Here is a 72,089-nt window from a genome sequence, read left to right as displayed (position 1 = left end):
CGCCTTCGCACCTGCGGCCTCGCAGATGCGGAAAATTTCTCGCACCTGCGAGCACTGCCCAGTTCCACTCTTGGCCGATTCTGCGGCTTATTTCACGCACATGCGGCTTCGCACCTGCGATCAAAATCTTCGCGGGTGCGATCACACCATTAGGCAGAACTTCCAGCATTTCCTTAAGTCCAAATTTGATCCGTTAACCGTCCGAAACTCACCCGAGGCTCTCGGGATCTCAACCAATTATATCAACAAGTCCCATAACATATCACAGACCTACTCGAGGCCTCAAATCACACCTAAAAACATCGAAACGATGAATTACACATCAATTCGAAATCATTGAACCTTGAAACTTCAAATTCTATTTGCGCCGAAACACATCAAATCACGTCCGATTGACCTCAAATTTTGCACACAAGTCACATTTCACATTACGGACCTATTCCAAATTTCCAGAATCGGATTCCGACCCGGATATCAAAAAGTCAACTCCCCAGTCAAACTTTCCAAAAATTCAATTTTCAGCATTTCAAGCCTAATTCCACTACGGACCTCCAAATAATTTTTCGGACACGCTCCTAAGTCCAAAATCACGATACGGAGCTATTGGAATCATCAGAATTAAATTCAGAGGTCGTTTACACATAAGTCGACATCCGGTCACTATTTTAACTTAAGCTTTAAACCTTGGAACTAAGTGTTCCAATTCATTCCAAAACCTCACCGGACCCGAACCAATTACCCCGACAATTCACACAACAACAGTAAAGTACAATTTGAGCAGTAAAGGGGAAGCGGGGTTGTAATACTCAAAACGACCGGTCGGGTCGTTACATATCAAATTCCGCTTCTCTGAAGATTTTCTCACGTGCGCTTCCTATCTCGCTTCTGCATGCACGCAGGTGCGCTACAAAAATCCGCTTCTACGGTCTTCCTCACCCAACCTCTTATCGCTTTTGCGACTCCACTAACGCTTCTGTGACCATCGCACATGCGCAATACCAGTCACAGGTGCGAAACACCAGAACCAGCAGCTTAGCAAAAATTCAAAATGCAATGAAATGACCCGAACCTCGTCCGAAACTCACTCGAGCCACTCGGGACCCCGTCCGAATATATAAACAAGTCCAATAACATAACACGGGCCTACTCGAGGCCTCATATCACATATAACAACATCAAAACGACGAATCACACCTTAACTCGAAATCAATGAACTTTGAAACTTCAAACTTCCACAACCGATGCCGAAACCTATCAAATCACGTCCGATTGACCTCAAATTTTTCACACAAGTCACATTTGACATTACAGACCTACTCCCACTTCCAGAATCGAAATATGACCCCGATATCAAAAAGTATACTCCGGTCAAACTTTCTAAAATTCCAACTTTCGCTATTTCAAGCCAAATTCTGCTACGGACCTCCAAATCACAATCTAGACGCGCTCCTAAATCCAAAATCATCCAACGGACCTATCGGAACCATCAAAACTCCGATCCGGGTTCAAATTCACCAAAAGTCAAACTTGGTCAACCCTTTCAAATTTATAGCTTCTAGTTAAGAATCATTCTTTCAAATCAATTCCGAATAACCTGAAAACCAAAACCGATGATTCACATAAGTCATAATACATTATACGAATCTACTCACGCCCATAAACTACCAAGCGAAGTGCAAATGCTCAATACGATAGGTTGAGTCGTTACATCATCCCCCACTTAAACATACGTTCGTCCTCGAACGTGTCCAGAGTTGTTCTCAAAGCCACCAAACCGCCATATAACCTTACCATGCACATACCCGGGGGTGATGTCACATCACCCTATCCCATATAGGTCTGATAATACAACATAACCAAGATTTCCCTAATTCAATCTAGCCCATAAGCCTTAGAATCCAATTTCCAACATTCGATATTTCTATAAGATCAGAATCTTGCATCTACATACTGTTTAAGTCTGAACAAGTTGTACGAAGCCGCAACCATAACCCAAGATACAATCGCATGATATATCACATAACACAGATACTCGAAGCAATGATTCCTAATCACAACAGCTACTCAAAACAACCCAATGCCGGTAATAAACCTCACATCAAACAAGACTCCATTCTGAAGCCTCTGTACACTACCGATGATGAAAGGAACACGCAGAAACTCATAACCATTCATCATATCAACCAGTCATGGAACTCCCTCTCATTCGACAAGAACTATAGCAAATTCCTAAGCCGAATTTCGATATTATCCTTCCAAACATGCTATAATTAATTTCGATAGTATCCATTCTAGGTCCAATGATCTCATCTCATCCAACACGACCACTCTAGTGACATGCCACGTCAATACAATTTGACGCCATAACCCGTGCAATCCGTTCACCAATAAGTAACCTTCCAAATATACTCAAATCATGGAAAACTGATTCAGATGGGAGAACTGTCTCGCAAGCTCAACAAGTACCACCACAACGCAATGCTAAGAACCTATCACACACCATAGAACCAAAACACACGAATCTAACACGAGGGATCATATCTCAACATAGCTCCGCTGCAATGCGCGACCCTATCCAAATACTGGTCCATATGAAATACCTCAAGCCACCCTGCTAAAAATCAATAATCATGCGCAATTCGACATCAAGTACTCAAAGTGCATTACCATAACCACGGAGAAGCAAATAATACAATGTCACACAAAACCCGAAAGAACATAACCAATACTCCATCAACCAAGCAATACCCAATACTCTTCTCGCTCAAATTTCGCTATAAGGCCCCAATAGAACCGCACCATATGTGCATATAACCAACGAATCACAACTCCTCGTAGCATAGAAGAGTAACTCACAGATAGATAAATAACCTCTGAAAGTCCACAATGACTGAATCATAACACATACTATCATCTGGCTAGCTTCGGCCACAACTTCATAGTCCACAACCATGAAACAATCTGCTCCTTAGAACTCCAAATCCATAGAACACACGAATCACCATGTTTGATCCCAACTCCACTGCCTGAATGCGTAACATATCTCCCATACATGATCATTCCACGAGGAATACTTCTATAATTCTTCTGTGTCACAAAGCAAAATTTGAATATCAGCAGTCGATCAACCAGGAGAGTGTCTCAATACCAATGAAGTATCCATAAATCAAAAATCATCAAGCCATACCGATCAGTAATAACAGTTACCTTGTCGTCTGAAATTGTCCATGCTACCTACGAATCTATGTCCTTCCCTTCAAAACTGAACTACAACCTTGCACATGCAAATATCAATCCCACACAACACCACATCTACCATGCCATCCTGTGAAGAGTACAAGAATCTCGTAATCAACTCTGAGTCCCAAGCAGAATACATACCCGATCAGTCAGAAGCCTTCCATTTGATCTCATCCCGGAGAAAATCCCAATAAGCAACATATCCCTCACGCTGGTAGGAAATATACTCCTCGAACCGTGGTAAAAACCATTGAGAAATCTTTGAAACCCATTTGCACATAACCAAGCTATCAGAACTGAATCTCCCTAACTCAACCCAATCACGTAGGTCGCCAAAACTCAAGAGCATTGCCACGAAACACCTGTGGAGACTAGCCACATCATAATTACCCAAAGAACTGATTATATCCATTATTGTGTTGATCCAACCTACTACCACGCTGTCCTATTTCTCCAAGTCCCTTCCAAATTGCCTTCAAATTGATACTTCTCCTTGCTAGAACACTACTATACTTAACCAAAATTCACAACACAAGAGACCCTATTATAAAACCACAACTCCCTAAGGCCCATAAGCCGCTGACTTCCCTCTTAAGCACCCTAAGGCACCACAACCGAGACACCCACTCTAAAGAGACCTTATGTGAACCTAAAACTGTTTCCTTTACCTTCTTGATACTAAAATGCACAATCCATAATGATATAAAAGTGCCACATATCTCGACACCATCCAACGCAACTCCCAGTTTCTAGCCATAAACAAATCTTGAAAATTCCAAATCGCCACATATAAATCTTGAATCCATTAGAACCATCCTCGAGAGTCATCCACTCTACTCAAATCTAAATTAAACCGACCAAACGGACCGAACGACATATTCCCCATTAGCACACCAATACCCAAGGGAGTAAAGAGTAACCCACACTCCTAAGCAACCGAGCAAATTCCTATTCCATGTACACTACATCCTTCGTGAATAACCGCTCAATTATTTTGCGATTCCCATATACCCATAGAGTGTAATACAATCTGTATCCAGAAATTCCTTTACCCGATTCATCCTCGATCTCGACCTCTACAAGTCATAACTGATTCACCAGTATACCCCGAACCGAAACCAATACAACATATAACCATGCAATTAACTCGTCGATAGCAGACTCCCCCACTTGGCTCAAAGCCATGGAATAAAACATCTGACTACTTACAATAACCATACCCCATTACTACTATAATACCATAATAAGATTTCATTAAATCCTTCATCCGCTCATGCAACACAAACCATCAAGTACCTCAAATCATCTGCAAATCTCACATTCATCCTCGTGATGGTTAAGCCAACTTCCACAGGCGATCCAAACACAAATTAAAACATATATCATTCACTGGTAAAAGAGAACTTTCTACAAAACATCTTAGGGATCACACAACCTCAGGAAACCTCACAGGGGATAACCCACCTGCTTTGCCTCAAACTGACATCTCTCTACACCCTTCCACAGTCGACTATTATGCAATCACTTAATATTCTCGATTCTGAACTCATCAATAAGACATGAGAATCTACTTAACCCCATAACTAAACAACATGAGAGATCCCTCAATACACCCATAACTCGAGACCATACGCCAAATCAAGATATAAATCAGGCACCCCATAGTCCTTGCTACATCTCAAGGAAACACTTCTCGCCACATTCAAATCGCCTTAACACAAACACATCCCACAGTCACATCATTCTCATCACAAAGCCATTCTACTGCTCATCAAGCCACAAATTCCACTCACAGGGACATTACCAGACATATAAGTCCCAAAAGCACGTGCTCACAAAATCGAAATCTCCGTGCTTAAGTTACCGCCAAAACCCGGCCTCAAGTCCTCCAGACTGGCCCATCATCAGCACGTCAAAATCATATCTCGCACCTCAACTATGGAATCACAAGCCGTCGGTGCACCACCAATACCGAGCACTCACATGCGCATACGAATGCGTGGAAGGAATTCAAAGAGTTACGCTTCGAGCTGAATCAATGTTGCACGATAAGGAAAGAAAGATGGGAAGTATATCCTAAATGTCATGTAGCCTCTCAAAGATAGGTATGGGCGTCATCATACCGATCCGCAAGACTCTACTAGACACTTGCTCATGACTTGTAGAACCTATGAACCTAGAGCTCTGATATCACCTTATCACGACCCAAAATCCAACTAGTCGTGATGGCACCTAACCCAAACCGCTAGGTAAGCCAGTTAACCACTAACAAATTCCAATAATAATCAATACAACAATTAAGTAAACAAATTATCTGAATCTGATACATTTCCCAAGAACTGGTAGTACAAATCATGAGCTTCTAAGAAAAGAGTTTACAAAACTGAAATAAAATAAATACATTGCCTGTTTCAAAAGTACATAAACAGAGTTTTAAAAATCTAAAGCTACCACGAACAAGAGGCAGCTACAACCGGGATGCAGGTATATCTTCAATCCAGCTCCCATCAATCATACCAACATCAGCAGCCAATATCTGCACGCAAGGTGCAGAAGTGTAGTATGAGTATAACCGACCCCATGTACTCAGTAAGTAACAAACCTAACCTTAGGTTGAAAGTAGTGACGAGCTAACATGAAGGTCGGGTCCAATACCAATATTCCACAATAGTTCATAACAACATAGTACAAGTAATAAAAGAGGTATCTCAAAAATAAAATGCTCAGTTCGTTCACAGTTCCAGAAATGTAGGCATTTCTTTTCAAGTATCTCAGTGGAAACCCAAATCTTTTACCGAAAATGCCAAAATACGAGTAAGTTTGAAAACTATGATTTTTCCCAAAACCCCTTTCAATAATAAGTAAGATGTTTCAATTTCAGATAGCATGAGGAAAGTACGTCTCTATGCCTACATGTCAAGATACAGGTAAAATCATAAATGTCACCAACACCGGGTAGCAGAAGGAAATGCATCTCTATGCATGTATCTCAAGTACGCATGTCAAATACAATGCATCTCAATGATGAGCTCATGTACTCACACTCTCAGAGTACTCAATCTCACTGTCTCGCATTCTCTCTCACTATGCTCAATGCTCAGCACACTCAATCACTCAGCGTTGTACAATACCTGCTGCGGCGTGCAGCCCGATCCATATATGACCATAAGGCCCGTTGCGACGTGCAACCAGATCCACATATATATAGTCGACTGCGCTCACTGGGGGTGTGCAGACTCCGGAAGGGCTCCTTTCAGCCCAAGCACTAAAATCCACACGGACAACTCACGTGCCATAATATCAATATCTAGAATCGCACGGACAACTCACGTGTCGCACGGACAAATCACGTGCTATAATATCAACATCTGGAATCGCACGGACAACTCACGTGCTATAGTGACAACATCCTCACAAATAGGCCACTGGCCTCACTCAGTCATCAATCTCTCCAGTCTCACTCACGGGCTCACAATGTCATAAAACTAGCCCAACAACAATGATATGATGTATCAATAAATAACTGAGACTGAGATATGATATGAATGCATGAATATGACTGAGTACTAAATATCAATAAAATCAGTGAGATGATAGTAAGAAACGACCACTATGGTTCCAAACAATATCGATATAATGCATATACATGATATCTAGCATGATTGACAGCTTAACTACTTTATCACATGGTAAAAACATGGATATCAATAAAGTAGGACCACCATACAGTGCCATGGAAATAACAGAGTCCCAATTCACATGGTGAACGCCCACACGCCCGTCACCTAACATGTGCGTCACCTCAATACCAATCTCATAACACGTATTTCGGGATTTCATACCCTCAACACTAAGATTAGAAGAGTTACTTATCTTGAACAAGCCAATACCAATGCCGAGCAAGCCAAGCGGTGCTCCCAAGATGCCATCCCGCGTGTTCCGACCTCCGAAGGGCTCGAAACTAACCAAAAACAACTCAAGTACATCAAACAATGCTAAAGGGACCAATCCCGATAGAAAAAGATCAAATCTTGAATCAAAAGCCTAGAATCAGCCAAAAGCCCAACCTGGGTCCGCACCTCGGAACCCGAATAAATTTATAAAATCCGATAACCCATTCAATTACGAGTCCAACCATACCAGTTTCACTCAAATTCGACTCCAATTCGATGTTCAAAACTCAAAAATTCATATTATAAAACTTTAGGCCAAAACCCCCAATTTTCTCTTTAAAATTCACAATCCAATTACCAAAAATGAAGGTAGATTCGTGATATAAGACTAAAAATGAGTAGAGAATACTTACCCCAAGTTGTGTGGACAATTTCCTCTCCAAAGTCGCCCAATCCGAGCTCCAAAATACAAAAATGAAGAAAGAAACCAAAGACCTCGAATTATAGGTTCTGCCCCAGCGATTTCCGCATTTGCGGACAATTCGTCGCACCTGCGACCACCTCTTTTGCGGAAAAACATCGCATCTACGAAAAATGACCTTGCCCAGCAAACCCCACACTTGCGGATATCAAATTCCGCTTCTGCGAAGATTTTCGCACCTGCGCTTCCTATCTCGCATCTGCGCGCACGCAGGTGCGCTACAAAAATCTGCGTCTGCGGTCTTCCTCACCCAACCTATTTTCGCTTCTGTGACTCCATTAATGCTTCTGCGACCATCGCACCTACGCAATACCAGTCGCAGGTGCGGAACACCAGAAACACCAGCTTAGCAAAAATCCAAAATGCAATAAAATGATCCGAACCTCGTCCGAAACTCACCCGATCCATTCGGGACCCCGTACGAATATATCAACAAGTCCAATAACATAACACATACCTACTCGAGGCCTCATATCACATATAACAATATCAAAACGACGAATCACACCTCAACTCGAAATCAATGAACTTTGAAACTTCAAACTTCCACAGCTGATGTTGAAACCTATCAAATCACGTTTGATTGACCTCTAATTTTTCACACAAGTCATATTTGACATTACAGACCTAATCCCACTTCCTAAATCGAAATCCGACCCCGATATCAAAAGGTTCACTCCCGGTCAAACTTTCCAAAATTTTAACTTTTGCCATTTCAAGCCAAATTCTGCTACGGACCTCCAAATCATAATCTAGACGTGCTCCTAATTTCAAAATCACCCAACGAACCTACCAGAACCATCAAAACTCTGATCCGGATTCAAATTCACCAAAAGGCAAACTTGGTCAACCTTTTCAAATTTAAAGCTTCTAGTTGAGAATCATTCTTTCAAATCAATTACGAATAACTTGAAAATCAAAACCGATGATTCACATAAGTCATAATAGATCATACGAAGCTACTCACGCCCGTAAACTATCGAGCAAAGTGCAAATGCTCAAAACGACCGGTCGGGTCATTACAACTCCCTTGTTGTTAAACTGTACTTTGTGGGACCGTTGTTACATATTATTTTCTCCCTTGTTGAGTTGTTCTTATTATTACTAGCATTCTCTATTGTGGCTATTCCTTGTGAACTAGTTCTTCCGTTTCTTTGAGTTCTAGAATTTCTGAGTTGACTTAATTGCCATACTCATGTATTATTGTCATTGTTGTTGTTGTACTTGTTGTTGTGATGCACGAGGTTTCTTCCGTGCGGTTATTATTTTGTCGTACGAGGTTTCTGTCATGCGGTTGTTATTGTCATGCATGAGGTTTCTGTCGTGCGATATTATCGGGTTGCACGAGGTTTCTGTCGTGCTATTGTTACTATTGATATTTGCACATGCGGCGTGACAAGGCGGGATATGTGGGTTGCGCATGTGGTGAGATAAGGTGGGAATATTATTATGCACATGTGGCGAGACAAGGCGGGCATTCATTTTACTATTGCACACGTGGTGAGACAAGGTGGGCTATGTCAAGGATTGATTTGTGATGACTTGTGATGGCCTGGGGGCATTCTTGTTGTTGATGTTTGTGTAGTGGTACACTTACCTATGTGAGTTTTATCTTGTGGAAAATTGTGAGAAAATATTCTACGTGTTGTCTATTTCTTTTCCTATACTTACTAGCTGGCATGAACCATGTTAGGACACTTGCACAAGCATACACGTAGTTGAGCACTCTTATCGGTTAAGAGGTTTTCTTGATATTGATGAGTATAAATGCACAACCTTGTTTACTAGCCTTCTATATGAGAATGGCTCTATTTGGCACGTGAGTTGTCAGTGCGGTTATGAAGTGTAATGTGGGCACAGGATGCCCAGTGTTAGGGTTCAGGTATTGGGACCCGTGAGTTGTGAATAGTATGAGGTTACCTCGTGGAGTTTATTGACTAAAACCTGGTGTGAAAGTGGTTGTTTTCATCTAGTTGCTACCTGCCCTTCTTTTAATTGTGTTCATCGGATTTAGACTGTGTTTCCCTTTGTTCTTCTATGTCATTATTATGGTCTTACGTTGATAGTTGTTGTATCCCTTTCTTACTGAAATTTACCGTATTAATTACCACTTCGCGTAGTCTTTATGTAGATATCATACTATGTTGTTTCTATACTTATACTTGTTCAGGTTATTTAGTCCAGTAGGTGTCTTGACTGTTCCTCGTCACTACTCCACTGAGATTAGTCTTGATACTTGCTGGGTACCGCCGTGGTGTACTCATACTACACTTCTGCATATTTTTGTGCAGATTCAGATATTTCAAAGTCAGTTGATCATTAGCTAACTGTGCGGATTGTTGCTGTGGAGACTCAAGGTAAACCTGATGTTGTGTTCGCATGCTTCGGAGTCACCTTCCTATTTTGTATTCACGCTATTTTACCTATTTCCAAACAGTTGTATTTAGAAATTTGTAGCAAACTTTGAAGGGCTTATGACTTGTACTACCGGTTTTGGGAATTGTAAATTTTATAGGGATTTCCATTTCAAAAATTATTAGATGTTATTTAATTATTGTTGTTATTCAGTAAATGTTCGGCTTACCTAGTCCATAAAACTAGGTGCCATCACGATACCCAACGGAGGGAAAATTGGGTCGTGAAAAGTTTTTTCTAGTTTTATTTGATATGATTGAGATATTATTTAGGGTACTAGCCTCTATGTACGTGCCTCGCACGTAAATCTTTAGTATGTTTTGTGAAAGAACAACCGGAATAACCTCCAAAATTTCATTACTGTTATAGTTTTCAAGAAACTATATTTTATTTGTATTTGATTAGATTTTTGTTAATGTTAGGTGCACTTATAAATTATGTCTTTTTCCTTGATGATTTACACAAAAATAATTCTAAAACTTTTGTCGCTTTTTATAACCTTCAAAAGTTAACTAATTTCTTAAATAAGATAATTATATGTTGGATAAAATTGTACTCCAATATTTAAGATTTTACACAAATATTTACTTATCTAGTATTTTGAAAACAACTAAGTTTTTGTGTCTATGTGAAGTTTTATACGCTTCTAACAACTCATATTGATTCTCATACGGAATCGTATACCTTTTTTAGTGGCTCTATAAAAAAGAGATTGTTCTCTAACTTGTTTTCTGTATCAAGTAAGCCTAAGACTCTTTTTTTTTTTTCTATTAATATGTTTTATAAAGATCAATGTACTACTTTAATTTTTCATTCCATTTCGTGATTATTATTTTTTAATCTTTTTATTCCATTGCTCTCTTGGGTAATAGATTGATTACAATAAAATATTGTTAAATTGAATTATGAAAATCATTACTTTTATATATGAAGTCAAGATTATATATATTACTATTCACAAAAATATTTGCTTGTTTATTTATTAAAGAGAAGTATGATTTGATCTTGTCAATCTCACAAGTCACATCCGATTTTGCTCGAGGCTTTCTAGTTTGTTTCTTTGGTTTATCAATTCTTTTGCATTATTCTTTTGCATTTGATCTTGTTTTTGTTTATTTTATTTTGACACGGGGTAAGAGTAAGGCCAGCGTACACACTGGGTCATTATTGTTCTTGTTATTTTGACACACACTTATATCACTACGCATCAACAACGTTAAAAAATAACTGTCGTTTCCTAAATCCCACCTCCTTATATCCATGCAGGGCAAATTATGAGTTGTTATTCATTCACTAAGTAAATTTTTAGGTATATTAACAAACTAATTTAGGTAAATTTAAGTTTGTAAATAAATAACCAATGCAAATAGCCACTATTAAAATATAAGAACTTAGCTAAAATATGTTTTGAAGGGCTGGTCCAGAAAACCAAAAGTTTAGTTTCTAAAACTTACAACCGATCAACCTAAAATTGGGTGAGAAGAGGAAGGCACACACAAGGGTCAGACGAATACCAAATTAAAACTTAATAAGAGATGAAGAATTAAAAAATAAAATAAAAATAAAAGGCACCAAGCAGGATGACTTTGAATCAATGCAACAAAACTATATGTTCTGGGTATGTTTGGATTCTAAATGTAGAAACATACAACAACAACAACAACAACCCAGTATAATCCCACTAAATATACAATGCAAATATAAAATCATTTGCAATACTACGCACATAAGAGTTATTAATGTAAATACTAAATACAAGGTAAAAAGAACATAAAGACGTAGAAACTTACCTAACATATGCTTTGAAGAATGGATTTCAGATACCTAAAAAATATCGGCGGAGTGGCTCAATTAACTCCTAAAAGTATATGTAATTACAGTGTGTCTTTATTCAAATTAGGAACAAAAATATTGAATAACTTCATAATAGAGGATAGAGAATAAATCAAAATTCACTATAGTTGTTACAACATAAAAGAAAATACTGCACAAGACTAATCTTTGAAAGAAAATTCACGTGTTGAGGGAAATAAATTGCCTATAGTCTATAGAAAGACTAACATTCCAACATTCATAGGTACTGCTTGTTCATAGTTGGTGTAACTTTGAAATTTTAAACATGGTAGGAACTGATTTAAAGATTCTTCCATAACACTTTTGCTTGTTCATAATAAAGAAAACCTTTTATTATATACAGACAACATAAGCTTCGAATTGTTCTTCTCCTAGTAAGATTGGAATGGTTCTAGAATTTCAACATAAGTAAAAGTTCTTGTCCTTGTGAGATTGGACTCACTTAAGAATTTCAATACAAGTAGAAAAGAATATCGCAAATAGCTAAGAAGTTCGAACTTAAGGGGCATTATTATCTGAAATCTGACAATTTTATCTAATTATGTCCTAAAACTAATAGGATTATAAGACTAATATCTAGAATTCCGGTTATGTTTTTTTATTATGAGTTATTATGCTTAATATTATAAGGTTATTTTTGTAAACCGACATTGTATTCATACTTTTATAATAATATAGATAATACAATTTTCATCACAATAGTTATTTGTTGAGATTTTTTTAAAATAATTAATTGTATATTTATGTACTTTGAAATTTATATAATGTTGAATTCTTATTGAATAGAGGAAGTACCCAACTAACTTCGATCATATAGGGAGAAGTATAATCCTGTATGACGATACTTCTCATACTTCCTAATATATAATGATTTTTAAAACAAAAAAAATTCCACAAATTAATTGTCTTAATTTTTACTTCAGATATTCTCAAATCATATTTTAGAGAGGGGATACTTAATACACAATTTGAATAAATTTCAATATTCTATAATAAAAAGGGGGACTTGAAACTATATTTTATTCTTAAATATTCTTTTCCTAATTTTATAAAGTATTCCAATTGAAATTGCAATTTAATGAGAACTTTGTATAAAATTATATCAATTGATAATAATATAAGAACACATGAATGTAAATCTACATAAATTATCACTAATTTTTTTTAATAAAATCTTCTTTACCTGAAATAGTTAATAAATAAAATAAATTAAATAATATTTCTTAAGGAGATAATAGAATTGTCATATATAAATATATGTTACCATAGTATTTTTAATCAGGTGAACATTTGAATTATAAATTTACCAAAAAGATAATTTTTCTAGTTAAAAGTACTTATTAAAAAAATAATAATAACAATCAAGTAATGCATTTAATGAAGATAGTGAATGTTGAATGGAAAGTGGGGTCCACCTGAAATTTAATAGCTTATGGCCACGTTAGTTTTAATTTTTTTCGTTATTAAGAACCCACAACCAAACTTTTGAGCTTAGTATACAAGCAAACAATGCAATAATATATTTGAAATGACCACTATGCCCTAGGTCGGCCTACTCTTCTCTCTTCAAATTCATTTCACATGAGTGAAATAATGGACATCATTGACAAGAATCAAGATAGTAATACATACTATTTGATTAGATAGTTTGGTATGAGGTATAAGAAGGTATAGTATTGGTATAAAAATTTAATACCACCTTAATGCTTTGTTTGGTTAACAAACCTAGTATAAGTTATCTTGAAATTAAAATTAGTACCGAGATAACTTATACCTTGTAGAGGGTGGGGTAATTAGTACCGGGATAACTTATACCTTCTTCTTACAAATTATGCAATTGTCATTTTTAATACAACATACCAAACAGTTGATAAAAAACAATACCAGAATAACTAATTCCATCATAACCAATCCCAACACAAGCCGTATTCAAACCAAACGATTAATAGTGTAACAAGCCAACAAGAATAAGTTTGCACGTCCTAATGTTAAAATCAAAACAAAATGTGCGCATTATTTCATGCTAATTGACTCCTTTACTAACCATATACAAAGAAGCAAATATGTTTATATATGCGTATGTACATATATATTAAATAATTTAGTTTTATCAACTTTTTAGTTTTTATTTTTAAAATTCGAAACAAAATCAAAGTCTGAATCAAAGAACAAAAGAGATTCAATTTAATTTAGTTTTTCGTATTAATCTGAATAATGCACACCCCTAGTTTCAGCAATTATAGGAGTCCGGTATGGCAAAATAGTTGAGGAAGAGCATAAGGGGTGTCCTGCTGAGATTTGGTGTTCCGAGGATTCGAGGCAAATTGGTGGACTAAAGTCAAACCAGACCCCTAACTATATATAATAAAATTTTATATACGAGTATATTTTTATTTGAAGTGGGAGTCTAAGAGAAATACAAATAAAACGAAAAAGAATGAAAATTTAAATTATTCAATGACCTTGTTGTTTGATAGAATAGACAAATTGAGTGTAAGGGAGGGAAAAGATTGGAGCTGATTTTAAAAGAAAAACTGAACGTTGCAGCACTTCGCCATTGCAACACCCCAGAAAGTTACGTTTAGATATTACTTAGATATTATTTGAGCATCTTTCATATGTATCAAGTAAGTGTCAAAGTTACATTATCCTTCCTCAAATTGTATTTTCTTTGTGAAGGTCTAGTCCCCTTCCATTTTGTTTTGCTTATCTTTCGCTTTAATAAATATTACTAGCACAGTTACAAATATTTGCAGATAATTTTACATTAGTGATAAAATAATGTCGGTTTCAATAGATAATGCTACTAATAACACAAATGCTATAAATTTGCTTACTACTACGCTAAATCCTGCATTTAGTAATATTTTTCATGTTAGATGTATTTGTCATATTTATCATTTAATTGTGGGTGATGGTATGAGAATTTTAAATATTGAAATTGAAAAGGTTAAAATGGCTCTTAACTGGCTTTTTATTCAAACCGTAGAAGTAGACTTAGAGAATATTTTAAAAGATGCGATGAATTTGGCCTAAGAGAAAGAAAGGTTCCTAAACCTTGTCCAACTAGATGGAATTACATGTATGAAAGTTTGGTTGTTGCATATAAATATAGAAACCCTATAAACTCAATGTTTAATGCACATGTAAGTGATGATGAGCACCTTACGAAATTGGATTGGGCTAATGTTAACATGCTTATTGATTTTATAGAAAAGTTTTATATTGCTACAAATGAATTTTCTGGGCAATATTATCCTACTATTTCTAATTGTTTAGTTTATATTGCAGAACTTGCAAATTTGTTTACTCATTTTTCAGAGGGTGGAAAAATTTATAAACTTGCTATTGATTCTATGAGAAAAAAGTTTTAAAAATATTTTTTCCTTATTCCCCTTATTTATGGTGTTGCTGCTTTGTTAAATCCTTGTATGAAATTAGGAGGTCCTCAATTTTGGTATGAAACTGTTTATAATGGTTTAGCACTTGAAGATGCTGAGTTGGCTGGACTTCCGGAAGCAATAGCCTCAATTAGAATAAATGCTCAAACAATTTATAATGCTTATCAAGTTGCATTAAATCAGGCTAGACCAAATGTTTCAACTCATCTGATTCTCAATCATCTAAAAGAACTGCGGGAGTAAGAACACTTAGTGCTTGGGCGGGATTTAGGGGTTTTTAAGGTTCTAGTAGTAATGATTTTTCACAACTAAATGAACTTGAAGTTTATTTGTCACAGCAAATTGAGGAAGTGAATCCCGACAGCTACTTTAATCTTTTGCAATGGTGGAAGGACAAAGAAAAACACTTTCCGGTTCTTTCAAGGATGGCCCGAGGCATTTTAACTATTCAAGCTTCAACAGTGGCATCGGAGAGCGTTTTCAGTCAAGCAAGATTTCAACGTGGTGATTATAGAGCGTCTGTGAGGGAGAGCTTGGAAAAATCAGTACTTTTCAGAGATTGGATCCATTTCGAAAAAGAAGAAATTTTGGACTTGCTGAATCACAACCAGAGGAAGACGAAACTTACGAAGAACTGCTAGCTAAACTGCTTCGCCCGATAATGGAAGCGGCGATGACCAAGCTACTTTTCCGCCACCACCAACAAAAATTCCTCCGAATCTTGAAGGATTTATGAAGTTTGTAAGAGATACCATGTAACTTGTATGAACAAAAATTAGTATGTATTATGTAACTTGTATTTTGGCACATCTTGATTAGTTTCTTTTTCTTCTCAATGGTGGTATTAGCACCTTGTTGTGCTCATTCCATAGGGGAAGAAGACTAAGAAAGATATTGCCATATTTTTTTAATGCTATAATAAAATTACAAGGTATTGCTTTGAATATCTCTTTACAATATTTTTGTCTTTAAATTTTGAATTAAAAAGTTTAGGTCACAATTTTATAATACAATTTACAAGGTATTGCCTTACATATTTTTTTTTACATCTTTTTGTCTCTAATTTCAATTCTAATTTTTTTTTTTTTAAAAATATTTTAGCCGTTAGACCCACTTAGTCCGCGGGCCCGATCCGTTTAGCCCTGGGACCATGAGTTCGTGGGCCCGGTCCCGAGCCGGTTCCTAGAAAAAGACAGTTTAGCCCGGGACCGTTTGGCCCGTTTAGTTAAGGACCTGGCCGGGGCCTGGACCGTTTGGACCGGCTCACTTGACCCGTTTAGGGCCCGGCCCGGCCCACATGCCACCCCTAGTAGCACCAGTGGCGTATCTAGCACTACAACTACAGGTTCAATTGAACCCAAAACTTTCGAGGCATGACATAAATTTATGTGTAAAAATTTACTAAAATTATAAAAAATAATAATTATGTACCCATAACTTTGAAAATATGATGAGTTTAATGCTAAAAACCTTAAATATTGAACCTAGATAATTTAAATCTTGGATCCACCTCTGACTAGCATTTGTTGCCAATGTTGCGGTTTAGGTTCTCTGGCCTCCCCCTCTCCGCCACCTCCCCCAATCTAAAAAGGAAAAAAACATAAAGGAAATGACATCTTTCTTTGCCAATCAAAATATATATGAAGTAGCATGAAGAATCAGGTCATACATAAAGGAATGCTTTGTGGTTCACGCCAGTTTTGCTTCAATTTTCTGCAAAGTATGTTTCGCTTTTATTAAAACACACATACTCCTAAATAAACTCACAGAAATGGACAAAATTAAACAAGCTTTACTTGAACTCATACTTTTTCCCAATAATATCACTTGATTACTAGCTTTAGGAGGTGCCAAACATGCCTCCTCACCTGGAAATGAGCAACTTTCTATCCAACAATTATTTCATTTTATCCCTTTACTTGAATTTAAATGTCCTTACATTCTCATCACCTGCTCCCCCAGCTTCCTCTCACTCATCAATCAAACCTCTCTAATTTTCTTCCCCGCCCTCCTAACGATAAGAAAAAAGAAGAGATTCACTATAGGAGAAGAGAACAATGAGTTTCTTGAGGGGTCTATTAGGTGGTCTTCTTCTTGCTATGGTATTTTTTGTATCTGATGGAGACCCTTTGGTTCCAGCATTGTGCATCTTTGGTGATTCTGTAGTTGATGTTGGAAATAATAACAACTTAAGCACTCTCATCAAGGCAAACTTCCCACCTTATGGAAGAGATTTTGTAACCCACAGACCCACCGGAAGGTTCTGCAACGGAAAGCTGGCCACAGACTTCACAGGTAATGTCTAAGTCTCCTCAACAAAAAAAGTAAAAGTTCTCCATTGTTTCTCACACATGCATGCCTTAATCTACAGCTGAGTATCTTGGGTTCACTTCTTACCCACCAGCTTACCTGAGCCGAGAAGCTAGAGGGAAAAGAATTCTGACTGGCATCAACTTTGCCTCTGCTTCTTCCGGTTATTATGAGAGGACTGCTAATTTATATGTAAGTATTAAACTGTATGCATGAGAATAGAAAACTGTGGACTGTTGAGTATGACTAACTTGGAAATGTCATGATTTTTGCAGCGTGCTCTAACGTTGCCACACCAACTAAAATATTACAGGGTGTGGCAAAGGAAAGTAGTGAATCTGGTCGGGAGGACCAAGGCTAACAACATATTCTCAGGAAGTATACATCTTATAAGTGCAGGGAGCAGTGACTTTATTCAAAACTATTATATAAATCCACTACTCAACAGAGTCTACTCACCTGATCAGTTCTCCGATATCCTCATGCAGTCATACTCTACATTTGTTCAGGTCTGACTTCCTCTTCTGTGTACTAATTGTTAGCGTTTTCACTGTATCCGTAAACTATTGATTCAAATATCCGGGCAACCTGCGTGGAATTTCTAGGCATAACCCTTGCCCATAAGAGCATTGTCAAATGAAAATGCATTTCGAACCAACCTATTATAATGTCTTAACTCAAGCTCATTTGGCCACACCATTAAAATAGAATTTCCTAGTATTTTGGTACGGTGGTAAGAGCCCTGTAGAATAAATTTAAGTTCCAACTCCCATTGACAAATGGGAGCAAGCTTGCCCGTGCTTGAATAATAACAAGCACTTAGCAAATACCGAAACTTGGGATTGTTACGGGATGAACATGGATGACATACACTTCAGCTCCAGGTAGACTTACCCTGAAAAAATAAGCTGGACACTATCACAATCTGTACTGTCAAAATACTAAGCCACATCAAGAAATCAGATCAAGCTGTACTTAAATTACGAACTAAAAAATATTATACGTAAATTGTTATATTATATACAAGCCAGTCCTCATTATAATATCAGCAGCGATCTATGGACAGAACCTCTATGGTTTAGGAGCAAGGAAGATTGGGGTCACAACTCTGCCACCAACTGGTTGTTTGCCAGCTGCCATTACTTTGTTCGGTGCAGGAACCAACCACTGCGTTGCAAGACTGAACAAAGACGCAATCTCCTTCAACAATAAGCTCAACAGGACATCTCAAAATCTAAAGAGCAAGCTTCCTGGCATCAAGCTCGTAGTCTTCGACATCTATCAGCCTCTCTTTGATCTGATCACAAAACCTGTAGAGAATGGTATGTGCTGAAACTTTTTCTCCCTTCTCCTTTTCCTTTCTTTTCTCAAACTCATCCAACCTTCAAAAGTTTTGGAAAGCACAAACATGTAACACAGAATTTTATTGTTCAAAAACAAAAAAGGAACAAGAAGTCGTGTCTCGTTTACATAATAAAGGAGCTTGAAATTTGACAATTTCTTTCAGCATTGTAAAATCACAGAGGAAAATTATGAAAGTCCACCTTTTCCGCACAAGAAGGGAGCCGCAAGGGAGGGGGGTGATTAACTGTCTTTTGGAATCAAAGAGGACACTTGATCACATTTCCTCTAATAATCTTCCTCTTTTCCAGGATTTTTTGAATCAAGGAAGGCTTGTTGCGGGACTGGTATGATAGAAACATCGTTCCTTTGTAATGCCAGGTCAATTGGAACATGCTCCAATGCTACAAATTATGTCTTCTGGGATGGATTTCATCCCTCAGAAACAGCAAATGAGAAATTGGCTCAAAGTCTGTTGGAACAGGGCTTTGAGCTCATCTCTTAAAGCCTCAAAGCTGCAGAAACTGTCTACTTTATAGTTCACCCCTTCCATGATATTGTTTTATAGTTGCTTTCCAACTTGAAAGAGGATTTATGTTGGTCTTAGTTCATTCAAGCTATAGTATATCTCGTAAGAAAGCAGTTACAGCTAAGTACCACACATCTGACAACCTTCCCAACTTGGGAATATGTTTTCAGTATTTGATGCACCATCATTGCCACATAAAAGTCAGCAGAAACAACAGTTCTATTTAAGTCTTTTGAGTTATCCCATGAGGGCTGAGGCGAGCTCTATTCAACTCTATATATTCTACTTGATTGCCTACCCAGAATTTAAAAAAAAAAGGAAGACTCATATAAAGTAAGTTCACTAAGTATTCCATTTTAGTCACAAAAAAAAGGAGACAAAAAAAAAGGCAAAAAAATTTAAACTTCTGGTATGCAGCTTCTTTTTTTTTTTTTTTTTGATGGGGGTAATCTTCTACTAGCTTGTTTACAAACAAAGAGAACCACTTTACCTGATCAACAACTATGAAAGTTCGAATCCAGCATTGGAATTGATAGCATATAGAAGCTTTGCTCTCAATGTATTCTGGCGTTTGTATGTCGGAAGCTGTCAAAGGCAGAAGAAAAAGGACAGATTGCAGTATGTTTGACAGAAAGATGTCCTATTGTTGAAAGCTAATTTGATTTTCCATTTGACTATATGAGTTGGATTTGGTGCATTTGATACCTCAAAGTTAACGTAGAATAATTAAAGATATTGTACCTTGAGAGTGTTGTAGCAAGTAGAAGCTGAAGGAAGCCGATCAACATCCTGTCCGCCGAATGTCGCCAATAGTGGCAAATCACATGAAACCTATATTTACGAAATTTCATTAATATTAAGCGCTGCTAATCGAGGTATTCCATTAAAACTATCGGTATGTGCGTTTTCTCTAATTTCCCCTTCCCTTTCTTTTGATACATTTTTGTATTTCTTTTGTTTCAATGTTCATCTCCCCCCTCTTCCTAGAATGAAAAAGATCAAGGTCAAAACAGGCCTTTAGAACATAGAGAAGGGAAGGTGAAAGTTTAAGCAGGAGAGGGAAGAAGGAAGTGCAACAAACATTAGCTAGCCAGAAGTGTTAGATTTTTAACGATGCTGGTGTTGAGTGATTACTGGGAAGAGGTGAAGCATGAACAGCATGTTATTTATCAACGAAGAGTATGTATGAGGAGCCACAATTGCAAACTCACACACGAGAACAAGTACATGATAAAGATAAATGCCAGAAAGTTAATGAAAATGTTCCTCTCATTATAGTTAATAAAATATGTTAATTGATTAAGGTAGGGGTAAGGTCTGGGTTTGTTGTTGTTGTAAAATATGTTAATTGATTAAGTTGTTTTGCATAGAAAATTAAAGAGAAAAGAAAGGTTTTGCCGAATGTTGATTTAAACAGAAGTGCATGTCTGCATGACACACAATGTGCCCAGATCAAGTGAAGCATTGTTTCCGTTTTTTATTTGCTTACTTCATAAAATTAGGTTTCTTTTTAGGAAGGGGCTTCTCTGATTAGTTTTAGTTTGTTTTTATTAGAGGGGACAATGTACAAGAGTTTTCTCTGCGTCACATTCTTCATATCATTGAAGCAAACTGAGAAGCATAACAACGATAGATAGTATCCATCAGAAAAAGTACAGTCATTTACTGGCATTTCTCCATTCTCACGGTCTACTGTCTACAATTCAACCAAAATCAAGACTGCCTCCTTTCAGATTCCATAAAGCACAAGATACTGAATGTATCTCAAATCCACCACACATCTGACGATGCACTCTGAAGCTGTGATCCTTATCGGCCAGTGGCTTACAGGAGGAAGTTATCCCAGCACTAACACATTAGTTTAAACTCTATTAGGAGACTTAGGTCCTGCTCACTTCCACACAAATTTCCAGTCTCTCTGTATGAAGAAGAAAATATCTGCTAGTTGGCCCCAGATTCCTGTTTCTTTACCAGGATTTTGCAGGAATTTGTTACAAGAAGATACATAAAACAAATAAAAATCATCTTTCCTGCATTTTCCATCCAAATGAAGCACAGGAGCCAGTTAACCAATAATTTCACACCAGTTCACCTGCCAATACATACTTTCCTTGCCCTCCTATTTCCGAGTTCTGTCGCTAGTTTAAGCTCAACACCTTTGCCCCCTTGTTATACTTTCACCATCATCAGTTGACCATTTTGAATTAGAATTGTCTATAATACAATTCTCAGTTTTAAACTCATTATCTGTTTATCATCTTCATGGGTGCTGGGTGATTTGTTTTTTTTAATTCTTTTTTCTTTTTTTTTGGGGGGGGGGGGGGGGAGCGAGAGAGAGGGGTGAAGGCTCATACCTTGTGAATAGTGAAGGTTGGCTGCAGATGTTTGAATCCAAGCAAAGGAGCTCGCGAACAACTTGTCACAAACTTAAGCAGCAAACACCGTTCTCTTGGTTCAAAATTTGAAAATACCTAAACCACAAGAACAATTAGTTATCAAATGCCTAATTGTCTTTAAGAATTTATTCTCCCACTTTAACACTACCAAACACATACATATGGTTAGATAATACAAAATAATAAAAGATCTCTGCTTAGACCAAGTTCCTTAATGTTGAGAGATGTTCATTTGAGATGGCTCAAGTAGACTGATGGAAATCACATTTGTAGTTTCATAAGATAACAAGAAAGAAGAGGAGAGGGAAAATTCAACTGATCGAAATCACGTTTGTAGTTTCATAAAATAACAAGAAAAAAGAGGAGAGGGAAAATTCATGTCTACCTCCCAAAAGAGTTTAACAGTCCGACTCCCTTCTGAGTAACCTCCAGTATAGCGTGTGTTTTTCCTTAAATCATCAATGTCAATATCATGGTTTCCTCCTGAAAGCAACTGGATATACACTTTGGATTAGCTGATACAGAAGCATGCAGTCCAGTAAGGGAAAGCCTTTGTGGCACATGCGGCTTTCAACAAAGCATATGCATTCAACGTAGTTTGTTTATGCCTTTCATCCTATTGTCTGTATGTCATGTCACATAACTTCCTCAATTATTAGAGAAATGTAGAGAACCAGATAAGATAAAGAAAAAGAAAAAACAAAAATAGCAGAGGCGTGGCCGATGCATTTGGCATTTACAAGCATGACAAACCAATCCTCGTTAAATGGATGAGCCAAAAACTAGTATTGAAAGAAGGAGAGGTCAGTTGATAGTAGAATCTCATACAGCATGAGGAATATAATGAAATTCTTTGAATATTTTTTTTGATAATCGAGAAAAGTGGCGCAAGGTTCAAAACTCGGTGCTATAGTATATGTGGAAGGGGTGAACAAAAGGGCATGAAAATTGTACAAAAAGCTACTAAAACTGAAAATGAAGTTCTGCTAAGATATGCACAGAGGTGATTACCTGATTAAATTCACTTGCATTAAACAACTTTAACCAGGAAGGCGATATAAGGTCCGTCAATCCTCTATAAAATGCATTTGAGAAAGGAAGTATCTGCAATTGCGTGCTGGAAACAATAAGTCACTAATACCAGAAAATTGGGAATCTCAATGCTGGAGCACAAATATCCAGACCTGCCGATTAAGTTTAAAATCTGCCATTGCATGAACATATTGCAACATGTTCTCTTTTGTTACAGAAATATCCTTGCCACCAGGTTTAAGCTCAATGACAAGGTGTTTCCCTAATGATTCTTCAGTAACTGTAAAATCCAATGCGAGGTCCTTGATATCACCGTCATAGTGCTGCATAGAGAGAAACAAAGTATAAGTCTTATGCATAGTTCCATCAAAATTGGATATGGATATGAATATGGATGTTGGGTGTTGCTGATTAGTTGGTTATGTTAGATACTGTCCCTCATTACAAGACTATCATTAGTATACCTATAAGTAGGTGTGTCTATATTCCATATTAATCAAATCACGAATACATTTATTTTCTTGTTTTCACATATTATCAGAACCTTTACAATCTCATAAGAGACCTACATAACTTCTGCTATGACTGCAGCCCTCTTATTTCCCACAAAAATTCCAGCAACACCATGCATTTTTTCAGTGATCTTCCATCTTTTTGTTAAATTCCAATGCCTCATTCGAGGAGTGTTCTGGAAGCAACACGCCTCTTTCCGGTTACAATTCCTGCAGTCGCCTCTTTCCAATTATTTCCGATACTATTTTAGGCAACTGTTACAATTTCTGATAACCAGATTATATTTGCAACATTTCTAGCGTCATCTTTATGTAATCCTTAAAGACATGGAATCCACCAATTCAAACTATAGAGCCTACATGGCAGTTTACACTAAGTTCCTTCAGTTTCAAACACTAACAGTCGTCTCCACAAGTATTACATGCAACTTAAATCAGTAATCCTGTTTCTTGTGTTTTCGAGTCCTCCGCTCTTCAACCTTAGGTCATTAACTCAGGAGCTTCCTATCACATTTCTAGTAACAATTCATTTTTTTTATAACAACTTTTTTTCAATGCTATTTCTTCATCAATACAATGTCAAAGTAAAGAAGGTTTAAACAGTTACAAATGGGTACTTCTATTTAATTTATTTTAGGTCTGCAACACATTCATCACATGCGGGCTTAGTTCTTTTTCTTTTGCCAAACACATGTAAATATTTTCTACGAGTGATGGTGAAATTCGAATCCAAAATCTCTACGTGCTTTGATACATTTGAGTATTTAACAGGAAGGAAGAATGAGCCTTTAAAATGCTGAAAGGCACTTAAACGCAAAAGAAATTGGAAATGAATGTTGGTGTCTACTTACTTCTCAGCCCTAAGCTAAATCTCCTCAATGACCAATCACTTTCACTTTTCAGCATATACAGGAACTGAATACCTATGAATTCCATAGATGTTTTACATTTTTTTTTTTTCGTTTCACAAGCAATATTTCAGAAAAAATAAAGTAAGAGGGTGTTTAGGAAAGAAGTGGTCTCAATAGAAACAAAGATTAGTATAAACACCTTTTTGGACTATATCCGCTTAAATATAGTAGAGATTAAAGGGATTAAAGAGTTTTTTGAACATTCTGTTAAATGCAAATAAAAACATCTGTTTCTCTATCAGTGCTGGTTTTGGTGATGGAGTTTCTGCCCCTTCCACAGCTCTTCTAGAACACATCAAAGTGAGTATCACAAGGAGTAATTAGTTACTATCTTTTGCTTGTCTTTTACTAGATATCATCTGTAACTCTTACCAGAACTTCCTAGAAGTGAATAGAAGAATTTACCTTAACATACATCAGATTCCTGTATAGCTCAGGATCAAGTGTAGATAATTCATCAAGAAAGCTATAGCGGCCCAACAGCTTTTGCACAAAAACATGAGAAAAGGAATAATCTAGCAATATTCCTTCATAAAGTGCTTTGCCAACGATTCTCCCAAGAAACTCAATCATCTGAATTCCATTGTCCAAAAATCTTGCAGCTGTATTAGGAATTAGATGTCTATCTGAGGTTGAGGTCTGTGTGAACAGCCCGTACCTTACAAAATAGAGCCAATTACAAAGACCTCCAGTCATTTCAGAGAGAAAAGAATGAGATGGCTAACTGGATAACTACATAAGCACAGGCCACTCACTCAGGTGAGAAAGCTGCTTTGGCTATTTCTGTCAAAAATTCCTTGGACAACCCACCATAATCCAGGCCGGCCTCTGGAAGACCAGACTCATTCACGAAAGAGACGTGGATGCTGGACTTTAGCCTTGATCCTAAGTTATTTAGCTGCTGAAATCCATCTTCAACAATATGACCACGACGAATTACAATCTCTGCAGAACGTGCTCCAGGTCCAACAACTTCACCAGCCATTTTTCTTGATACTTTATCCATGTTGATGAATTCTCTGAACATCTCAACCCTGTCAAGAACCAAGAAATGATTTTGATCACTCCTAGACCAGAAGAACAGTTGCTTGTGCAATTCCAAGAAGCTACCTTTGATGCAAGAACTACACATTTGAATTCATTAAGTCGATATAGCTGATAAGAAATTAACTCAAGCTAGCTCATGAGATGAGGATTTCCCAAAACCAAATAAAGAGACAACAACCCATTTTCTCCACCAATGCAGGACACTTAACACTTCCCGCACGTCCAGGGCTGGACATATGGAGCATGGACAACATAATATGGGGGCCCAAGACTAAGTAACCCAACGATAGGAATTGGTCTGGCTCTATACCATGATAAGAACTAGACCTTGGGTCTAACTCAACCCCAAAAGGTAGCTTATGAGGTGAGGATTGTTCAAAACCATATAAGGAGACAACCAGTTTCTTCCACCAATGTGGGACAATTAACATCTCTTTATCTACAAATCAAAGAAAAATCAATCTTTTCACAATTACATTGGACCTATGAGACTAACCTCAGTGGTTTGAGCCAATATGCAACATCGTCATACACAGAGGACCAAAAATAAGTACAATTCCATGTTACTGTAGAAATACTCAAAATTTCCACACAACCATGTTACATATATATTTATGCCATTGAGATGTTGAAAAGATGGAGCATTTGAAGTTTTCAGTCCATAAAGTTCCTTATTGGCAACACAAAAAGGAGATTAATATATTTATATCTTAGACGAAGGGTTAGACCACAAAAATCCAACCAGAAAGACTGACGAGAACTACCTTGATTAATGATAGGAATTTTATACTCCAATGTGCAAAAGGCTGTAGCAGTCAGCAGTGGAAGAAACTAATGTCACAAATCAAATTTGGTGGTCTTAGTGTTATTAGCTTCTTCACCCCGGCATCAAGAAACTACCTAAGGCACATGATGATCGTTATAAAAATTCCATCATGGTCCAAAGAAATATATTTATATCCCCCAAAGGCCTTATAAAGTTCCCTTCCACATATGGGAACACAATAGGAAGAGAGACCCATATAGGTGATACCAAGAAATTGTGATTAAAGCTTATTTGCTTTTGTTGTTACACTTATATGAGGTCATTATTTTGTCAGGAGTTTTTCTTCTCAAGTTAGAGATAAGTATGTGTGTACAGGATAACTGTGAGATCTAACAGAATATTAAGATGGATGTACAACAACTACAACAACAACAAACCCAGTGTATTCCCACAAGTGGGGTCGGGGAGGGTAGTGTGCACGCAGACCTTACCCTTACCTTTAAAAAGGCAGAGAGGCTTTTTCCGGTAGACCCCCGGCTCACGAAAGATAAAGGAAAGGGGCAATGACAAGCAAACTAATTAGAAAGCCAAGCGAAAACACAAAACTAACACTAGGTAGTGCAATTAGAAAACTGAAGCGAAGGCAACAATTTAAGATGGATGTACAATCGTACAATATTAAACAAGATTAGAAATGATTACAGAGAACAGAAGGTGCAAGTAGCACTTAAGAATATTAAGATGGATGTATAACCAAACAATAATATACAAGATTAGAAATTATGACATAGAACATAAGGTACAAGTAGCACATATAGAGGAAAGAGTGAGAAAGGTCGCTTGAGATAGTTTGATCATGTTATATGTAGACCTCAATGCACCAGGTCGTAGTTGTAAACAACATATTCAAGGTGTTACAAAAAAAAAAAAAGGAGTCAGACCTAAAAATCAAATAGAAGGATGTCATCTCAAAAGACCTGCAATACTTAATGAAATCCATGTGAACTTATCCAAGAACGAAATACAATGAAAGCAAAGTATCCTTATAGGTAATACTCTAGTTGGAATTATGCTTAGTCATTATTGGCAGATTCACATTATCTGTATTTGAAGGGGGTCTTGCATGACAGTGTCAAGATATGTGCGAGATTTACAGGATCCTACTTTTAGAGAATCCCTAATTTCTCCTAAAGGACGAATTATCTAGTAAAGGAATAAAATGGCCATAAAGGATGGGAATGGATGTAGAGGATTCATAGAACCAACATCAACTGGTTTGAGAGTCAGTTGTAGTTGGTATTTGTTGTAATGAAATAAACCTGAATAAAGAGGATTCACATATTTGACCCCATCTAAGTTAAAATTGAGGCATAGTTGATGATATGTGATAAATCCACAAGTACAGCAAGCTAAGGAATGATCTTCCATGGAGTCTGTAGCAAGTATGACAATTTGGTCAATTACTATATATCTTAAGGTGGAAGAGGAAGAGTACAACAAAAATATGAACAAATAGATATGAATTTTAACTAATTCTCCAGAACTAACAAAGCTGAAAGGTACAGCTGAGTTGCAGAGAAAAACCTCTACCCTCTGCCAATGTCAAGCATGGAAAAGAAGCATTTGGGTACACTCTAGGAGTTAAAAGTGCCATAATAAACTTAAAAGGAAAATCAATGACGAATTGTTACAGCTAATGATGAGCTTTTCAGGCCAAAACTACCTTTCTTCAAATGGAAAGATGTGTGGGATAACAGTAATGATGGAGCCCATGCTAAAAGAGGTTGAGGCATCATCAACATTTGAAGTAGCTGATAAAACTTCATGAGTCCTAGCAGCTACAGCAATGGGCGGCCGATTATTTCTACCCGGAGAAAGCCACAAAGTAGGAGGGCAAAATTGGTGCCTGCAATCCCTTTCATATAATAAATGAAGGCATTTGATAGCAGAATCTGTCAGAAGTCTACTTTTTGGACCAATACCGTGGGACATTGTATTGTAAACCAATGTGTTCAGCACCGACACAATTTTCCGCTGCTGCTCCAGTGTAAAAGGAACCTACATTCATGCAACTCTCACTTTCAGGAGTTATTAATATCATGCCGAAGACATTGGAATATCAAATATTGCATGAAATATTAAAGTAATAAAGAAATCTGACCTGTTTCTCATAAAACTCTAGGTCATCAAGAACTAACAACATGTGTGAATAGCTAGCGCAAAACAGATGTAGCAGACAAGACATATCTTTTGATATGCCATCAGGACCCTGCCTTAGCAGTTCAATGTCCCATATATCAGAGAGATCGTCAATGTGCACTGTATTAGATTTCCCATCAAGCGGATCCACATTTTTGAACTCAGTTTGTGATTTCCCGGTTATCTTTTGAAATACACTAGCCCATTTGCTGCCTACATCTTTAGAAGAATGTTTTTGCTTTCCCTGGGAAACTTCAAGAATCTTGTTTTCAGAAATTGTACTTTGATCCAAATATTTTCCCTTACCAACAAGATTCTTTCCTGGAAAAAATGATTCTTCGAGAGTTCCCCACAGGTTAGAAAGAAAACCAGGAGTAAAAGATAGCATGTTGAGAACTGGCATTGCCCCTAGCACTGGATTCATTACAGAAAATATTCTGAGCATGCATGAGTAGTAGTAAGAAACATCAAGCAATTCACAGCTCCCAGAAGATTCTGCTCCACATGATGGTAGACTTTCAGCTCTCTGAACGAGACCATCTTTTTCTAACACTAAAAGTTCCATCAGATGTCTCTGCAGACAAACGGGCTTAAAAAGGTCCATGTATGATGTCTTCAAGGATTCAAAAGTTGTCTCGGCTTCAACAAAATTTCCGTCACCTTGAACTTCTTGGTCCTCCTTTCTCACCCATCCAGCCCTTTCAATCTGAGCCAATAATTTCTCCGCCAGAGTAATCACAACATGGACATAGGATTGACTGTCTAAACCAGACACTAACTTTCCAGAATCTGAGATATTGCTTTCGCTGGCTGTAGAAAGGTATATAAAATTTGCAAGAGCCCAACCAACTGGTGGCATCACCCTGTTATGAGAAGAACTCATCATCTGATCAACATCTGACATATCCTTTAGAATTTGCTCTTTTGACATCTGCCATCACCTGTCACAGTATGATCAGTCCCTTCACATTCTAATATCCTTGATCGCATTAGAAATAATGCAAAATATAGATGGTACTCCAACTCTGGAAAGGTATCAATACAGTAATCTGCACAAACTAATTGTTGATATAGAGATGATCACAAAGATGAAACCGGTAAGTGTTAATGCAAGCCGCCTCAGCAATTTAAGGGAACTTATAGTCAAATGTCCAGCTTTTTATATAAGACAATATTTTGTAAACAAACTACAGCATCAAGGATTACTAAGAGTGTTACAAAATCATCTGCGATTCACTCCTTCAAGTATGTAAGGGGTCAATAACTTTTTTTATCTGAAAAAGGTAAGATAAGTCTAAGGGGCCAATAACTTTCAGCATATTACCAAAATCATTTACAACATTTCTACTACACCACAGAAAACATGATCCGCGAGCATCTAAGTACTACAAAATACAAAGATAAGGTTTATCAAAAAATCTATGGTTCCTTTCCATCCAAATTGTCCAAATGTACAGTAAGGGATAACTCTCCATATATTGCTTCTGGCTATTATTTATCCTTTGTCTCTAGAGATGGTTTACTGCAGCTTATAGATTGTCAAACTTCGCCCATAATCCCCCAAAATAAGTTTACAAACATGCATGATGTCCATCATATATATTTACCATGCAAGAATGTGTTTACAAATTTAGTACATTTTATGCAGTAGTAACATCTGTTGAATAAGTGGAATCCTTATTGGGTGGATAAAATTGAACAAAGCACGCTTAGCACGTGATAACCTACAGAAGAGGGGTTCCATGTACGCAGCAGATGATAGCATAAATAGCATCTGCTGCATAACTGGAACCCCTGTTTAGTAGGTTATTACGTGTTAAGTGTGCCTCATGTGCTACACATCCAAAAGAATCCTAAGTGCTCTGAGCATCCAAATCATCTTCCATGTCCACTGAGATAGCTCTCCAAAAATTTTCTTTAGCAGCTAGTCATAGCATGACTTTACTGAAAAATCCTCACCACTCTTGATAAACCATTGAAGAGAGTCAGGCTAATGGTCCACTGGCACCATTCCGTCAAATTTAACGAGCAGAAACCTAATACTATCCATTTTTTTCTTCTTGAAGATTTCTTCTAATGAAATATTCAATTCCATTTCCTTTTTCAATCCTCTGTAATAGTAAAATCTTTGTCACAGACAAGATGTATAGGTTTACGAATTGGACTCTCGTTTTCTAGACATCCACCCTGCCACAGCCTTATTCTTCTGCCATTTTCCACCTATAATCTCATCATCTCATCAAATTCCTACCACACATTCCTGATTTGCTTGAAGATTGAAATTCTATAGCAAGCTATGACTACTTACTGCACCATTGTACATTCATTCCATATCTACCTTCAATCGCATGCTTCCATAGATTCCCCTTGTCAATAGAACCAAATCAGTTGAGACTTAAAATATCAATTTGACAAGCATATAGTAATGGTTTTTTCTTTTTTTGGTGGCATGGGGGGGGGGGGGGGGTGATATTGTACAAATATCATGCAACCACTATCTATATTTGTTATGCATCATACCATGAGCATGAAGTGCCAAGCTTTTAGAAATCATCCAATGGTCCAACTGATCAACTCTTCTTGTAGAACATGGTGAAAAGAAAGTACCAATGAATCACTCACCACTAGCAACAAAGAAAATAATAAAGCTAATAATGTGAATAATACATAAAACTTCTCTAAATTTGGCTCCATTTGCAACTTACACACCTAAACTATGCAGTGTTTACTTTACCCACTGAACATCCATTTTACCTATCTATTACCACCCTGAAGTGTCAAGTGGCATAGAGTAGGTCCAACTCTTGTGTGGTGCGTGAGAGCAAAGAAAAATAATATAAAGAAGCTACACTGGCTTTTTCTTCCTACAACTAATTGTCACATGGTTATATACAACTGTGTAAACTTTTCTTGCTTTTTCATCTTTATTTCTCACATTTATTTGTTCTTTTGTTTAGAGAGTTGGATCTGACCCAAATGAAATAGAATTGCAGCCACGCTTTTCACAGATCTGATGGGAAAAAATGGATTCCAAAAAATGCTTGAGTTACGCAAAATGTTTATCTAATTTAAAGTAAAATGTTTACAACTGTAGCAACACCCAAAAAATGAAATTCTGACCAAGCTTGTTGCAGATCTGCCCTGACAAAATGAATCCCAAAAAAATGCACGAGTTTAACAGAAAATAGAATTATTTAATTTGGAAGAAATGCCACGCGTTTAAAATGTAGAATTGTAGCTACGCTAAAAGAAAAGATAAGATTTCAGCCTAACTATATATAGATCTTGCCAAAAAAAAATGGTCCTAAAAATGCAAGTTTAATAAGAAAATATTATTTAATAGTATTAAAAAGATGTCATGTGTTTAAGAAATCCACGTGGTTAGTGTGTGATTATCACTTCCACTAGATCTTGTTCTAGGGTGCTACACAGATACGGAAAAAGAAGAAGTTCAAGGAAGTAATACAAACACCTCATAGTTTAGGTGTATAAGTTGCAAATGCAACCAAGTATTACCCCAAAAATTTCAAAAAGAAAAACAGTTAAAATCCAAAAGAAATTATACGGCCAAAGAAAGACAAATTAAACCTCAGCCTTAGCATAGTTTATTCAGGAGAAAAGTATTTCTATATGTTTAAAATGAAGTGGAACAAATTGACTCATTCTTGTGATTGTCTGGTAGATTTTTCTAGCCCACAGCTGACAATAATACCGTCCTATAGTCGCATGTTGCCTTAAAATTATGTAACTACAAGCATATACACTTATAATTTTTTGCAACAGTAAACAGTAAATTATTTCCTTTACTATGCCAAACTTACCAATAGAATCCTCAAGCAAGGTGTTAACACAGACTTGTGTTTCAAAGGCGGAATCAACACCATTGGTAACCGTTGAGCAATCCAAGGTATTGTAAGTAGATAAACACAGTATTGCTCAGCAGCACTCTGCATTTCTAATAAGACATTTTTATCCACAACTAAGTTCGCAACATGAAATGGCCGTAGTGCTAAAGTAATTGCACTTGCAGTTATCAATAACCGTTCATCTGTCGCCTGAAAGGAACAAGGAGCTTCAAGTTTACAAATGTACCTCCTTACAGAATTGTATAGTCCACTTCTAATACTTCCCATGAACTGAACTAAATCCCTAACTGCCACTAATGCACCCTGTATATTGTTATCGCTGATGCACCTCCAACCTTTCACATCGGTCAGAATTACTGCCAAACGCATTGCTAACGATGTAAATAAAACATCGTTATTCTTGTGACAGGACATATCATATTCTGTTAAAATAAACAAGCACATGGTAATCAACTTCTTTGCCTGATAATTCCAAACTTTTCTCTCTTCCACGGTTCCAAAAGCCATTGAGCAAAAGTTTCCATGAGGATCTATAAAAGAAAGAAATAGACAGAGAAAGTCAACACATGCTGTAACCTAATCAACTTAACTAACAAATAGCACAAGATAAACGCAGATCATGCAAGGGGCAGGATTTTTTTTTATTTATTTTTTTGATTGGGCAAGGAGCAAGGATTTATAGCTGATATTTGTGCTTATGGTTCCAAATTTGGGAACTAATACCGAAAGAAAGTAAGTTGTGCGTCATGGAGTTAGCAAATTAGAAATAACTTAGGCGAGAAGTAGAATCAGGTTAAAAAAGCTTTACTTACTTCCGAATGCTAAAGCATTCTTCTCTTTTTTCATTGCTTCCATGGGTGATAATGAAGCGAAGGATAGAAGAAATTATGACAGAACAAAACAATTATCCTATCTGACCCACAACTGTGCCAGCACATGGGTTTATTTGAATATCCCGCCACAAGCATCTCAGAAGAGTGATTTACAAGGCCCTAATTACTACTCAAGCACTCAGTCTAGAAGTATAGTCCATCATTTCACATGAAATACTGTAAAATGCATGATGAAAAAATATTAATGCAGCAAAAGAATCATAGCCTAAATGAAGCCAAAGTTAAAATATTATAAGCAATTCTCTTTACCTGGCACAACTTTCCCCAAAATTAAAAAGGACTAGATTAATGGACTTGCCTTGTGCAGCATAGAAATTCAGACAGCTTTCTGACAGTGAAGAATTATTCTATAACCATGTTTTGTATGAAATCATAATAGTAGAATGAGACAAGGAATACTTTTCATGCCAAGACTTGCAAAACACAATAGTTATAGTAAGACAATCAGGACTATAAAATTGCATAGAAACTTAAAAGCTAGAAAAAATATAAGAGTAGCATACCGGTTGAGTTTATGCTCTCCAAGATAACTCTAAAGCAACTCCTAATGCAATCTTTTTCTCTGGCTTGAATTCTTCTATACCGTGCCAACAAGAATGTAGTAAAGAAAATAAAAGGCCTCAGGACTTGGCTGGATATATATGATTTCTTTAGAGGAGCAAGATGACTATTTATCATTGATTCCCACTGCTGCTGAAGCTCTAGGGCTACAGATTTTTTAACTTTATAACGCTGCCAAGCTCTCTGCACATATTTTAAGCAGTCGCATTCATAGTTGTCAATCATACTTGAAGATGAGATCATAAAATGTCTTCTTTCAATATATAACATTGTTTTCTTATAAGGCTTTCAACACGTTACTGGTTTGTAACGGAAACTTCAAAAAAGGAATATAATGAAAGAAAGCACAACACTAGTTCTGCCGTATTACACAAAAGTGAACCCAACAAATAAAAGTTTGCAATGTGTATGCATATAAATGAATGATAAACCTTCAAACCACAGATCAACAAAAAAAAATTACTATCATGTTTGCAATTAGAAAGAGATTACGAATTCCGACTATTCTAGTTGTTATTTCTAGTCCACCTTGACAGCATATTATTCAAGCTTTAATTTTACTTTTCAAGTTCATCCAAATAGCTAAATACATGTAAACCAAAAAGATAGCCAACAAATACAATTGAATAGCCTCTCCTGATCTTTCTCCCAATTATTGACTTGGTTCACCTAATTTCAGCCCCCAACTATCTGTATTTGACTGTTACTAGTACTGAGGTACATTCTAACCATTTTGTGAAACATATGGACCTCACTGAGAGGAACCTTTTCTTTACTTTTATAGGTAACTTACAAAAAGGATTTTAAAAAAGCACAATTAAAAATCAGAGCATAATAACTTCTTTGCTAGTTATTAATTCACAGTGTGACAATCTGAATTAGTTCATACTTACTTACACATGCACGGCTTAACGTATGAGACAAGCATAAGACTATTGGCTGGATCATCCAGGTAATACAATCAATTCAAAGAGAGTAAAGCTCCAACACACTCTGAATTAAAAACAAATACAGTAATTTAACTATTGTGACAAGGAAAAACCACTAGCACACAATTATATGATTATCTCCTAGTTTTTAAATGTAGAAGTTAGCACGAACATTTATAGCAAAATGACACATTCAGTATACAGTATAGTAAACAAAAATCAAACTACACAATCAAGCACTTTATATCGATCCTAACTCATGTACGCAGACAAAAGAAAATCTTCTTATTTTCAAAATAAACCATATAATTAAACTAATAAACCCCGAATTACTGACCTGAATTAAGCGAGCGGCAGCAGTGGCTCGGCGAGTAAAATTCCTCAACGCTCTCTCTTGCGAAACTTTTTCCAAAAGCACATCCCTCGAAATCTCCTTCGCACTTGCGCCTCGCAATGATACCTGATCGAAACAGAAAAAAAAAAATCAACCAAATTCTCAAATTAGCATCCAAAATCATGCAAAGAAAATGATTAATTATATGCAAACCTGGTGTTTTCGAGGTTCGCTCATGGCGGATAATTAAGGTTAATACGAGCGATGTGATTAGAGAGGAAAATGACTGAGAGAAAGCGTGAGATAGCTGGGGATATGATTATGGGTTAACGGGTTTAATTATTGACCCGATTCCTTAACAGAAAAACACCATCATTGCAGAATGCGTATGACGATAACTAATTAACCAATTAGATTCTTACGGAAGCGAAGCTTGCGTTTCACATCTGGTCAAATCAACAGAAGGGAAAAAAGAAAAAGAGAAAAATAAGCTTTTCTTCTCTCTCTCTCTCTCTCTCTCTCTCTCTTTTTTTTTTGGGTCAATAAAAAGCTTTTCAATAATGTTACCGACAAAGTATCTTTTCTCCCTTTTTTTTAACTTTCTTGCTTAGTAACAAAAATTTTGAATTAGCAAAAAGAAAAAAAAATTGAAAATTCGAAACTAAATGAGTAGTACTTTTAGCACTAAATATTACCCAAAATACAAATAAATTTTTCTCTTATTTTAGAGAATTCTCCTAAAACAGCATATTTAATGTTAATAAATTTATGAACATTTCAGTAATTTTAATTAAAAAAATATTTATTACCATTTTTTTACCAAGTATGTCACTATTTATTTTTACCGTTAGTACTTTTACCAAAATAAAGAACTACGATTTTAAGCATTAAAAAGTACTTAATGCTTAAAATCTACTTTTATTCAATTAATCCAAATGAGCTTTAAGCCTACGTGCACATTACACACAAGACTCTTAAACTAGGGATTTTTTCATAACTACTTATGGGTTCATAAAATATTTCATAATCTACAACTAATAATAGAATAACATATTATACAACGAAATATATAAAAGTATACTCTAGAAAATACGATAGATTCCCTGTTAAAGGAATCCCATTTTGTATCCCACAATTAATCCCTAAAAGTTCACCATTTTATTAACTATTGATTACCACTATAATAACTTATAACTAGGGGTGTCAATGGATATTCGAAAGCCGACCGAACCATATTGCACCGAATCGATTTTTAGGTTTCTTTTAAATAAATTGTAGGTTTTTATATAAATTTATAACTGCATCGAGGTAGGCTTTTTATTTTATAAAAATAAACCGAAAAAATACCGAACCGTACCGAAAATTTTTTACATATGAAAAATATATTTATATAGTAAGTTTAGAATAATAATGCATTAAATTTTCTTTTTTGGGCCTTGGAATTATGAAAACTGTTACAAGCCAACAAGTAATTAAACTCAAAATATTAATTCCTAAAACCTATTATGCTACTTCTAATTAAACTAAGTTATTTCAAGTATCTTCATTAGCAAGACACAGAGTATTCTAGCGATTATGAGTAGCAAACTATAATGTATTGAATATGTTTCCTTTCATTTAATTTAGATTTATATTTTTGAATATTTAATCTTCTATAGACTTTATTCTTGAGTCCCAACTTGGTTAATATCTTTCTACTCATGTGATTTATATTTTCTTTGCCTTTGTTTGGTCTCTTTTACGTTGTTGTAGAATAATTGATGGATCTATATTCTAGCCATCTTTCATTTTTTTTAATTCATCAGCCTTTAAACAATAAAAATATCTAGAGAGTTTTGCTAAGTCCTATAAAAGAACATATGTTATTGCATTCTACTTCTACTAGTAATTTTACATAATATTTAAAAAAATACCAAAAATTAACCGAACCGTACCGATACCGAAGAGAAACCGACATGATTGGAACGGTTTCGAAAAGTCTAATTTTAGTTATACATAATAGAATAACTGAAAAATTGGTATGGTACAAATTTTATAAAACAATCAGTCGAACCGAACCATTAACACCCCTACTTATAACACAAAATTATAACACTTCACATTACAATCGATACAAAAAATATATCAAACAAGATCTCATCTCTCTCTATCTGTGCGAAAATTGGTCAATCGAATTAAGAGGACCCAAAAATTTTAGCATACTTTGAAGGAATCCTTATCCAAAGAAAAATCCGAAGAAAATATATAAGAATATATTATAGGGATTTTTTCATAATTACTTATAGATTTATAAAATATTTCATAATCTACAACTAATAACAGAATAACATATTTACAACAAAATATATAAAAGTATACTCTAAAAATACGATATATTCCGTATTAAAAGGGGAATCCCATTTTGTATCCCATAATTAATCCCTAAAAATTCTCCATTTTATTAACTATTGATTACCACTATAATAACTTACAACAGAAAATTTTAACATTTCACGTTACAATCGATACAAGAAATATATCAAACAAGATCTCATCTCTCTCTATCCGTGCGAAAATTGGTCAATCGAATTAAGAGGACCCAAAATTTTTAGCATACTTAGAAGGAATCCTTATCCAAAGAAAAATCCGAAGAAAATATATAAGAATATATTATAGGAATTTTTGCATAATTACTTATGGATTTATAAAATATTTCATAATCTACAACTAATAACAAAATAACATATTTACAACAAAATATATAAAAGTATACTCTAAAAATACAATAAACTCCCTATTAAAAGGGGAATCTATTTTGTATCCCATAATTAATCCCTAAATATTCTCCATTTTATTAACTATTGATTACCACTATAATAACTTATAACATAAAATTTTAAAATCTTATAATTTGAGAGAATTACGGTGTAACAAGTTTGAGTTGCGCAAATGAGCATGTAATCTTTGAATCTAAATTACTGAATCATCGTGATTTAAAACAATAAAACAAAAAGAGACTATTGCGAACACATCAAGAGTTGTAGTGAGATGAACAAGATTCGTCCATCCTTAATCAGATATCTCGAGTTCGAGCGCTTCAATGAATTTTTGTTTGGTAAGAAGCGTTTTACCCCTGATGGCTAGATTAGTTGGATCTGCAAAACGGATACGAGTATATTGTATAATATTGTATTTTAATTGTATTAGTATTTATCAGATAAGTATTTTTTTTTAGATATTGATGTATCATATAGAAGTAACATACAATTTTAATACAATTGTGACACAATTCTAAAACAGTTGTGATAAATTTGTCATACAATTCATGCAACTTTGTTTTCTTCGAGTTTCAATCTGAAATATAAACTTAACCAATTTTTCCTCAAAATTGAGATATAAACTACAAGGTATATTTTTCATCATTTGCAAGAACATCCAATCCAAACAAATTACAAATTCATAAATTTTGAATATTAAATTCAAAGTTTCAAAATTTTAATGGATGTTGATGAAAAACCCTTTGTTGCTGTAATTTAAGAGACAAATTTTTTGCTATTTTCATTTACATTGTGAGAGAAGTACCGATTGTGAGCATGTAATTTTTGTTCGATATGAAAATTGCTCCTAAGAAACATTCCAAATAGCCTTTAATTATTTTTATAAAATTTTAGGAATCTATATTTTGGTTAATTTGTTTGGAATTTTATTTTGTTTTTCCATGCATATTTAGAAGTACCTCAAATCACAAAATATCAAAAATAATTTTTATTTTTTTCATGTTATGGAATTCTAACATTTTAATTGCATTTTTAGGATTTAATCACCTTTTTTCCTTTTTTTTTTGGCATTGTTAAAATACATAAAAATCACAAAAATTGCATTAGTTGCTTTTGTCTTGTTTGTGCATTCTTAGGTATAATTAACTAGCTAATCGGTTAATTAATAAAGCATTAGGTAAATAGATAGTTAGTTTAGTTTTACAAATTTAATTAGGTTGATTAAATGAAGGTGTCTTAAAGTGGGAAATTAGTTTTTAAAAAATGAGGAAAATGCATGTTGTTGTTACTGTAAAAATAGCATGGGCTAGTCAGTTTTCGAACTGGTAATTGAAAAATAGCTAGCGTTTGCAAAGTCATTGAAAAATAGCCACTATTTTGCTGCAACACGAAAAATTTCAGCATAATATACTGGAGATTGGTGCACCTGTGTATGAAATTCCAGCATATTATGCTTGAACTCCAACACACGGAAAGTTCCAGCATAATATACTAGAGATTGGAGCACATTATGTGTATGAACTTTCAGCATATTATGTTGAACCAGTATATTATACTGGAACTCCAGTATATTATGCTTGAACTCCAGTATATTATGCTGGAACTTCAGTATATTATACTGGAACTCCAATATATTACACTGGAAGTCCAGTATATTATGTTGGAATATTTTCCGGATTTTGAAGTATTTTCGTTCAAATTTATCTTTACATAAAAAGTGGCTAAATTTCAATTACTTTTGAAACTGTGGCTATTTTTCAATTACCACTTGTAAATCTGACTATTTTTGAATTTTGCCCGCTGTTACTCCACCAAACGATTGGGCTAATTTGATGCAGGCCCAATCCCTATACAAAACACCAGCCCAGGATTGCATGTACCCAGTCCAATACCTGGTCCAAGTCTTTAGCCCCCAGAGACCCCAAAACGGCGTAGTTTGAAATCTAAACTACGTCGTTTCATCAAAGTTTCCTTTTTAATAAAATAGAAGATTAAAAATCTGATCTTTACACCAAAATTAATCGCCACCTTTTCAATTCCTCTCCTGGGCGGCCGGAAATCGTCTCCGCCGCCCAGCACCACTCTACCACCACTCGCCGCCACGTTAACCACTGTTGACCGCCACCGGAATTCGCCCTACGGCGGTGGGCCACCTCTATTCGACCGCAAATTTTCACCACACACTCCTTATACCATCCTCATCCCTAATCCATCGTTATTTCCCTCCCCCCCCCGAAAAACCCACCAAACCCAACGATTTGTCGATCTAAAAATTCAAGAAAATCCAAATCATCCCTTTTTCAATTCTTCCTTGAATCTGCCTCGTTTGGGGTTGAGACTTACACCAATCGAATGCTCTCAACGAAAGTTGTTGATTGGTGCCAGTCTTAGCCTATTTCATTGTTTGCCGGAGGTTGGTCAAATCCGTTGACCGACTGGTTTACCATTTGAACATGATTTTCCTCCCGTTTTCTCTTGGCGTGTGATGAGAATTGTGACATGCAACACTAGCCGTCAAAGAAATTCCGGCCAGTTCTCATGTTAGAATCCCCATTACTGGCTGGAGTCCTTTCTTGTCGGAGTTCGCGTTGCTTACCGAATTTCTTTGACGCCGTTGGGTGTATAGCAGAATTATATATTGTTCTTCCCCTTTTCTGTATTTTCTTCTGATTGTTGTGCTTCCGTGATTTCTGTCTGAACATGTTTAGTTAACCATTTGGTTTCGTTGATAATTAATTGTTCATGTTTAGTCGATTGTATATGTTAATTATTTTAATTGTTTTGAATTAGTTTAATCATTAGTTAATTTTATTTTCAACCCAACTTGAATTTTAAGTGTGTTTCCCGACTGGTCTAGCTTTAGAGATTTTGGGCTTGTTTTATCAGAAAGACAGGCCCACAAAGTTTAGATTCCAGTTGGGAAATGAAATATGGATTATGGGCCTGTTGGCTTAAGCCCAGGCCTTTGGGTATTGCCTATAGAGAAAATAGTAGGGAATTACAGTGGTAATTGAGGGATTAACTTGAGGGAATAATTGTGTAACTATTTCTGAAGCTTCCAGAAGGTAAAAAAAGGACTTAACACCAAAGAAGAGGGAAATAGGTTGGGTATTGGGGGATGTTAGAGGTAAAAACAGAAAAGGAAGGATTGAAAGGAAAAGAAAAATAAGAAAGCAGCCAGGATTTTTAGTTATAAAAGATACTCCCCCCTCACACTTTCCTCTAGTTCTTCTGTATTTCTGGTTTCTTCAAGGAATATTCTGGGTTGTTTTTCTGTTGCTTGAGAAATTTTCAGAAATCACTATTGTTTAGTGGTTATTAACTTCGTATAGCTACCATATACTTAATTACTTCCTATAGCTACCATATACTTAATATGATAATGTATTCACGCTACTGTATTCATGAATACAGTAGCAAAACTCGGCTAAAAATAGGACAGTCCAGCTATACGAAGCTGTATTCATATGTATTCGCGACATGTATTCATGAATACAGTAACGACAATCAACCTAAAAATAGGTCTTTCTGGCTGTTTAAAAACAGAAAGTGGATCAATTAACGTGATACACTCCTAATATAACTCAACAAACACCATTATAACACGCAACATTGTCAATCCAATTAATGAGGAAAATTTTCAGACGACAAACACCAAAAAACATAGCCATCTTCAGAGTTTCACTCCTTTTTTTTCCTGGTATCGTTCGAGATTTTTTTCCCACTGATATTGTTCGAGATTCTGCTAGGAAGTGATACAAGTATCTAAATAAATAGTTTAAAATTTGATTTTCTAGATGGCAAGTTTAACCGTGCTAATTTGTCATTCTGGCAAGTGGAACATTGAAAATTTTTATGTCAATTCGATTGATGGGATACTGATAAAGGAGTATGCATCGTACAATGATTTGGTTGCTTCAATTTCGAAGCAACTTGGCATAGATTTGAGCTCAAAGTCAATTAAAATTGAATACAAAGTGGAAAGAAATTGTACGCCTATAGAAATACACAACGACATGGGTTACAAAGTGTATGTAGAGTTGAAAAGGGAGAACAGAGAATTAGGGATGTATGCATTGTGTATAACTACAATGTATAAAGAAATTGTAGCTGGAAGACGTTTAATTCAAAGTTACCTAATGCAACTTGACGAAACCGATGGGGTGAGTAAATTTGATACAGTTGATATACTTGCACTTGAGTCTTTAAACTCAGGTGAACCAATTGAGATTTTCGAACCGGAAAAGGATTTGATTGTTTCAAAAACTAATCAAAAAGAGGCGATGGCTGGACAAGTATATAAGGATAAAGCCGCGTTGAAGGCGGTGATGGAGCAATATGCAATTGCTGAAAGGTTTTAATTCCAGGTTGATAGGTCAAATACTATCAGGTTCGAATGTTATTACTTACAAACTCTTCACCAATATGTTGTATTCAACTATATGTATATGTATTCGTAATAGTTTTATAGTGTATTCATGGCAGCATATTATAAATACAGCAAGTATAATGTTGTATTCATAATATATACTCTCCTTCATGCTATGTTTATCAAATTATCAGATAAACATAAAGTACCAAATTCAGAGTAGGTATATACACATGTATTCTGTAAATGTAGCCACATGTATTCTATAAATGTATTCACTAATATAACGCTGTATTCACATGTATATAAGTGTATTCTGAATTTTATATGTTGTTGTATCCATGTTCTGTATCAGTATTTTTTATTGAATGCTCTGAAACAGTTATAGAAGAATTGGACTATTTATATTAATGTGTTCATAATACATTATTTTATGCAATGTATTCAACAATCTTTTATAGTATATTCATATAACATACATTGTATTTCATTGTATGTTTCTATATTTAAAACTTTGTTGACAAATAAAAATGTTGTGTGTCTGTAGCCGAATCAGCTGTAGGATCTGTATATGTTTTATCCATACATAACCAATCGTATTTATAACACAAATGTATTTGCAGTTATACATTGTTATGTATTTCTGAGGATTGTGAATGGAAATTTAAGGCTTCTAGTATTAACAAATCACAAATGTTCAAAGTGAGGGAGTTCAATGATAAAAATACATGTCCATTGAAGGATAAGATGTATGAGCAACGTCAAGCAACCAGTAGGTTGATTGGGGGATTGATTAGGTCCAAGTTTACTAATCATAAGAGGAAATACACGCCAAAGGATATAATTGATGATGTGAAATCGGACTTTGGTGTAGATGTTAGTTACATGTTGGCGTGGCGCGCTAGAAAAAAGGCAGTGAATTTTCTAAGGGATGAACCAACCGATTCATACAATAAATTACCAGGGTACTTATATACACTGGATATGACATATCCTGGTTCACATATTAGAATGAAAAAATCACCTACAAATGAGTTCATGTATTTATATATATCGTTGTATGCTTTTATAAAGGGGTTCGGTTAATGTAGACCCATCATCGTTGTGGATGGAAGCCGCCTAAAATCAGCATACACAGGGACATTCGTCTCGGCTAGCACATTGGATGGTGTAGGTTATTCAGTTAAAAAAAATACATATAAGTTTGATTAACATAAAATATGCTATTTTGACGTTTTAATACAGCTTGAATGATATTTTTTTATCTGTATGCAATTGTATTTACAGGACATATATTGCCACTAGCATATGGTGTTGTTGATTCAGAGAATGATGCTGCTTGGTTGTCGCTCTTTGAGAAATTTAAGGTGGATTATGGCGAGCGGGAAAATATGTGAATCATTTCAGATAGGAATGAGAGCATAATCAAATCTGTATCGAGAGTGTATCCTACAGTACCCCATTTTGCTTGTATATAACATCTATGGAACAACGTATATAAGAAATTCAAAAAGAGTCATGCAAAGTTGAGCGAGGTATACTTTTCAATGGCAAAAGCATATACCTAGTATGCATTTGATAGTCTAATGAAAAAGGTGGAGAAGGTAGATATTTGGGTGAAAGATTACTTGGAATTAGGTGGATACGAAAAGTGAGCTAGGTTGTATGCACATGTTAACCGGGGATAGACCATGACGTCAAATATTGCTGAGTCAATCAATTCGACACTTGTATCAACAAGAGAATTACTAATATAAGACTTCCTAGAAGAAGTTAGGAAGATGTTTGGACGTTGGAATTTCAGCAATCGAAAAGAAGCTTCACACACATACACAATGCTTGGGAAAAAATATCAGTAGATCCTTACATTGAATGAGGCACTGTCTACACGCATATTTGTAAGTTTTATTTGCTATAAGTACTTGCATTGACAAAATTAAGATATATGAATACATCATGTATCTATGCCTGATACAACCTGTATTAGTAACCTACTGCCTTCCCTTTTTATAATAACACTAGTGCATGTATTCTATTGTATCTAACAGTTGTATTCAATATATTCAAATGTATTTTTGTATTAACTGTATATTATATATATTCATAATACATGTTACTACAGCTATATTGTGTATATTTCATTGGTTGTATTCAATGATTTTCTATTTGTATTGACAGTATTGTACTGTATTTCAATGTATTTCACAAATAAATGTATTCACTTTAATATTCTCTATGATAAATAGTATTTGAATTCAATGTATTTCAAATATTTTTTTCTTGTATTCATGTATATTGTATTTAATACGTTAAGTCATTGACATATACATGTCTTGTACAAATGTCCACAACTTATATTTCTCCGTTTAATGTAGGTTGTACCATCGACTGAGCACTAGCACATGGTGAACGATGAAGGAAGGCATTATACCGTTTGCATCCTAGAGAAAACTTGCAGTTGTGGGCGGGTTCAAATTGACGAATTACCATGCCTACATGCTTGGGCTGTCTTGAAAAGTAAGTTTCTGATGCTGGAAGATTATTGCTTGGACTATTACAAACTAAAGTCTGTTATAATGGCATACGAGGTGCCCGTGTATCCACTGCCTGACCGAAGTGAATGGAATATACCAGCACATATATCAGAGGAAGTTGTCTTACCACCCAAATGGAAAAGACCTCCCGGAAGGCCAAAAAAGAAGCGCGATAAGCCGTTAAGTGAATTGCTTCAGAAGAAAAATCAACATTTATGTAGTATATATAGGCATGGAGGACATAATATGCGTACTTGTAGAAATGCTCCACGTAGGAATTAATTCATGTTCTGATTTTAATTACTGAAATAACTATATGGTATAGATTTGTTCAAGTTTTCTATTACATATTGATTTCTTGGTGTATTGGATTCTTACTGGATGATTTTTTTAAGTTTAGATTACTAAATTGAACACTATTATGATGTATATACAGGTATGAGATATAGCAGGACATGTATACATATGTTGTATTCAACAATATGTATATGTATTCGTAATAGTTTTATAGTGTATTCATGGCTGGATAGTGTATTCATTATGTTCTTCACCAATATGTTGTATTCAACTATAGGTACAGAGGAAGTTGTCTTACCACCCAAATGGAAAAGACCTCCAGAAGGCCAAAGAAGAAGCGCGATAAGCCGTTAAGTGAATTGCTTCAGAAGAAAAATCAACATTAGTGTAGTATATGTGGGCAGGGAGGACATAATAAGCATACTTGTAGAAATGCTCCACGTAGGAATTAGTTCATGTTCTGATTTAATTACTGAAATAACTATATGACATAGATTTGTTCAAGTTTTCTATTACATATTGATTTCTTGGTGTATTAGATTCTTACTAGATGATTTTTTTAAGTTTAGAACGCCATTATGATGTATATACATGTATGAGGTATAGCAGGACATGTATACATAAAAATAAAGAAGTGTACATTCAAAAAGAATTGAATACATATGTAATTCAATTCCAAACAAACTTCTGAATACATAATACAACTATGTACATGATTATACTAATACGTAAATACAGCAGAATACAAACATAGGAAATAAAATAGAATATAATCACTGAATATAGTTAAGTTCGAAATATAATACAGTAAAATATGATGAATACAACCACAAAAAATAGTGAAAACAACCACTGAATACAACACTGCATATTATTTAAATATAGTAGAATATAGCAGGGATATAAAACCATTGAATTATGCTGAAAATAGCAGCGATATATATCAGCAGAATACAACTATATAAATACATAATAGAACTATGTGGATGATTATGCTAATACATAAATACAACAGATGTGATGACCCAAAATGTCATCTTTAAATTTAATAATTAATTATGTATTCTAAGACCTCGAAAAATACTATTTATCATTCCCCGACTTGAGTGCGCAGTCCCTAAAATTTTTCGGAAAGTTTTTATGTGAAAAATGGATTAAAATATGAATTAGAGCTTTAAAACTCAACTGAGTTAACTTTGGTCAACATTTTGAGTAAAACGGACCCGGATCAGTATTTTGACAGTTTCAGTAGGTCCGTATTGTGAATTGGGACTTGGGCGTATGCACGAAATCAAATTCCGAGGTACCTAACCCGAGATATGGAATTTTGATGAAAAATTAAAAGTTTAAGTTCAAATAGTGACCGGATGTCGAATTATGTACAAACGACTCCGGAATAGAATTTTGATGATTCCAACAGCTCCGTATGGTGATTTTGAACTTAGGAGCATGATCGGAATTTTATTTGGAAGTCCGTAGTGAAATTAGGCTTGAAACGGCTAAAATAAGAATTTAAAGTTTGGAAGTTTGACCGGGGAGTTAACTTTTTGATATCGGGGTCGAAATCCAGTTCTGAAAATTTTCACAACTCCGTTATGTCATTTATGACTTGTGTGCAAAATTTGAGGTCAATCAGACTTGATTTGATAGGTTTCGACATCGAATGTAGAAGTTGAAAATTTTAAGTTTCATTAAGCTTTAATTGGAGCATAATTCGTGGTTTTAGCGTTGTTTTATGTGATTTGAGATTTCAAATAAGTTCGTATGATATTTTAGGACTTGTTGGTATATTTGGTTGAGGTCCCGAGGGTCTCGGGTGAGTTTCGGATGGTTAACGGATCAAAAGTTGGACTTAAAACAACTGCTGCAATTTTTCTCTGCTGTTGGAAATTCTGGGCTGTGATCGAGCCCAAGATCGAGGCAGGCCCAAGGTCGAGACAGCCCAAGATCGAGGCAGGCCCAAGATCGAGGCAGCCCAAGATCGAGGCAGCCCATGATCGGACTCCCCATGTGATCGGACTCCCCATGATCGGACTCCCCATGATCGGACTCCTATATCGAGGTCTATGATCGGACTCCATGATCGAGGTCACCCTGGACAGATCTATAAGTTATAAAAATAAGGGGGTTCTCCTGTTAATTGTTTTACCTGTTTAGTTAAAACTTGGTTTCTTTTACTCTGTGCATTATTTGAAATTGATTTTTTTAAATTAAATATTATTAATATGAAGTATTTAACATTTTAAATTTGGTATTGAAGCAACGTATTAAAGATTTGAAATATTATTTTGCTAAATTATTTATTCCTGAATATGTTTGTAAGATTTTTGTACTCATTGTGATGGAGCCGTGAACTCTTTATTGTGGAAAAATATTATTGATGATTTATGTTGGCATGAGCCGTGAGCTCTTTATTGTGAAAAAATATCGTTGTTGATTTATTTTGGCAAATTAATATATTTGGGCACTTGAGGTGCAAATTGTGATATATTGTGATATTGATACGCATGCGGTGGTATAAGGTTTGGGTATTGAAACGCATGCGGTGAGATAAGGATGGCTTGATATGCGTGGCTAGTAGGGGGAACTACTAGAATTCATGCGGTGTGATAAGGATGGCTAAAACGCGGGATGCTATTTCGGGAAAAATATTTTCTTTAAAATAAATTGTGAAGGCTCCCGCGGTGAGATAAGAAAATGAGATATTCTGAATTTATTTATGATTTGGGACTACGAGGCGGTACCTTGGGAGTGCCCTTGTTGATATTGAATTATGGCCGTAGTTGCCTTGATTTTTGTTGTGATTTTTTTTTCTTAAAGTTGAAAAGAAATTCTGTTTTGTTTCCACGAGGTATTTATTTGCCATTATTTGGTAAAATTAAATGTGACATACTACTTGATTCATGTCCATTGTCATTTTATCTTATTATATTATTTAAACATTTTATATGTCATTATTTATTCTCCAGTAGGGTCTGACCTGACCTCGTTTCTACTCTACCGACGTTAAGCTTGGCACTTACTGGGTACCATTGTAGTGTACTCATACTACGCTTCTGCACATATTTTTGTGCAGATTCATGTACTTCTTACCATCTCAGACATCAGTGAGTACCTGTGCACAGAGACTCTGAGGTATATCTGCCAGCGTCCGCAGACTCCGGAGTCCCCTTCTATTATTGTTGTGTTGATTTCTCTATTTTCTTAGACTCTGTTATATAGAGATATTGAGGATAAATTCTTAGAAGCTTGTGACTTATTTCTACTGGGTTTTGGGAGTTGAAATTGTTTGAATTATAGTTTATTTATTCCAGATATTTATTATTTTTTCGTATTGATAGGCTTACCTAATTTTAGAGACTAGGTGCCATCACGACATTCTACGGAGGGAATTTGGGGGTAGTGACAAGTAAATATGAATTAACAACATAACTTAAATACTGTTATGGATTGTATCATTAACATCTTAAAGACAAGAAGACATTCATGTATTCAAAACCAAAAAAGATTGCGTACAACCATGATGTATTCAGTAATAAGCTGCAAATACGATCCGTTTTACAGAAAACTATTCTAAAACTATCTTCACAGAAGTATCCGAATTTATGATTTGCCTAACAATCTTTGCGGGTGCTTCATTGTCTCTTATCGCATCGGTTGACCTTTGAATACCACCATCATGTCTCCCAGTATATTTCTTTCTTTGATATACCCTTTCTGTATTATGATTGGCTTTAACATGTTGAGAAAGCTTTTTGAAATTTTCATTGATCAATGATCGTAGAGAAGTGAACTCGCCCATCACCTAATAATTACACAAACAATTAGAGAGGGGTTAGCACATATAGGAAAGTTAATACATAAATTGTAAAGTTGAATATGTCACGACCCAAACCGATAGACTTTGACGAGTGCCCGAGTTCTACCTACCGAACACCCATAAGAATACATCTAAGATATAAATATGAAATAAGTATAGGTCATGCATAACATCTGCCCCTAAACTGCTGAATCATGTGAGGCTTTCACGAAAGATAGAGGAGCGACTCCAGGAGAGATTCATCTAACAACTCAACTAGAGTGGATCCCGAGACTTTACCCCTTCCTTTAAACTGTTGGGCACTACATTCTATAAAAAGAAAGTGAAAATAAAAGGTAAACAAAAGAGAGAACAAATGCGACAGAAAGCGTCAGAGCTTCGAAAGCCTGAATTGATAACATACGTGAGGACACATACTCAAAAGACATATATACATATACATGAGGAATACAGTAGGGCAAGCCGACAAGGCCACATACTATCTAACTATAGATGACCGTCTACAGACCTCTAATAGAGTGTAAAACTATATAAAGACGAGATTGTGCCCCGTCATACCCTTATATGTATACAAAAGTATCGTACCAAAACCCAATAGCAGATCCAGATCAAATGGAGCACACCAACTCTCGCTGAGATAGGATCCTAAGGAGGGGGACCGTCAGCCTGTCTACCTACACCTACGGGCAAGAAACGCAGACCCCCAGGCAATAAGGATGTCAGTACGAATAATGTACCTAGTATGTAAGGCATAAAAATTAATATATAAAAGGCATGAAAGAAACATGGAGTAAAGAACTCAACCTGTAAGTCTGAATAGCTCTGTGAATCATGAAAATATTTATAATGTTATGTGTATGGGTATAAATGTCATATCATGCATAGGTATATGCATACGCAACATCATCAAGCCCGTGAGGGCATCCCATCATATTATCTCAGTCTCTGTGGGCGAAATCATAAACGTATACCAACTGATCAGGTGGTGGTGTATATATAACGCCATAACCTTTCCTCCGTACCACATATACATATACTATAAGCGTATATAACGCCATCTGGTCATAGGTCAATATACATGTATAAATGAATGTAGTGCATAATGAAATAAGTCAATAATATCTCTCGGAATGTCATGAGACCCATGAACAGACGATATGATAGTAGGACATATGGGGAATCAAGAACATAGGTAACCCTAGTACTTCTAGGAATAGAATTATTCGTGAAAGTGGTGTGCTTGCTCGTTTCGTTGTATCATATGGATCATGCCAAAAGGAAAGAAGGGATAGCCTTAACATACCTGTATGATCTCTTCCTTATTACTCAACCAATCTCAACACAACTTCTTGTGTCTATAACAAGTGAAATGATATTGCCGTTAACAAATAATGTTGTACCATTGTATTTGGCTAGTCGTATGGCTTAAGGAAAATCGGGCAGCAACTCCCCTATTTTTAATACATCACAAAGACAATTAAGGGTCAGCAACAACCTAACAACAACAACAATAACCAACAATAGCAACAACAACAATATAATCCAATATGAGTTTGTCCAATTATCTTAACAATCATATTGAGAGGCAAGCTCGCTTTTGTCACGACCCGGAATTCCCACCGTCGGGACCGTGATGGCGCCTAATATTTCACTTGCTAGGCAAGCCAACGTTAGAGAATTATTAAGCCAATCCTTATTCCATTTAGTAAATAACAACAATTAGCTAAGATGAAATATAGTGAGTGCGGAATAATATAAAAACTGCATTAATTTCTACCACCCGGATCTGGAGTCACAATTCACGAGCATTCTAGAATTCATTACAAGTAATAGTCTGAAAGAAATACAACTGTCTGAATAAAAGAAACAGTAGAACAGAAAAGATAGGTGGGGACTTCAAGGTCCGTGAACGCCGACAGATCTACCTTGAGTCTCCGGATAGCGGTCCAATAGCAAAATCTTGATCAACCCGAGCCGGTACCCAAATCTGCACAGAAAGTGCAGAGTGCAGTATCAGGACAATCGACCCCATGTACTGGTAAGTGTCGAGCCTAAAGTAGTGACGAGGCTAAGGCAAGGCACCTACAAATCGACATGTACAATTTAACAATGTATATACAAATAACAGCAATGAAGAGCTAGACAGGAAATATCGGGGGGAGGGGGGGGGGGTGCTGGGGGAAATACGAGATAAGGAACTATAGTAGAATGATAACTGGAACAACCAATATACTATGAATCAACAGAAATAACGAATACAGTAAAGGAAAGAAAAATGCGCGGCATCACCCTTCGTGCTTTTACTCTCAATCTCACCATAAAATCAATAGAAATGGCACGGCATCACCCTTCGTGTATTAACTCTCATATCATAGCACGGTATCACCCTTCGTGCATTAACACTCACAATATGGCACGACATCACCCATCGTGCTTTTATACTCACAATATAGCACAGCATCACCCTTCATGTATTAACACTCACAATATGGCACGACATCACCCTTTGTGCATTAACACTTACAATATGACACAACATCACCCTTCGTGCATTAACACTCTCCCTTACCATAATGCAATGCATAAATAACAACAGGGAGATAGAATATCAAGTACAAACCTTACTTCAACATTTGGTTCGACAATATCAATCTCAACTTTGAAATAAATACTCGATTATCACCAGAAAATCCGTAAACATGATAAGAACGATCAATTTAACAACACTAGTATAAACACATAGTAATTAGGCATATGAAAGAGACAATATAAGAAAAACGAAAGAAACAGGGAAAACAGGTAAATTGGCAGCGCATAAGTACTCGTCACCTCACATATACACCGCTCACATGAATTTCACATAAGAAATAGTGTGAGGTTCCTAATTCCCTCAAGTCAAAGTCAGACACAATACTTACCTTGCTCCGAAGGCCACTTAATTCTCAATCACAGCTTTTCCTCTAGAATTCACCTTCAAATATTGCTAAAGAAATTAATTATATTGCATAAATTAAATTTCCCAAAATTTCCTCCAAAAAGTCAAAAATCGACCACGAGCCCGCTTGGTCAAAACCCGAGGTTCGGACCAAAATCTATTTACCCATTCACCCCTGAGCCCGGATATATAATTGGTTTTGGAATCTGACCTCAAATTGAGGTCTAAATCCCCAAATTTCTGAAATCCCTAGTTTCTACCCAAACTCTTAATTCTACCATGAAAACCTTAGATTTTAGGTTGAAATCTTATCAAATGTAGTGAAAGATTAAAAGAAACTAGTTTAGAATCACTTACCTATGATTTGGGGAAGAAATGGTCTTTGGAAAATCGCCTCTTGTGTTTTAGGTCTTGAAAATTTGGGAAATGAATGAAAATTCCCGTCCAAAAGTCATTTTGATCAGCTACAGATATCGCATTTGTGACCTGAGCTTCGCAAATGCGAAGGAGTCATCGCAAATGTGAAGCCCTTCACACTTATGCTGCCTTCGCAAATGCGAAGATAAGTTTGCAAATGCGACCTAGAATCTTCGCAAATGCGACTAAATGATCGCATTTGCGATCACTGCCCTTCCCCGACTCCCTTCGCAAATGCGAAAGAAAACTCGCAAATGCGAAAATTGTTGGCCAAGCTTATCTTCGCATTTGCAATGCGAAGCTCGCAAATGCGAACCTCTCAGAGGTCGCAGTTGCGATGCCTCAATAATATCAAATGCACCAACAGTGTTTTCCAAGCCAAATCTCACTCCGTAGCCTATTCGAAACTCACTAGAGCCCTCGAGGCTCTAAACCAAAGGTGCACACAAGTCTAAAAATATCATGCAAACTCGCTCGCACGATCAAATCGCCACAATAACACCTAGAGCGACGAATTTAGCACCAAACCAAATGAAATTCTCAAGAACACTTTAAATATCTATTTTCTCAACTGGACGTCTGAATCACGTTAAACCAACTCCGTTTCTTACCAAATTTCACAGATAAGTCTTAAATATTATAATGAACCTGTATCGGGCTCCGAAACTAAAATACGGACCCGGTACTAACAATGCCAAGCATCAATCAATTCTTAAAAACATTAGATTTTCAGACTTTTTATTTTCATCAAAAATTCATAACTCGAGCTAGGGACCTCCGAATTTGATTTCGGGCATACGCCCAGGTCCCATAATTTGATACGGACCCACCGGATCGTCAAAATACGGATTCGGGCCCGTTTACCAAAAATATTGACCGAAGTCAACTAAAATTAACTTTTAAGGCAAAAATTCTTATTTTCTTCAATTTTCAACAAAAACATCTTTCCGGAAACACGCCCGGACTACGCACGCAAATCGAGGAGGGTGAAAAATGAGATTTTTAAGGCTTAAGATCGCAGAATCGAGTTCTAAGACATAAGATGACCTTTTGGGTCATCACATTCTCCACCTTTAAAACAACCGTTCGTCCTCGAACGGACATAGAAAAGTACCTGAGCTGGTGAAAAGGTGGGGATATCTACTCCGCATATCGGACTCGGACTCCCAAGTAGCTTACTCAACAAGCTGACCTCTCCATTGCACTCGAACTAAAGGGTAACTCTTTGATCTCAACTGGCGAACTTGCCGGGCTAGAATAGCCATCGACTCCTACTCGTAAGTCAAATCCTTGTCCAACTGGAAAGAACTGAAATCTAACACATGGGACGGATCTTCGTGATACTTTTGAAGCATGGACACATGGAATACCGGATGAATAACTACTAAACTAGGTGGAAACGCAAGCCTGTAAGCCATCTCTCCTACCCTCTATAGAATCTCAAAAGGTCCGATATACCTAGGGCTCAACTTGCCCTTCTTTCCGAACCTCATTACACCCTTCATGGGTGATACCCGAAGCAACACTCTCTCCCCGACCATGAATGCAACATCATGAACTCTGTGGTCGGCTTAACTCTTCTGCCTGGACTGAGCTGTGCGAAGTCGATCTTGAATAATCTTGACCTTATCCAAGGCATCCTGTACTAAGTCTGTGCCCAACAACCGAGCCTCTCCCGGCTCGAACCATCCAAATGGCGACCAGCACCGCCTACCATATAATGCCTCATAGGGAGCCATCTGAATGCTCGACTAGTAGCTGTTGTTGTAGGCGAACTCTGCAAGGGGAAAGAACTGATCCCATTATCCTCCGAAGTCTATAACACATGCACGGAGCATATCCTCCAAGATCTGAATAGTGCGCTCGGACTGCCCGTCCGTCTAAGGATGAAATACTGTACTCAACTCAACCCGCGTACCCAACTCACGCTGTACTGTCCTCCAAAAGTGCGAGGTGAACTACGTACCTTGATCAGAAATGATAGACACAGGCACACCGTGAAGACAAACGATCTCACGAATGTAAATCTCTGCCAACTTCTCTGAAGAATAGGTAATTGCCACAAGAATGAAGTGCGCTGACTTGATCAACATGTCCATAATGACCCAAACTGCATCGAACTTCCTATGAGTCCGTGGGAGTCCAACAACAAAATCCATAGTGATATGCTCCCACTTTCACTCAGGAATCTATATCTTCTGAGGCAAACCACCAGGTCTCTGATGCTCACACTTTACCTGCTGGCAATTTAGACACCGAGCTACATATGCAATTATGTCTTTCTTCATTCGCCTCCACCAATAATGCTGCCGCAAGTCCTGATATATCTTGGCAGCACCCGGATGAATAAAGTACCGGGAACTGTGGGCCTCCTCAAGAATCAACTCACTAAGTCCATCCACATTAGGCACACAAATACGACCCTACATCCTCAAAACTCTGTCATCTCCAACAGTAACCTGCTTGGCACCACCGTGCCGCGCTGTGTCTCTATGGACAAGCAAATGAGGATCGTCATACTGCCAATCTCTGATATGCTCAAACAAAGAAGACCGAACAACTGTACATGCTAGAACACGGCTGGGCTCAGAAACATCCAACCTCATGAACTGATTGGCCAAGGCCTGAACATCCAATGCAAGTGGTCTCTCACCAACTGGAATATATGCAAGGCTACCCATAATAGCTGACTTTCTATTCAAAGCATCGGCCACCACATTGGCCTTCCCAGGATGATACAATATGGTAATATCATAGTCTTTCAATAGATCCAACCACCTCCTCTGCCTCAAAGTGAGCTCCTTCTGCTTGAACAAATACTGCAAGATCCGATGATCCGTGAATACCTCACATGGCACGTCGTAAAGATAGTGCCTCTAAATCTTCAGCGCATGAATAATAGCTGCTAGCTCTAGATCATGAACATGGTAATTCTTCTCGTAAACCTTCAGCTGCCGCGAAGCATATGCAATAACCTTGCTACCCTACACCAATACCGCACCCAGACCAATATGAGATGCGTCACAATATACTGTATAAGATTCTGAACCTGTGGGTAACACCAATACCGGTGCCGTAGTCAAAGCTATCTTGAGCTTCTGAAAGCTCGCCTTACACTCGTCTGACCACCTGAATGGGGCACTCTTCTGGGTCAACCTGGTCAACGGGGCTACTATGGATGAAAACCCCTTCACAAACCGACGGTAATAACCTGCCAATCCCAAGAAACTACGGATCTCTGTAGCTGATGTAGGTTTAGGCCAGTTCTGAACTGCCTAAATCTTCTTAGGATCCACCTGAATTCCCTTTGCTGATACAACGTGACCCAAGAAGGCAACTGAACTCAACCAGAACTCGTATTTTGAGAACTTAGCATATAACTGGATGTCTCTTAGAGTATGAAGAACGATCCGAAGATACTGCTCATGCTCCTCTCGGCTGCGGGAGTATATCAAGATATCATCAATAAACACAATCATGAAAGAATCAAAGTAGGGCTTGAACACCCGGTTCATCAAATCCATGAATGTTGCTGGGGCATTTGTCAGCCTAAATGACATCACTAGAAACTCGCAATGCCCATACCGAGTACGAAAAGTTGTCTTAGGGACATTAGATGCCCTAATCCTCAACTGATGGTAGCCAGATCTCAAATCAATCTTCGAAAACACTTGGGCACCCTGAAGCTGATCAAATAAATCATCAATCCTCGGCAATGGATACTTGTTCTTGATGGTGACTTTGTTCAACTGCCGGTAATCTATACACATCCTCATCGATCCATCTTTCTTCTTCACAAACAACATAGGTGCACCACAGGGCGAGACACTAGGCCTAATGAAGCCCTTATCAAGCAAATCTTGTAACTGTTCCTTCAGTTCTTTCAACTCTGGCGGGGCCATACGGTATGGTGGAATGGAAATGGGCTGAGTTCCCGGAGCCAAATCAATGCATAAATCAATATCCCTGTCGGGTGGCATCCCCAACAGGTCTGCAGGAAACACTTCTGGAAACTCACGAACAACCGGCACTGAATCCATGGAAGGAACCTCCGTACTAGAATCGCAGACAAAAGCCAAATAAGCTAGACACCCCTTCTCGACCATATGCCGAGCCTTCACATAAGAGATAACCCTGCTAGTAGAATGGCCAAGAGTCCCTCTCCACTCTAATCGAGGAAACCCAGGCAAGGCTAAGGTCACCGTCTTGGCGTGACAATCTAGTATAGCATGATAAGGTGACAACCAATCCATACCCAGAATGATATCAAAATCAACCATATCGAGAAGTTGAAGATCTACACGAGTCTCAAGACTCCCAATGGTGACTACACACGAACGATAAACATGATCTACAATAATAACATCTCTCACTGGTGTGGACACATACACAGGAGCACTCAAGGAATCACGGGGCACAACCAAATATGAAGCAAAATAGGATGACACATAGGAGTAAGTAGACCCCGTATCAAATAGAACTGAAGCATCTCTACTGCAAACTGTAACAGCCTGTGATAACAGCGTCAGATGACTCAGCCTCAGGCCTGGCTGGAAAAGCATAACATTGGGGCTGGGGCCCACCACTCTGAACTACGTCCTTGGGACAGCCTCTAAATGGCTGGTCTCTACCTCTAATGGCATGACCTCCACCTCTAGCAGTCTGGCCTCTACCTCTGGCTGCCTGACCCCTGCCTCTGGCTGGCTGAGTAGGTGGTGCAGCAACTGGTGCCAAAACCATGACACGAGAACTGTGATACTGTGAGCTGCCCGTTGCCCGAGGGCAAAATCTAGCAATGTGCCTCAGATCACCACAAGTATAACATAACCTCGGCTACTACGATTGCTGACCCTGAAACTGACCCTGTAGACCTGAGTAACCACCCTGATAACTCTGGAGTGGAGGTGCACCAATAGGAGCTGGTGGTGCACTGTAGGCTAACTAGTTGGAATAATGCATCTGAGGGCCACGACCACCTGAGGCACCGCGGGATGCCTGGAGTGCTGAATGAAGCGTCCTGGGAGGGTGGCCTCTACCAAAAGTACCCCTGCCTCTAGATGAGGCACCGCTGAACTCACCGAAATAACGAGGTCACTTATTAGACCCCTGACCTCCCTGGGCAATAACCATCTCGACTCGTCTGGCGACATTGGCAGCCGCCTGGAAAGAAATCTCACTCCCAGTCTCCTTAGCCATCTGCAACCTGATAGGCTGAGCAAGTCCGTCAATAAACCTCCCCACCCTCTCTCTCTCGGTGGGAAGCAGAAGAATAGCATGATGGGCCAAATCTACAAAACGGGTCTCATACTGAGTAGCAATCATACTGCCCTGCTGGAGATGCTCAAACTGACGGCGACGCTTCTCTCTCAATGTGACAGGCAGAAACTTCTCTAGGAAGAGCTGAGAGAACTGGTCCCAAGTAAGAGCAGGAGACCCAGCTGGTCTGGTCAACAAATAATCTCTCCACCATTTCTTGGCGGAACCAGTCATCTGAAACACATCAAAATCGACCCCATTAATCTCCACTATACCCATGTTCCGTAGAACCTTGTGACAGCTGTCGAGATACTCCTGCGGATCCTCTAAAGGAGCACCACTGAAGTGAACTGGGAAGAGCTTGGTAAACCTGTCCAATCTCCACAAAGCCTTAGAAGACATAGCTAACCCATCACCGGTCTGTGGAGCAACAACCGACTGAACTACTCCGACTGGATGATCTGCTAGAGCCTGATACTAGGGAGCTATCTACTCCGGAGCGGGAGTAGTGGGAGTCTGGGCCCCTCCTCCAGCCTGAGAGACGGCTGGTGCCATGGGAAATGTGCCAGTCTGGGCCACAATCTCCATAAGTCCCACCAAACAGACCAAAGCATCCTGAAGTACTGGGGTGGAAATGAACCCCTCCGGAACCTGAGCTGGTCCGGCAGGAACAGTTTGGGCTAGAACCTCCTCGCCTAACTCTACCTGAGGCTCCACTACTGGTACTGCTGCACGAGCCCTGGGCTGAGCCCTGCTCCTGCCTCGGCCTCTAGCACGGCCTCGGCCTCGACCTCTGCCCCTCGTAGGAGCTGCCACTAGGGGCTCTGGCTGCTGCTCAGCTGAGGAAGCAGTACGTGTTCTCGCCATCTGCGAGAGAATAATAGTAGAAGAGTTCAATCAGTATTGAGAAAACAACATCGCACGACAGAGGAGAATAGAAGTGAAATTTGTTCCTAAACTTCATAGCCTCTGGAAGATAAGCACAGACGTCTCCGTACTGATTCTCCAGACTCTACTAAGCTTGCTCGTGAATCATGCGACCTAGGAAACCTAGTGCTCTAATACCAACTTGTCACGACCCGGAATTCCCACCGTCGGGACTGTGATGGCGCCTAACATTTCACTTGCTAGGCAAGCCAACGTTAGAGAATCATTAAACCAATCCTTATTCCATTAAGTAAATAACAACAATTAGCTAAGATGAAATATAGTGAGTGCGGAATAATATAAAAACTGTATTAATTTCTACCACCCGGATCTGGAGTCACAATTTACGAGCATTCTAGAATTCATTACAAGTAATAGTCTGAAAGAAATACAACTGTCTGAATGAAAGAAACAGTAGAACAGAAAAGATAGATGGGCACTTCAAGGTCCGTGAATGCCGACAGATCTACCTTGAGTCTCCGGATAGTGGTCCAATAGCCAAATCTCGATCAACCCGAGCCGGTACCAAAATTTACACAGAAAGTGTAGAGTGCAGTATTAGTACAACTGACCCCATATACTGGTAAGTGTCGAGCCTAACCTCGACGAAGTAGTGACGAGGCTAAGGGAAGGCACCTACAAATTAACATGTACAATTTAACAATGTATATACAAATAACAACAATGAAGAGCTAGACAGGAAATATCGGGAGGGGGAAACATGTTAGGGGAAATACGAGATAAGGAACTACAGCAGAATGATAACTGGAATAACTAATATACTATGAATCAACAGAAACAACGAATACAGTAAAAGGAAAGAAAAATGCACTACATCACCTTTCGTGCATTAACTCTCATATCACGACACGACATCACCCTTCGTGCATTAACACTCACAATATGGCACGTCATCACCCTTCGTTCTTTTACACTCACAATATGGCACGACATCACCCTTCGTGCATTAACACTCTCCCTTACCGTAATGCAATGTATAAATAACAAGTACAAGCCTTACTTCATCATTTGGTTCCATAATATCAATCTCAACTTTGAAATAAATACTCGATTATCACCAGAAAATCCGTAAAACATAATAAAACGATCAATTTAACACCACTCGTATAAACACGTCACCTCACATAAGTACTCGTCACCTCACATATACGCCGCTCACATGAATTTCACATAAGAAATAGTCCGAGGTTCCTAATTCCCTCAAGTCAAAGTTAGACACAACACTTACCTTGCTCCGAAGGCCACTTAATTCTCAATCACAGCTTTTCCTCTAGAATTCACCTCCAAACCACTTATATCTAATTCAAAAATGACTCAATAATATCAAATATTGCTAAAGGAATCAATTATATTGCATAAATTAAATTTTTCAAATTTTCCTCCAAAAAGTCAAAAATCGACCCCGGGCCCGCTTGGTCAAAACCCAAGGTTCGGACCAAAATCCATTTACCCATTCACCCCCGAGCCCGGATATATAATTAGTTTTGGAATCCGACCTCAAATTGAGGTCTAAATCCCCAAATTTCCGAAATCCCTAGTTTCTACTCAAACCCTTAATTCTACCATGAAAACCTTAGATTTTAGGTTGAAGTCTTGTAAAATATAGTGAAAGATTGAAAGAAACCAGTTTAAAATCACTTACCTATGATTTGAGGCTCCTAATTCCCTCAAGTCAAAGTTAGACACAATACTTACCTTACTCCGAAGGCCACTTAATTCTCAATCACAGCTTTTCCTCTAGAATTAACCTCCAAACCACTCGTATCTATTCAAAAATGACTCAATAATATCAAATATTGCTAAAGGAATTAATTATAGTGCATAAATTAAATTTCTCAAATTGTCCTCCAAAAAATCAAAAATCGACCCCGGGCCTGCTTGGTCAAAACCCAAGGTTCGGACCAAAATCCATTTACTCATTCACCCCCGAGCCCGAATATATAATTGGTTTTGGAATCCGACCTCAAATTGAGGTCTAAATCCCCAAATTTTTGAAATCCCTAGTTTCTACTCAAACCCTTAATTCTACCATGAAAACCTTAGATTTTAGGTTGAAGTCTTATAAAGTGTAGTGAAAGATTGAAAGAAACCAGTTTAGAATCACTTACCTATGATTTGGGGAAGAAATGGTCTTTGGAAAATCGCCTCTTGTGTTTTAGGTCTTGAAAATTTAGGAAATGAATGAAAATTCCCGTCCAAAAGTCATTTTGATCAGCTGCATATGTCGCATTTGCGACCTGAGCTTCGCAAATGCGAAGGAGTCATTGCAAATGTGAAGCCCTTCACACTTCTGCTGCCTTCGCAAATGCGAAGATAAGTTCGCGAATGCGACCTAGAATCTTCGCAAATGCGACTAAATGATCGCATTTGCGATCACTGCCCTTCCCCGACTCCCTTCGCAAATGCGAAAATTGTTGGCCAAGCTTATCTTCGCATTTGCAATGCGAAGCTCGCAAATGCGAACCTCTCAGAGGTCGCAGTTGCGATGCCTCAATAATATCAAATGCACCAACAGTGTTTTCCAAGCCAAATCTCACTCCGTAGCCTATCTGAAACTCACCCGAGCCCTCGAGGCTCTAAACCAAAGGTGCACACAAGTCTAAAAACATCGTGCAAACTCGCTCGCGCAATCAAATTGCCACAATAACACTTAGAACGACGAATTTAGCACCAAACCAAATGAAATTCTCAAGAACACTTTAAAATTTCAATTTTCTCAACTGGACGTCTGAATCATGTCAAACCAACTCCGTTTCTCACCAAATTTCACAGACAAGTCTTAAATATTATAATGAACCTGTATCGGGATCCAGAACCAAAATACGGACCCGGTACTAACAATGCCAAACATCAATCAATTCTAAAAAATATTAGATTTTCAGACTTTTAATTTTCATCAAAAATTCATAACTCGAGCTAGGGACCTCCGAATTCGATTTCGGGCATACGCCCAGGTCCCATAATTCGATACGGACCCACCAAGACCATTAAAATATGGATCCGGGCCCGTTTACCAAAAATACTGACCGAAGTCAACTAAAATTAACTTTTAAGGCAAAAATTCTTATTTTCTTCAATTTTAAACAAAAAATATGTTCGGAATCATGCCCGGATTGCGCACGCAAATCGAGGATGTGAAAAATGAGATTTTTAAGGCTTAAGATTACAGAATCGAGTTCTAAGGCATAAGATGACCTTTTGGGTCATCACAGTTTTTACTCATAACAAGATATAAATTGAATCCAGCTCTTATTCCATAAATTATTTTACAACCTTCAGACACATCACACTTATATGTACTATATTATTTCTAGTTTAAAACATCCACAAAATGCCTTCCAAAACAACCCCATACGTCTAGCACCTTAATTTTTATCGTCAATCACTTGTTTTTCATTTTTTCTTCTTCAATCAACTTAATTAACACCTAGAAAAGCTTAACAACAACAACCACAACATTATCAAATTATTTTTCGCAATTTCCAGCTACCACAAACCATATATTTAGCCACAAAGTAGTCCAACCAAAAAGACAACCATATCCCTTGTTCTTTCAAGTGCTATATTATGTTTTTTTTCACTCAAACAACACAACCCACACAAGATTAACCTTAGGCACAATTTAGAAGATGTTATACATACCTTGGACAACAACTAAAACTCGAAACCCTATCTCAACGTAGCTCACAATAGCCCTCAATCACACCACAATATCATAGAAGCATTCTCTTGTAGTCTTTAACACCTTTGATGATGATTTGAGTTGATTTTCCTTGAGTTTGGTTCTTGGGATCTTGGGATATGTTAGGGAGGGTTTTGGAGAGCTTTTGGACTAAATTTGGGTGAGAAATGACTCGAAATGAGGCTGAAACATCTTTTAAAATATGTAGGGTCAATGGTCGTCTCAAGTGGGTCCCAACCGAGCTGCTTGCGCAGTCTCGCGAAAACACGGATATCTCTCTATTCCAATATCATATCGACAAACGGTTTAATGCATTGAAAACTAGACTCGTAGATATTCAATTTGGCATATAATATGTCCCAAAAACACCCCATATAGCATACGGCATTTATTGCTCAAAAAACTCATTTACAAGGCAAATCCTTAGTTGATCTTTCCGCAACTTTAATCCGATTTTTCCCAAACTTTATATTTTCTATCCAAACATCATAGATATCCATATTATGGCTTTAAACTCATTTAAATCATGATTAACAAGTCTCATATTCATTACGTCACCTTGGGACGCATATGGTGTAACAATCTTACCCCTTTAGAAGCATTCGTCCTCGAATGTTAAACTCCCAGAAATCTATAGAAATTTTAACCGAGTCTCCTCTGTAACGGTACTCCAATTTCAATAATATTAATAAGACATTCGAACAAAAGGAATTGTCTGAATCTTATACATTTTCCAAGAACTGATAGTACAAATCATGAGCTTCTAAGAATAGAGTTTACAAAGCGGAAATGAAATAAATACATAGTCTATTTGAATAGTACATAAATAGAGTTTTACAGATCTAAATCTACCACGAATAAGAGGCAGCTACAGCCGGAACATAGGTACATCTTCAATCTAACTCACATCGAACACAGCAACATCGGCAGCCAACATCTACGTACAAGGTGCAGAAGTGTAGTATGAGTACAACCGACCCCATGTACTCAATAAGTAACAAACCTAACCTTAGGTTGAAAGTAGTGACGAGCTTGTACCAAGGTCAGGTCCCAACTTCAATAACCAACAATAGTTCATAACAACATAAAACAAGTAATACCAAAAGTAACTCAACAATCAAATGCTCAACAAAAACATGATTTCTGAAAATAGTTTTGCCTTTCAAGTACTTAAATGAAAACCCAAATCGTTTACCATAGTTACCAAAAATATGAATAAGTTTGAAAACAATAATTTGTCCAAAATCCATTCTATAATAAATAAAATGTTTCATTTTTTTTCCAGATAACCAGTATAAAACAAATGCATCACTATGCCCATCTGTCAACATGTGTGAGAAATCATGAATGATGTGATACCGTACAGCATAAGGAAAATACATCTCTATGCCTGTTTGTTATGTGTGCATGTTAATGCAATGTATCTCAGAGATGAACTCATGTACTCACACTCTCAGAGTACTTAATCTCATTGTCTCTCATTCTCTCCCACTATGCTCAAGGCTCAGTACACTCAATCACTCAGTTTTGTACAATACCTACTGCGGCGTACAACCCGATCCATATATTTATAGTCGACTGCGCTCACCGGGAGTGTGCATACTTCGGAGGGGCTCCTTCAGCCCAAGCGCTATATTGCTACGGCGTGCAGCCTGATCCAATATTGTTGCGACGTGCAACCCGATCCAATATTGTTGCGGTGTGCAACCCGATCCATATAAAATATAATTAATATAATATGCTGCGACGTGCGGCCCAATCCCAAAATATCACTCTCACTCATGCCCTCGGCTGCACTCAGTTATCAATCTCTCCAGCCTCACTCACAGGCTCACAATGTCATGAAACTAGCCCGACAATAATGATATGATGTATCAATAAATAATATCTGAGACTGAGATATGATATGAATGTATGAATATGACTGAGTACGAAATATCAATGAAATCAGTGAGATGACAGTAAGAAACGACCACTATGGGTCCAAACAATATCAGCATAAATTCTAAACATGATATCTAGCATGATTGACAGCTCAATTATTTTATCACATGGTGAAAACACGGATATCAACAAAATAGGGCCACTATTCAGTGCCATGGAAACAACAGAGTCCCAATTCACATGGTGCACGCCCACACTCCTGTCACCGAGTATGTGCGTCACCTCAAGACAAATCACATAACACGTATTTCAGGGTTTCATACCTTCAGCACTAAGATTAGAAGAGTTATATACCTCGAACAAGTCAATACCAATGCCGAGCAAGCCAAGCGATGCTCCAAAGATGCCATCCCGCACGTTCTGACCTCCAGACGGCTCAAAACTAACCAAAAACAACTCAAATGCATCAAACAATGCTAAAGGAACCAATCCCGATCGAAAAAGATCAAATCTTGAATCTAAAGCCCAAAATCAGCCAAAACTCCAACCCGGGCCCGCACCTCGAAACCCGAAATGTTTTACAAAATCTAACAACCCATTCAATTACTAGTCCAACCATACTAGTTTCACTCAAATCCGACTCCCATTCGATGTTTAAAACTCAAAAATTCATATTATAAAACTTTAGGCCAAAACCCCTAATTTCCTCTATAAAATTCACAATCCAATTACCAAAAACGAAGGTAGATTCGTGATATTAGATCAAAAATGAGTAAAGAACACTTCCTCTGTCCACAAAATGAAAATTGCTCCAAAAATCACCTCAATCAGAGCTTGGAAGTGTTAAAATGAAGCCACAATCGCGAACCCTTGTATTTATCATTCTGCCCCAGCACTTTCGCACCTGCGGCATATTAGCCGTTTCTGCGGCGTCGCATTTGCGACCAAAAACACGCTTCTGTGGAGAAGCATTGGAGGCCTGTCTTTACACCTGTGGTAAAATACCCGCATCTGCGCACTCGCAGGTGCGCGCCCACCTGTCGCTTTTGCGCTTCCAACTGCTTCTGCGCTCAATTCACCGCATTTGCGCCTTCGCAGATGCAAAGCAATCTACGCTTCTGCGGAACCCTGCTCCCAACAATATTTCCACTCCTGCGACCCCTTCCTCGCTTTTGCGACAATCGCACCTGTGCAAACCAGCTGCAGGTGCGGTCACACCAGAACCAGCAATAACAACATTGAAGAAAATGATCCAATATCAATCTGAAACATGCCCGAGCCCCTTGGAACGCTGCCCGAATATACCAACAAGTCCAATAACATAACAAGGACCTACTCGAGGCCTCAAATCACGCATAACAATATCGAAATGACGAATCATACCTCAAATCGAAATCTATGAACTTTGAACTTTCAAATTCAATAACTCATGCCGAAACATAGCAAATCAATCCGGAATGACTTCAAATTTTGCGCACAAGTCCCAAATAACATAACAAAGCTATTCCAATCCCCTAAATCACAATTCGAATCCGATATAAAAAAGTCCACTCCCGGTTAAACTTTTCAAAATTTTAACTTTCGCCATTTCAAGCCAAATTCCACTACGGACCTCCAAATCACAATCAGGACGCGCTCCTAAGTTTGAAATCACCCAACGGAGCTAATGGGACAATCATAAATTTAAAGCTTAAACAATGAAATCCATTCTTCCAATTCGATTCCGAATAACCTGAAAACCAAAACCAATGATTCTCATAAGTCATAATGCATCATACAGATCTACTTATGCCCGTAAACTACTGAACAAAGTGCAAATGCTCAAAACGACCGGTCGGGTCGTTACACCCTCCCCCACTTAAACATACATTCGTCCTCGAACGTGTCCAGAGTTGTTCTCAAAGCCATTAAACCGTTGTATAATCTTGCCATGCACATACCCGAGGGTGATTCCATGTCACCCTATCCCATACAGGTCCGATAACACAACATAACCGAAATTTTTCAATTCAACCTAGCCACAAGCCTTCGAATCCAATTTCCAACATCCAGAATTTCTTATAAGATCTGAATCCCGCAACCTACACACTGTATAAGTCTAAACAAGCTATACCAAAAGCCATAACCATAACTCAAATACTCAAAACTCAAATACCACATAGCTCAAACGCTCGAAGCAAAGATTTCTAATCACAGTAGCTGCTCAAATCAACCCAATACCGGTAATAACCTCATATCATACGAAGCGTCGTTCTAAACATTCGTACACTGCCAATGATGAAAGAAACATGCAGAACTCATGACCCTCCATAAGATCAACAAGTCATGGTACTCCATCTCCTTTGACAAGAACTATAGCAAATTTCTAAGCCGACTTTCGATATTATCCTTCTAACCATGCTGCCATCAATTTCCGATAGTAACCATTCTAGGTACAATGACCTCATCTCATCAAATACCAGCTACTCTACTGACATACCACACCAATACTATTAAAAGCCACAACCCGTGAAATACGTGCACCAATAGCAACATTCCAGATGTACTCAATCACGAAAATGACTCAAATAAGAGAATTGCCCCGCAAGCTCGACGGGTACCACCCTGACGCAATGCTAAGAACCTATCACACACCATAGAACCATAACACACGAATCTAACACCAAGGATCATATCTCAACATAACTCTGCTGCTATGCGTGACGCCATCCAAACGCTGATCCATATGATATACCTCAGCCACCATGCTCAAAATCAATAACCACGCGCAATCCAACATCAAGTACTCAAAGTGCATTACCATAACCACGGAGAAGCAGATGACACAATGCCACGCAAAACCCGAAAGAACATAACCCATACGCCATCAACTATGCAATACCCAATTACGCATCTCGCTCAAATTCTGCTATAAAGCCCAAATAGAACCGCACCAGGTGTGCTTATAACCACATATCACAACTCCTCGTAGCATATAAGAGTAACTCACAGATCATCTCAGAACACGAATAAGCTCAACAATAACTGAATGGCACATCCCTCAACAATAGCAGTGTGGAGCCAACCAATCCGATTCGGTGTAGAATACACATCCTAATTAGGCTTACCAATATACCCCAAATCAACTCTGGTCACCCACCAATAGATAAATAACCCTCTGAAAGTCCACAATGACTGAATCATAACACATACTATCATTTGTCTAGCTTCGGCCATAACTTCACAGTCCACAACCATGAAACAATATGCTCCTGAGAACTCCCAGCCTCCAAATCCATAAAACACAAGAATCACCATATCTGATTCCATCTCCACCGCCCGAATGTCTAACACATCTCTCATACACGATCATTCCACGAAGAATACTTTTAAAATTCTTCCGTGCCACATAGTAAAATTTGAATATCAGCAGTCGATCAACCAAGAGAGTGCCACAATACCAATGAAGTATCCATAAATTAAAACACATTGCCCCTTCTGAAATGCGCACCCTTCTCAGGCAATACCAAGTAGTAATATCATTCACCTAGTCATCTGAATCCGTCCATGCTGCCTACGAATTTATGTCCTTCCTTTCAAAACTGAACTATGACCTTGCACAAGCAAATCTCAATCCCACGCAATACACCGCGTCTACCATGCCATCCTGCGAAGAGTACAAGAATCTCATAATCAACTCTGAGTCATAAGCAGAATACCTACCTGATCAGTCAAAAACCTTCCATTTAATCTAATCCCGGAGAAAATTTCAATACGCAACATATTCCTCACGTCGGTAGGAAATATACCCCTCGAATCATGGTAAAAGCCATTGAGAACTCTTCGAAACCCATTTGCACACAACCAAGCTATCTGAACCGAATCTCTCTAACTCAACCCAGCCACGCAGGTTGCCAAAACCCAAGAGCATTGCCAAAAAACACCTGTAGAGTCTAGCCACATCATAAGTACCCAAAGAACCGATCATACCCATTACTGTGCTAACCCAACCTACTACCACGCTGTCCTATTTCTCCAAGTCCCTTCCAAATTGACTTCAAGTTGATACTTCTCCTTGCTGGAGCACCACGATCCTTAACCAAAATTTACCTCACAAGAGGCTCTAGTATAAAACCACCACGCCCTAAGGCCCATAAGCCGCTGACTTCCCTCGTAAGCACCCCAAAGCACCACAACCGAGATACCACTCTAAAGAGGCCTTATGTGAACCTAAAACTATTTCCTTCACCTTCATGATACTGAATTGCATAATCCACAATGATATAAAAATGCCATAAGTCTCTACACCATCCCATGAAAATATCAGATCCTAGTCATATACCAATCAGAAATTCTCAATTTTTACATATAATTCTTGAATCCATTAGAACCATTCTCGAAAGTCATCCACTCTGTTCAAATCTCAATTTCACCACCCCAAACGGGCCAAACGACTGGTGCCCCATTGGCACAACGACACCCAAAGGAGTAACCCACACTCCTAAGTAACCGAGCAAATTCCTACTCCATGTACACTACATTCTTCGCGAATAACCACCCAATTATCTTATGATTCCCATATACCCATAGAGTGTAATACGACCTGTATCCAGAAATTCCTTTACCCGAGTCATCCTCGATCTCGACCCCTGCAAGTCATAACTGATTCACCATTATACCCTGAGCTGAAACCAATACAACACATAACCGTGCAATCAAATCGTCGATAGCAGACTCCCCCATTTGGCTCAAAGCCACAGAACAAAACACTCGATATCATCATGATACCATTCGCAAGCCCACGTAACACAAACCATAGAATACCTCAAATCATCTGCAAATCTCGCATTCACCCTTGTAATAGTCAAGCCAACTTCCACAAGCAATCCAAACTCAAATTGCAACATATATCATTCAATGGTAAAAGAGAACTCTCTACAAAACATCATAAGGACCACACAACCTCAGGACACCTCGCAGGAGATAACCTGCCTGCTCTACCTCAAACCGACATCTCTCTATACCCTTCCACTGTCACGACTACTACGCAATCACTTAATCTTCTTGATTCTGAACTCATCAACAAGACATGAGAATCTACTTCACTCCACAACTAAACAACATGAGAGATCCCTCAACACACCTATAACTCGAGACCATACGCCAAATCAAGACAGAAATCAACACCCCATAGTCCTTGCTACATCTCAAGTAAACCTTCTCGTCATATTTGAACAATCTGAACACATTTTGCAGTCTCATCATACTCACCCCATAGTCATCAAATCACAAATTCCTCTAACAGGGACACCACCGGACATATAAGTCCCACAAACACGTGTTCACATAACTGAAATCTTCGTGCTCAAGCCACCATCAAAACCCGGCCTCAAGTCCTCCAGACTGGCCCATCATCAGCACGCCAAAATCACATCTCGTACCTCAACCATGGAATCACAAGCCATCGGCACACAGCCGATACCGAGCGCTCACATGCACATACAAATGGGTGGGAGGAATTCAAATAGTTACGTTTCAAGCTGAATCAATATCACACGATAAAGAAAGAAAGATGAGAAGTATATCCTAAATGTCCTTTAGCTTCTCGAAGATAGGTATGGACATCATCATACCGATCCGCAAGACTCTACTAGACACTTGCTCATGACTTGTAGAACCTATGAACCTAGAGCTCTGATACCACCTGTCACGACCCCAAATCCACTAGTCGTGATGGCACTTAACAAAACCCGCTAGGTAAGCCAATTATAACCATCCAATTTTAATAATATCAATCAGACATTTGAACAAAAGGAATTATCTAAATTTTATACATTTCCCAAGAACTGGTAGTACAAATCATGAGCTTCTAAGAATAGAGTTTACAAAGCGAAAATGAAATAAATACATAGTCTATTTGAATAGTACATAAATAGAGTTTTACAGATCTAAAGCTACCACGAACAAGAGGCAGCTACAACCGAGATGCAGGTACATCTTCAATCCAGCTCCCATCGAACACAACAACATCAACAGCCAACATCTGCACGCAAGGTGCAAAAGTGTAGTATGAGTACAACCGACCCCATGTACTCAATAAGTAACAAACCTAACCTTAGGTTGAAAGTAGTGACGAGCTTGTACCAAGGTCAGGTCCCAACTTCAATAACCAACAATAATTCAGAACAACATAAAACAAGTAATACCAGAAGTAACTCAACAATCAAATGCTCAACAAAAACATAATTTTTGAAAATAGTTCTTCCTTTCAAGTACTTCAATGAAAACCCAAATCGTTTACCAGAGTTACCAAAAATATGAATAAGTTTGAAAACAATAATTTTTCCAAAATCCTTTCTATAATAAATAAAATATTTTATTTTCTTTCTAGATAACCAGTGTGAAACAAATACATCACTATGCCTATCTATCAACATGTGTAAGAAATCATGAATGATGTGATACTGTACAGCATGAGGAAAATACATCTCTATGCCTGTTTGTCATGTGTGCATGTCAATGCAATGTATCTCAGAGATGAATTCATGTACTCACACTCTCAGAGTACTCAATCTCACTGTCTCGCATTCTATCTCACTATGCTCAAGGCTCAGCACACTCAATCACTCAGCGATGTACAATACTTGTTACGGCGTGCAGTCCGATCCATATATATATATATATATATATATATATATAGTCGACTGCGCTCACTGGGGGGTATACAGACTCCGAAGGGGCTCCTTCAGCCCAAGCGCTATATTGCTATGGCGTGCAGCCCGATCTAATATTATTGCGGCGTGCAACCCGATCCAATATTATTGCGGCGTGCAACCTAATCCAATAATATATATATATATATATATATATATATATATATATATATATATATAGAGAGAGAGAGAGAGAGAGAGAGAGAGAGAGAGAGAGAGAGAGAGAGAGAGAGAGAAAGAGAGCTCGTTGCGGCGTGCAACCCGATCCTTATAAAATATAATCAATATAATATGTTGCGGCGTGCAGCCCGATCCCAAAATGTCACTCTCACTCAGGCCCTCGACCTCACTCAGTCATCAATCTCTCCAGTCTCACTCACGAGCTCACAATGTCATGAAACTAGCCCGACAACAATTATATGATGTATCAATAAATAATATCTGAGACTAACATATGATATGAATGCATGAATATGACTGAGTACGAAATATCAATAAAATCAGTGAGATGACAATAAGAAAAGACCACTATAGGTCCAAACAATATGTGCATAAAGCCTAAACATGATATCTAGCATGATTGACAACTCAATTACTTTATCACATGGTGAAAATACGGATATCAACAAAATAGGGCCAATATTCAATGTCATGGAAATAACAGAGTCCCAATTCACATGGTGCACGCCCACACGCCCGTCACCTAGCATGTGCGTCACCTCAACACAAATCACATAACACGTATTCCAAGGTTTCATACCTTCAACACTAAGATTTGAAAAGTTACTTACTTCGAACAAGTCAATACCAATGCCGACCAAGCCAAGCTATGCTCCAAAGATGCCATCCCGCGCGTTTTGACCTCCAACGGCTCGAAACTAACCAAAAACAACTCAAATGCATCAAACAATGCAAAAGGAACCAATCCCGATTGAAAAAGATCAAATCTTGAATCAAAAGCCCAAAATCGGCCAAAAGCCCAACCCGAGCCCGCACCTCGGAACCTGACAAAATTTAAAAAATCCAACAACCCATTCAATTATGAGTCCAACCATACTAATTTCACTCAAATTCGACTCCAATTAGATGCTCAAAACTCAAAAATTCATATTATGAAACTTTAGGCCAAAACCCCTAATTTCCTCTATAAAATTCAAAATCCAATTACCAAAAACGAAAGTAGATTCGTGATATAAGATCAAAAATGAGTAGAGAATACTTGCCCCCGTCCACAAGATGAAAATTGCTCCAAGAATCGCCTCAATCCGAGCTTGGAGATGTTAAAATGAAGCCAAAATCGCGAACCCTTGTATTTATCATTTTGCCCAGCACTTTCGCACCTGCGGCATATTAGCCGCTTCTGCGGCGTCGCATTTGGGACCAAAAACACGCTTCTGCAGAGAAGCACTGGAGGTCTGCCTTCGCACCTGAGGTAAAATACCCGTATCTGCGCACTCGCAGGTGCACGCCCACCTGTCGCTTCTGCGCTTCCAACCGCTTCTGCGCCTTCGCAGATGCGAAGCAATCTCTGCTTCTGCGGAACCCTGCTCCCAGCAATATTTCTGCTCCTGCGACCACTTCCTCGCTTC

General features: G+C 37.6%; 2 protein-coding genes across 3 annotated transcripts; one reads left to right on the top strand and one right to left on the bottom strand.

Moving 5' to 3' along the window:
- The first annotated feature begins 17,278 nt into the window (after nucleotides 1–17,278).
- LOC104086841 (GDSL esterase/lipase At5g03820-like) lies at nucleotides 17,279–19,551 on the top strand. Its single transcript, XM_070181098.1, has 6 exons — nucleotides 17,279–17,579; nucleotides 17,656–17,786; nucleotides 17,870–18,103; nucleotides 18,661–18,924; nucleotides 19,102–19,174; nucleotides 19,247–19,551. Exons 1-6 carry the CDS (start codon nucleotides 17,342–17,344, stop codon nucleotides 19,438–19,440), a joined length of 1,134 nt encoding a protein of 377 aa, XP_070037199.1. The 5' UTR covers nucleotides 17,279–17,341; the 3' UTR covers nucleotides 19,441–19,551.
- Nucleotides 18,546–35,432, bottom strand: LOC104114727 (E3 ubiquitin-protein ligase UPL7). Of its 2 annotated transcripts, none has more exons than XM_070179728.1 (15): nucleotides 35,124–35,432; nucleotides 34,914–35,036; nucleotides 33,590–33,830; nucleotides 32,149–32,723; nucleotides 28,290–29,258; nucleotides 27,852–28,186; nucleotides 25,071–25,349; nucleotides 24,721–24,973; nucleotides 23,045–23,215; nucleotides 22,872–22,964; nucleotides 22,246–22,353; nucleotides 21,819–21,935; nucleotides 20,206–20,295; nucleotides 19,955–20,049; nucleotides 18,546–18,976 (listed from the first exon to the last, which is right to left on the bottom strand). In XM_070179728.1, the coding sequence occupies exons 1-14, from the start codon at nucleotides 35,145–35,147 to the stop codon at nucleotides 19,966–19,968; spliced, it is 3,462 nt and encodes a 1,153-aa protein (XP_070035829.1). In that variant the 5' UTR covers nucleotides 35,148–35,432; the 3' UTR covers nucleotides 18,546–18,976; nucleotides 19,955–19,965. The 2 variants fall into 2 exon arrangements, with proteins under 2 accessions (XP_070035829.1, XP_070035830.1); XM_070179729.1 differs by having other exon boundaries at nucleotides 18,546–18,904.
- Nucleotides 35,433–72,089: the final 36,657 nt, after the last annotated feature.

The sequence above is a fragment of the Nicotiana tomentosiformis genome, chromosome 7 (genome assembly GCF_000390325.3).
Source record: "Nicotiana tomentosiformis chromosome 7, ASM39032v3, whole genome shotgun sequence".
Lineage (NCBI taxonomy): Eukaryota > Viridiplantae > Streptophyta > Magnoliopsida > Solanales > Solanaceae > Nicotiana > Nicotiana tomentosiformis.
The sequence above is the reverse complement of the archived record's forward strand: the minus strand, read 5'-3'. Positions and strand labels throughout refer to the sequence as shown.

Coding starts and splice junctions, on each gene's coding strand:
- LOC104086841 (XM_070181098.1), top strand. CDS start 17,342: ATGAGTTTCTTGAGGGGTCTATTAGGTGGTCTTCTTCTTGCTATGGTA. Junction 17,580..17,655: donor GCTGGCCACAGACTTCACAG/GTAATGTCTAAG, acceptor CTTAATCTACAG/CTGAGTATCTTGGGTTCACT. Junction 17,787..17,869: donor AGAGGACTGCTAATTTATAT/GTAAGTATTAAA, acceptor TGATTTTTGCAG/CGTGCTCTAACGTTGCCACA.
- LOC104114727 (XM_070179728.1), bottom strand. CDS start 35,147: ATGAGCGAACCTCGAAAACACCAG. Junction 32,724..33,589: donor GGAGAGCATAAACTCAACCG/GTATGCTACTCT, acceptor TTTCTTTTATAG/ATCCTCATGGAAACTTTTGC. Junction 25,350..27,851: donor ATCTTTCCATTTGAAGAAAG/GTAGTTTTGGCC, acceptor GGTTCTTGACAG/GGTTGAGATGTTCAGAGAAT.